General features: G+C 41.4%; 1 protein-coding gene and 1 pseudogene across 1 annotated transcript; both read right to left on the bottom strand.

The window, feature by feature from the left end:
- Positions 1-31,450: 31,450 nt before the first annotated feature.
- Positions 31,451-47,808, bottom strand: LOC114571934 (NACHT, LRR and PYD domains-containing protein 3). The gene is made up of 11 exons (XM_028603244.1): positions 47,746-47,808; positions 46,901-47,186; positions 46,107-46,193; positions 39,746-41,451; positions 38,806-38,900; positions 36,894-37,067; positions 35,991-36,164; positions 35,710-35,883; positions 34,919-35,092; positions 34,010-34,056; positions 31,451-32,249 (listed from the first exon to the last, which is right to left on the bottom strand). Exons 2-11 carry the CDS (start codon positions 47,172-47,174, stop codon positions 31,705-31,707), a joined length of 3,450 nt encoding a protein of 1,149 aa, XP_028459045.1. The 5' UTR covers positions 47,175-47,186; positions 47,746-47,808; the 3' UTR covers positions 31,451-31,704.
- Positions 47,809-55,647: 7,839 nt separating this feature from the next.
- On the bottom strand, positions 55,648-66,292 carry LOC114571926 (NACHT, LRR and PYD domains-containing protein 12-like; annotated as a pseudogene).
- Positions 66,293-72,089: the final 5,797 nt, after the last annotated feature.

Here is a 72,089-nt window from a genome sequence, read left to right as displayed (position 1 = left end):
CACTAACCGTGTTTGGAGGAAAAAGAATGATGAGTACCATCCCAAGAACACCATCCCTACTGTGAAGCATGGGGGTGGTAGCATCATGCTTTGGGGGTGTTTTTCTGCACATGGGACAGGGCGCCTGCACTGTATTAAGGAGAGGATGACCGGGGCCATGTATTGCGAGATTTTGGGGAACAACCTCCTTCCCTCAGTTAGAGCATTGAAGATGGGTCGAGGCTGGGTCTTCCCACATGACAATGAGCCGAAGCACACAGCCAGGATAACCAAGGAGTGGCTCTGTAAGAAGCATATCAAGGTTCTGGCGTGGCCTAGCCAGTCTCCAGACCTAAACCCAATAGAGAATCTTTGGAGGGAGCTCAAACTCCGTGTTTCTCAGCGACAGCCCAGAAACCTGACTGATCTAGAGAAGATCTGTGTGGAGGAGTGGGCCAAAATCCCTCCTGCAGTGTGTGCAAACCTAGTGAAAAACTACAGGAAACGTTTGACCTCTGTACTTGCAAACAAAGGCTACTGTACCAAATATTAACATTGATTTTCTCAGGTGTTCAAATACTTATTTGCAGCTGTATCATACAAATAAATAGATAAAAATCATATATTGTGATTTCTGGTTTTTTTTTTTTTTTAGATTATGTCTCTCACAGTGGACATGCACCTACGATGACAATTTCAGACCCCTCCAAGATTTCTAAGTGGGAGAACTTGCAAAATAGCAGGGTGTTCAAATACTAATTTTCCTCACTGTATGTGTGTCTGTGTGTGCGCGTGCATGTCTGTGTGCGTCTGTGTGTGTGTGTGTGTGTAAAACTGCACACTGTAAGAGAAGCTGATTCGGCTCTTTAATCACATTTTGATTTGGCATTTTCTGATATTTTTATTGGATTTCTTTAGACTGCAAGTGTTCCTGTTATTTTGTCCCGTACACCTCACTACTATACACACAGACGGGGACACTGAGGTGTAAGTTAAGTGCAAATATAACCGAGGACGTTTATTGGACTAAAGTTAAGTCAGTTCTGTTTGCTGAAGCGGTCGATATCACGCTGAAGCTTTTGGAAAGCAGGATGGATGCAGGGTGTTTTTTTTGCAGAGCACAGACAATTTTAAATTACATTTTCTAATTACTCCAATAAAATGTGTTTCCAGAGGGAATTACTGCAAGTCAGGGGCCAAAAAAGTAATGGACTGCACAGACTCTTTAGGCCCTTCATTTGACCTCTATTTAGAGAAAAAAAAGTCTGTATATACAGCCTGAAGCATCCTTACATATATCTAAGTTAGTTAAAAGTTAAGGAGAAAACACAAGACTTTCACCCAGGAAACAGGTGTTCATGTCCTGAAGAAGTTAAGGAGAAAACACAAGACTTTCACCCAGGAAACAGGTGTTCATGTCCTGGAAGAAGTTAAGGAGAAAACACAAGACTTTCACCCAGGAAACAGGTGTTCATGTCCTGAAGAAGTTAAGGAGAAAACACAAGACTTTCACCCAGGAAACAGGTGTTCATGTCCTGGAAGAAGTTAAGGAGAAAACACAAGACTTTCACCCAGGAAACAGGTGTTCATGTTCCGGGTGTACCACTTAAAGGAACACGCCAACTTATTGGGACTTTGTCTTATTCCCCGTAACCGTAATCTAGCCTACTGCTCCCAATAAGTGACAAAATATCGCCAACATGCTCCTATTTCCATGTTGTGATTTGTAGAGTCACAGTGTGTACAAATAACAAGGTCACATGAAACACAGCCATCTCCGAACCGTATACATACTGGGAACTATATTCTCAGAAGGTAAAGCACTGCTACTCTCTGCTCCTCACCACGGGGCTCCTCAGGTGCTGCGAGCAAATCACTCCGCCCAAGTAGCAGAGAGTAGCCTGCGCTTCGCCTTCTGAGAATATAGTTCCCAGTATGTATACGGTTTCGTACCATAGCATATGAATTGGTGTGCATAAATGTGCGTACGATATCTCAGAACCCGTTCGTGAGATTAGGTTGATTATGTTTCACACTGGTTTTCTTTATTTAAGTGATCATTTTATTGATTATTGATAGATTCACAGCAAATCACAGCTCACTCATCAACCAACCATAAAATTAAACAGAAGAAAACTAGATAAGTCCACCAGTGGGAGTAGGTTTTCCACTGCAGTTATTTATGATATGATTCCCATTTAATATGTAGAGTGCAGGAGGGACAGTTTATGGCCTCGCTGGTTCCTGTTGCTAGGAGATGCCGCGCCAGCGTCAGTCCGGTCTCTCCTCGGCAGCTTTGTGTTTGAGCGCGGCGGCCTCAGAGCGCACAGCGCTCCGCATGGCGCTCTGCATCAGCCAGGTGGCCAGGTGGACGGTGACGAAGGCGCCGCCGGCCGCCCACAGCCAGTTCCTCCGCAGCCAGCTCCCGGGCTTCATACCGACGCCTCTGCAGGGGCAGAAGACACAAACACTGGATTCATACGCTACATCCTGTACATCACAGGTCATTTAGCGAACGCTGTTATCCAGAGCAACTTCCAGTTAACTGCTCTAGGTATTCACCGTATCTACAGGTTGGCATGGGGTACTTTCCATAAAATCATCTCTCAATGCAAATCAAACCAGCTGTTAGGCTAACTGAAATAAAACCATGCCAATCTCTAGGTATGGTGAAGGGTATGTGATGATGTGGGGGTATGGTGAAGGGTATGTGATGATGTGGGGGTATGGTGAAGGGTATGTGATGATGGGGGGTATGGTGAAGGGGATGTGATGATGTGGGGGTATGGTGAAGGGTATGTGATGATGTGGGGGTATGGTGAAGGGTATGTGATGATGGGGGGGTATGGTGAAGGGTATGTGATGATGTGGGGGGGTGAAGGGTATGTGATGATGTGGGGGTATGGTGAAGGGTATGTGATGATGTGGGGGTATGGTGAAGGGTATGTGATGATGTGGGGGTATGGTGAAGGGTATGTGATGATGTGGGGGTATGGTGAAGGGTATGGGGGGCTATTTTAATTCCAAAGGCCAAGGGAACTTTATCAGGATGAAGACATACAGTGGTTTTATTTCAGTTAGCCTAATAGCTGGTTTGATTTTCATTGAGAGATGATCTTATGCAAACTACCGCATGCCAATCGTTATTTATTTACGATACATTATTCATTCACAAAGAAAATTGGTGTCCTTAAAAGGTTGGATTTTTCCTAATTAAGGCATTAAGATCAATTTCCAAAAGATGGTTTTTGTATTCCTCTTTTTAGTCAACTTCACCATGGGTGTGTAAACATATGCAAGCCACTGTATAAATAGAAGACTGTCCTGTTTTTAGGCTTGTAGAGCAGATGCACCTCTACGCTGCTCTCTCCCCGGTGTCGCCAGTTTCATTGATCATAGCGAAAGTGTATCGTTGGAACATCTGCTCTGCATCCGTTACGCTCGTGCGTCAGGACAAAGACTAAACTAGAGCGTCATTGTAGAACAGCGTGCGGCACGATAATCTCTTTATATGGATTACTTTGGTTTTATAATCGTTGAAAGCAGGTTTCAGATCTGACTGCTATTGTTCTAAGAGACCAAAACTATCTGCACGGAGAGACTCGACAGAGGTGCACCTGACTGTGAGATATTTAGATGCAGCGTGACGTAAAGATCTCACACTTAGGAGAAAGACTGCTGACAGACTCAGATTATTATTCTAAGTGTCTGACAACATTATGGGATGGATCCCTACAGAGATAGACCTTTTAGTTAAAGAGTAAGATCCTTTTAGTTTAACATGAAACAGCCCCGAAATCCCCATCACCAAACTCCACCAGACTCCATGTAAATAATCAGGACTTTTATCATCGTAAAACACACTCTATTCAAAGTGGACAGAAACTAAATAAAACTACCAAAAGCCGTCTTGGTTCATCTTTCCAACAATCACCACTCTGGTTTGCTTGAAATAAACCCTTAATTCACCCATTTACATGTGGAGATATGCTGGCTCTATACACGCTAAAAGTCCTGATTATTTACATGGAGTCTGGTGGAGATATGCTGGCTCTATACACGCTAAACGTCCTGATTATTTACATGGAGTCTGGTGGAGATATGCTGGCTCTATACACGCTAAAAGTCCTGATTATTTACATGGAGTCTGGTGGAGATATGCTGGCTCTATACACGCTAAAAGTCCTGATTATTTACATGGAGTCTGGTGGACATATGCTGGCTCTATACACGCTAAAAGTCCTGATTATTTACATGGAGTCTGGTGGAGATATGCTGGCTCTATACACACTAAAAGTCCTGATTATTTACATGGAGTCTGGTGGAGATATGATGGCTCTATACACGCTAAAAGTCCTGATTATTTACATGGAGTCTGGTGGAGATATGCTGGCTCTATACACGCTAAAAGTCCTGATTATTTACATGGAGTCTGGTGGAGTTTGGTGATGGGGATTCATCAGTCACTCACCAAAACTATTTAGGGGAGAAAATATGATTGTTTGTTTGTAGTTTGACTGAAGTTATTACTGTTTCAACACCACGTTAAACCGGTTGTGTAAAACTGGCATACACTTTGAATTTGTAAAGAGACTTTGGGGGGTTTTCATTTGCCTCAGTCCAGAGAGAGTTGTGTTGGAGCGGCATCTAGTGGACAGAAGAGGAATCTATTTAAATATGTCCCTTAGGGGACAAACCAGTAAAACAGAGACATAACTACTTGTATAACTATATTTACTTCAACATAAACGTGTATTTGAAACAGCTTTTTTTTGTATATATTTGTGTCTGTATTTATTGTTTACTTCATATTAAAAGTTGGCTTTTTCTGAAGTTTTTGTCCCTTTCTTTTCTTTGATGGCTGAATTACTTTTTGGGGGCTTTTTGTCGACCAAACTGTAGGTGACAAGGCTATATAAGATAGATATATGCTGTACATGATCAGGGCTCGACATTGACTTTTTGAGGCACTTGTCCAAAGGACAAGTGCATTCACGTTTCACTTGTCCATGCACAAAAATCACTTGTCCAGGTAAAGATTTATAATTTTTTTGTGTGTGTGTGTTTTGCTAATGCAGAATTGGAACAAAGCGTTGAAAGCTGGTTTGAAACAAGCTGATTTACCAGGGGAGCCTTTAAAACGTGTAGCAACTTTACAGTTGAATATTAGCTGATATTTAACCGATACATAATTATTTTGTTTCAGTTTTAACTTGTCCAATGGTGCAGGTAAAGTTCTCTTCCACTTGCACAACAAAAACATCCACTTGTCCCGGACAAGCCTTAATGTCGAGCCCCGCATGGTAGTCCTTTCACGGCTCGTTAGGCCATAAAGATCGGAATAAATGAGTGAGGTCAAAGTCTGAAACACGCCCCCTGAACCTGAGCTCAACGTAGCAGAGTAACTGTAGCCTGAAACACATTATTATCTGAGCACAGGATGGCGAGGCGAGGCTGAGTTTCCTACCTCGGTTTGGGCTACTTGGTCTTTGCGGCAGTAGCCGGGGAGACGTAGGCGACGATGCCGGGCTCGGGAACGTACTCCTCTCTGGCTTTGTGCAGCTGTGGGTTAGCCTTCAGGTTGTACCAGCCCCAGTGGATCAGCCCCAGACTCGGGACCATCACAATCAACACCTTATAGCTCCTCCAGAAGTCCTTCAGACCCATGACTGACCAACGCACAGCTGCCAGAACACACACAGACACAGTCATATACACACAGACACACACAGACACAGTCAGATACACACAGACACAGACAGATCAGATACACACAGACACACACAGACACACACAGACACAGTCAGATACACACAGACACAGTCAGATACACACAGACACAGTCAGATACACACACAGATACAGTCAGATACACACAGACACACACAGACAGTCAGATACACACAGACACACACAGACACAGTCAGATACAGACAGACACACACAGATACAGTCAGATACACACAGACACACACAGATACAGTCAGATACACACAGACACACACAGATACAGTCAGATACACACACAGATACCGTCAGATACACACAGACACAGTCAGACACACACAGATACAGTCAGATACACACAGACATACAGATACAGTCAGATACACACAGACACAAACAGACACAGTCAGATACACACAGACACACACAGATACAGTCAGATACACACAGACACACACAGATACAGTCAGATACACACAGACACACACAGATACAGTCAGATACACACAGACACACACAGACACAGTCAGATACACACAGACACACACAGATACAGTCAGATACACACAGACACACACAGATACAGTCAGATACACACACAGATACCGTCAGATACACACAGACACACACAGACACAGTCAGATACACACAGACACACACAGATACAGTCAGATACACACAGACACAGAGATACAGTCAGATACACACAGACACACACAGATACAGTCAGATACACACAGACACACACAGATACAGTCAGATACACACAGACACACACAGATACACACACAGATACAGTCAGATACACACAGAGATACAGTCAGATACACACACAGATACAGTCAGATACACACAGACACAGATACAGTCAGATACACACAGACACAAACAGACACAGTCAGATACACACAGACACACACAGATACAGTCAGATACACACAGACACACACAGATACAGTCAGACACACACAGATACACACAGATACAGTCAGATACACACAGATACAGTCAGATACACACAGACACACACAGATACAGTCAGACACACACAGACACACACAGATACAGTCAGATACACACACAGATACAGTCAGATACACACAGATACAGTCAGATACACACAGACACACACACACACACACAGTATCATATGTGTGTCAAATGACAATGACTGAAAGGCTGACAGTTACCCTCTCTGTTATACTGACAGTTGCTGTAATATTGTATACTGAGGCAGCTGAATAGCACTGATGTGGCACACACACACTATACTTTTATTTACTTATATTTACAGAATGAACTGCTGAGACATCTTGTTTACACACACACAGATCACTGCAACCAGAGAAACCATGGCAACATGAACTAACTGACGTCAGCCACATCATGTCAGCTGTCATTAGATAAAATTACAACTTTTGTATCCTATTTGTTTACGTACTGCGATGATTGAATTTCTGTTAACTGTCTTTTGAAATAAAGCTAAAAAAAATAAATTAAAAAAATAAAATAAAACTACAACACGAAGAAGAGTCGTGTGAAAACGCAGAAATCGCGTTGTAATATATATTATGTCAATGGTTGTAATAACTAACGTTACACAGCAGTTATCTAACCGGCGGCTAGCAGCGACACGGAGCTTGCTAACGGTCAGCGTAGAGCCGTTACAGCCGTTAGCTGCTCGGGGAGTGTCCGTTCAAACAGCCGAGCAACAGAAATCTAACGTTACCAAACATTAAGGTAGTAATAAATGAAGATAGGATGATCAAACTGGTCTAACCTTCAGAGATCAGCTGTTGCTCCGGCTGCCTCCATGATGTCGGGGTCCGGAATGAAAAGGCGTCCGACGCGATGCCTGAACACTTTAATCATCAGTAAATAATCAGGACTTTTAGCGTGTATAGAGCCAGCATATCTCCACCAGACTCCATGTAAATAATCAGGACTTTTAGTGTGTATAGAGCCAGCATATCTCCACCAGACTTCATTTAAAATATCAGGACTTTTAGTGTGTATAGAGCCAGCATATCTCCACCAGACTCCATGTAAATAATCAGGACTTTTAGCGTGTATAGAGCCAGCATATCTCCACCAGACTCCATGTAAATAATCAGGACTTTTAGCGTGTATAGAGCCAGCATATCTCCACATGTAAATGGGTGAATTAAGGGTTTATTTCAACCAAACCAGAGTGGTGATTGTTGGAGCAGTGGAAAGATGAACCAAGACGGCTTTTGGTAGTTTTATTTAGTTTCTGTCCACTTTGAATGAAGTGTGTTTTACGATGATAAAAGTACTGATTATTTACATGAAGTCTGGTGGAGTTTGGTGATGGTGATTTCGGGGCTGTTTCATAAAACTTACAGTTTAACACCGTATGTTATATGAAAGACACATTTCTGATTATTTATTATCCATTTAACATACAACATGTGATACAATATTAAAGCTTAAAACGCATCGGAGATTTTTACAACGTTTTGTAGAACGGCAACAATGTAGGAGCCTAAATGCTAACGACAGGTTGTTTTGTTTTTACAACCTTTATTGACAATGGACAATAACAAAAACCGCCAGGGGGCAGAAATACACACACTCACATTCATTTATAATAGAGAACGGATACATTCAGTGTTCGCTTTCTTATTTGTAGAATATAAAATGGTTCTTTGGATATTTTAACAGCAACACTAAAAACTGTAGTTATAAACTTATATACAGATATATCGACTGCTGTAGAAAGAAGTGGCTGATCTTTAATGCTATATATCTACATTGCCCATTATCAGCAACCATTCATCCAATGGTCCAAAGGCACATTCTGTTTACTAATCTGATATAATTTTAAAAGGCTAACTGAGAAAACATTGGAGAAATCTTTTGCAATTATGTAAGCACATAATGTAATCTGAAAACTGCTGCCCTGATTAAAAAAACTATGCAACTGATCTCAGCTGGTATTCTGTCTGTAATGGAGTGGAATGGAAATGTCTAAGTGACCCTTAGATCTGTAGGTCTAACGCGTTCTGCTTATCCTGCAAACATGTACCACTAATAACAAATATGAGTGGGCAGGAGGGTGAGCTGAGCAACCAATAATGAAAATATTTATTTGCTGAACACCTTTCGTGCAAGTCTTGGTTACAGGCTTAAAAGTCTTCAGATCAGCTATTCTTGAAACATTGATGGAACAACCGTATGGGGAAAAACACTTCCAGAACCGGAGACGTAAAAAAAAAAGTGGCTGGTCACTGTTGAGCCGTTCTAACCTCGAGAACACAAGAGAAGTCATGTTCTGTAAACATGTGGCTCCTTTGCTTTGCCCAGTCAGAGGCTAAAATTATAGAATTGTTGCTTTTGTTTCTCGGTTTGTTTGTGTTCACGCTCAAGAGCCGTGTGAGAGCAAACTGTTCTCTCGTTGGTCAGGAAATCTTACTGGCGTAAACAGCCTCACATCCATCAGGGGGTTGTGTGGGCCATGCAGTGAGTCCGAATGTGAGGCCTGAGCGTGGGCTCAGCCCCAGTCTGGCCTCCCTTCCTCTCACTGAAAGTCAGTTAGTCTACCAGGGGCACACAAAAAAAAAGAAAATTCAAAATATTGAAACACTGACAAAATAATTAGGTTGGTATACCAGGGGCACGAAACTCTGGCCCAGGCAGCCGGAGGGGTTTAGTGCAGGGAAGGGTGCTTAAGTTCGGGTACTGTTCCTTCGCGTCTTCACAGCCGCTGTGTCTTTTAGGTTTTGTTTCCTCATGTTTAGATATGATTTTAGTAACACACTCAGGTGTGGAGTGGGTAGCTTCTAGGGCTCCAGCAGGGATATGCACAGACATTTTGGGTGGCAGGGGCTCAAAGAAAAAAGGTTTAATAGTAGTAGTAATAGATATTTAAACAAAATGTTAAATAGGCCTATATTAAAACATTTCTGACTACCTTACCACTTTATTTTATTTCCCTTACGCAATTGTTTAATAGATTTAATAAATACTCAACTAGTAATCAGTTCACACAGAGACCTTTTAGCATTCACCAGGTTAATCATCAGCAACGGAGACTCTGCTACAATGTGCATGTTTCTAGTTTCAAGTATATATTTAGAATAAGCACCAAGGAGAGGAACTTAGTTTCACTAAGAATTGGTTTATTTTGCAAATGGTAATAAATCATGATCATTCTTTTGGTGCTATTGGAACAAGTAACACTTCAAAAAATCTTTTTGAAAAATCGCAACAAAAATCTTCCCACTAAACTGAAAAAGGCTGTTGCTGCAATTTTGTTTGTTTTGGTGGTCAGCGTGGCAGCAGTACAGTAACTTGGTCTCGTCATTCCTTTGTGTTGTGATCCATCTAGTGGTCCTTCTGTGTCACAGAGACATGCTGGGACATGAGGAAGGCTGTCAGCTCTCAAGAACAGTTCAGAGTTTAAATTAATACCCCACATTCATCAATTATTGTTGTTTGACTCTTTCAGAGAGATTATACAACATGTGATGTCAGTATTAAAATGTGGCTTTAAACAATAATGTTAACTTACAACATACAAAACTAAAGTTATCGTTATTGTCAGACGTTACCTGCAAGAAGAAGCTCTGCAGAACAATTATTGATGAAAACAGGAGAAATGTCTTAGGTGCTATGGCAGGCCGTTTTAACATTTAATCGAACCACACTCCTATCTGTAATTACATTTTAGATATTTATAATAGCATTTCTCCGAGTCAAAATTATATTCTAACTAGTCAGAATGGTAATTAAACATTCTTACTTCTAGCAATTGTTTTTCGAGATATCTACAACTTTGATTGTACTAGTCAAAACTAAATTTAAATCCTTAAGTAGTATAATTGGCGGTTTTAACATTAAGTAGCTAGACTGGATATTTATTGCAGATATCTGTATGTAATTTTTCCTAGTCAGAAAGAACTTTCTAGATATCTGCAATATATTTTATTAGAATGTCCACACCCTGTTGTGTAGACCAGTTTTTATTAAAGAACAGCACTGCTAACAAAGCTCTGCTTACTGTACATTTCCTCCAGTGCTCAAGTAACTGCTTACTCAGGCCTTGTGTTCAACAACTGCTAATGTAGTTTTTATTCTACAATCAAATATTTGCAAATTTCTTTGACTCATAAACCAACTTACAGAATTCTTGAAACAAATAAAAAAAATTCAGCAATGTGTTTTCTGTGGCTGCACATCAAATACAAATAAATGTGTATCCGATTACATAATCAACACATTAATTTGATGAAACATGACATACGTTATGTGGACGATATCTATTTAAACCTCTGTTAAACCCACAGACATTTATTATAACTTCCAGAAGAAATCAGTTTCTAAAGATACCAAATATGTCAAGATGAAGTTTGATTCAATTTGCAAAGAATTGCTGCCAACTTAACCATATGATAATAAATGGAATAAAGTGTAAATCAGTCACCACAGGAAAATAAGACGCAAGATATATGAATATGTACATTTGTTCCCTTTATTGAAAATAAATCAATACATGAAATGAGATCAGTGATTAGTTTATTCTGACAGGAGAGATGATCAGAGGGGCAGAGTTTTTTCATCATTATTACAGGGACAGAAGTATGGGAAGAGTTTCTCAGTGAAGGAGCAGCCAGTAAAGGAGTAGATAAGAGCTGCAGTATCTAGGAGGGTCTGGTCTCCTGTTATGAACAGGAGACCAGACCCTCCTCATAATCCACAAACACCCCCACCTTCTGAGGCCAAGACTTCAGAGAGAGAAGGACTGAAGGGACAGCAGCAGTGTAGTACTCATTTCCATTTCTCAACCATATAGTCCAGAAACTATCCTCAGGACTCAGTGTGATGTCTCCCTTCCTGTTGATCGACTCTCTGGCCACTCCTAAAGTCCATTTAGTCTTTCCTTTAACTTGAACCTCAAAGTAAAATCTGCCTGAAGAGAAACTCTGTTTTTCTAAAACACAATGACACTTAGAAAATCTCTCTGGGTTGTCTGGGAGATTCTTCCTCACATCACCATGATTCACTTGTTTCCCATCATCAGACAGGATGAGTTCAGGATGTGCTGTATCAGGATCCAGAGTCACATCCACTGCATACTGCTGGACCCTCTTCAGCTCAGACTCAAGCAGCTTCTTCATCTGTTTACTGAGTGTCTCCTCCAGCAGAACCACAGCTTTCACGACAGTCCCCTCATATGATGATGGACGGATGCTGACCTCTGTCCAGGAGGTGCTCTTCAGAGCGTTACACCTGCTCCTCATCAGTGCTTCTCTTCATCAGCTCAGAGATTTCCTGTTCCAGCTCTTTGATGAAAGCTTTGGTCTGTTTTTCTGTTGCTTTCTGCTTCTCTTTGATGGTGTTGATGAGCTCATTCAGGCCTCTCTCAACAGACTCCTTCAGAGAAGTGAAGACCTGAACACCTTCTGCTATCTCTCTGTCTGCATCTTCCTCACTGAGGTCGACTGAGTGTTTGACCTCCTGAATCTTCAGTCGTCTCTTCTGGATCATCTGCTGAATTTCAGCCTCTGTCTTCCCCAACTCTGCCTTCTTTCCTTCATATCCTTCTTTCAGAGGAACAACATCATGCATCTTGTGGTCTAAAACAGTGCAGAGCATGCAGACACATGTCTGGTCGGTCTTACAGAACAGCTCCAGAGGTTTATCGTGCTTTGTACACATCCTGCCTTCCAGGTTCTCCACAGGGTCGATCAGCTGATGTCTTTTCAGGCCTGACATTATCAGATGAGGCTCCAGGTGAGTCTCACAGTAGGAGACCAGACACACCAGGCAGGACTTAAGGGCCTTCAGTTTGGTTCCAGTGCAGACGTCACAGGGAACTTCTCCTGGTTTGGACACTTGTTGCTCTGAGCTGCTGCTGCTGGCTTTCTGTTGAGCTGACTGTCTGAACTGAGCAACCATCTCAGAGATGAAAGTGTTGACCCTCAAATCAGGTCTTGTGGTAAAACCCTCATTACACATGGGACAAAGGCACCTGTTACTAGTATTCCAGTGTTCAGTGATGCAGTTCTTGCAGAAGTTGTGACCACATGGTGTGCTGACAGGATCCGTGAACACATCCAGACAGATGGAGCACAGAAACTGATCTTCAGATTGTAGGTACATGTAAGGTGGGAGAGAACAAAAACATTATATTCAAAATACAGAGTTATTTGTTGAAAAAGAATGTGTCTTAACTGTCCTGTTAAGCATAACTTATTGAAGCAACAGCCTACATTTCTCATGATGCCTATTGAGTAGTTTAAGTGTTCCGTTTCATGTCCCATAACCCAGATGTTGCTTTTTGTTGTTGGTAATTGCCATTTTAGAGCTCGTTTAGTTCTAACCATCAGTGAGGTGGCTGTTACGTTTCTTAAACCCAGCTGTATTTTGTTACTATGTTTTGAGTTCTTGTTCGCTGTGATGACCAACTACTGCAGACGACGGCCACCTGTGGCGTTGCCTCTCGTCGGCCCTCGTTGGCTTTGTCTTGGCCAAAATTTAGCACTGGAACACACCACACAGAGTACAGCTGACAGCCAAGTACCACGTATGTTTTGCGCATGCGTGCAAGGAATTAACTCCTCATACCAACAGGTGGCGGTAATCTATTCATCATTCAACAAGGGAATCCGGATATCTTTGCTATGATACCCACAACATACAGCGTCTGCTCGGCAGAACCAAACAGAGCCTATGGTCCCTCTGCTTCACTCCCCGCCAGGAAGACAGCGGTTCCTGGAGATGTCTAACTGGACTCTGCCTCCCCCGGGCTGTCATCCGTTCTCTCGGCAAAGAAGTCTCCCTACGGTTGGAGCGGAGTGGAGTGACCAAACAGCCGGCTGCTGGCTCGTTGGCTAACGTTAGCTTGCTAATTTCAACCACCCATCATGGCTTCATCATACACCTGTTACCGAAAATTTGCAAAACTAAATTGTCACTCATCTGGCAACAAATAATTATGTATATCTTGTGGTAGGATATATCTTATATCTATTATCTTATATCTTGGGCAGCTTGGGCGGTTGTGGCTCAGTGGCTGTGCATCGGAGTGTAAATGTGTGTGAATGTTTATCTGTTGAGCAGATGGCACCTTGTACGGCACAGTGTATGAATGTGTGTGAATGGGGAATGGTTCTTGTGCTATGTAAAAGCGCTTCGAGTAGTCATTAAGATAAATACAGTACATTTACATTTTACGATCATAATGTGAAACTAAATTGTCACTCGTCTGGCAACAAATAATTATATATATGGCTTTGTATGTTATATCTTATGGACATAATGTGCAAAAATAGTTATTCTAATAAATCGAACCTGTGTGTTTGTAGAAGGAATATTCAAATTTTTGAAACTTTTATGTGTATTGGATTGACCAGATAAGGACAAGGAACCTTGGGTGTGTGTGTGTCACAGTTGTTTATTTGCCTCACTCTTGTTTCCAAGCTGAACAGCCAATTCATCTGATTGGCGGCCGCCGATGCCAATTCAACATGTTTAATCGGTATCGGTGGAACAGCCGTCGGACACATCGCACAGACTAGGCCGACAGTTGGTCGCCGTAGGCCCAACTAGGACCAACGCCGACCATACGCTTGGTGTGTCAGTGCCTTAAGTAGCTTGCCTAACATATGGGAACGTGATTAATATATTATGTTTGTATATAAACTAACTAACTAATGGAGCTGCTGACAGCAATTTACTGCTCAATGGGTGGAGCGAATTAGCATTTCCTAAAATGGTGTAAGAATGTCCCTGATTGGCTTGCCCTGGTGTTCTAACCCTAAACAATCTCACTCCTCATGCCTTAACTAAGCAAATCTAACCAACAAGTACACCAGTCAGAAAAGAAACCACTGGCCCAAGCCTACTGTGTGAAAGATTATTCATGTGTAACAACAGGCTGAACTTAATCATTGCTTTTCCTGACTTTGTAAAACAAAATGTAACAAATAAATACATTTAATATTGTCACAGAGGCTCAATACATTTAGTTTGACTATATTGTAGACTAATTTTGATTAAAGAACAGCACTGCTAACAAAGCTCTGCCTACTTCATAACACACATTTCATTTCCTCCAGCTGCTTCACATTAAAAGCTTCCCACTGGTTCTCTGTTGGGAAGCTTTTATTGTGAAACAGCCAGATGCAGCAGGATGTAGGAAATGATCAGTAAATAGTTTCCCCCACCTATTTGTAAGTTTCCTGCTATGAACAGTAACAGACATTTTAGATACAATAAGGTAAGGTAAGTGTCCTGCTATGAACAGTAACAGACCTTTTAGATACAGTAAGGTAAGTGTCCTGCTATGAACAGTAACAGACCCTTTAGATACAATAAGGTAAGGTAAGTGTCCTGCTATGAACAGTAACAGACCTTTTAGATACAGTAAGGTAAGTGTCCTGCTATGAACAGTAACAGACATTTTAGATAGAATAAGGTAAGGTAAGTGTCCTGCTATGAACAGTAACAGACCCTTTAGATACAATAAGGTAAGGTAAGTTTCCTGCAATGAACAGTAACAGACCTTTTAGATACAATAAGGTAAGGTAAGTTTCCTGCAATGAACAGTAACAGACCTTTTAGATACAATAAGGTAAGGTAAGTGTCCTGCTATGAACAGTAACAGACCCTTTAGATACAATAAGGTAAGGTAAGTTTCCTGCAATGAACAGTAACAGACCTTTTAGATACAATAAGGTAAGGTAAGTTTCCTGCAATGAACAGTAACAGACCTTTTAGATACAATAAGGTAAGGTAAGTTTCCTGCTATGAACAGTAACAGACCTTTTAGATACAATAAGGTAAGGTAAGTGTCCTGCAATGAACAGTAACAGACCTTTTAGATACAATAAGGTAAGTGTCCTGCTATGAACAGTAACAGACCCTTTAGATACAATAAGGTAAGTTTCCTGCAATGAACAGTAACAGACCCTTTAGATACAATAAGGTAAGTTTCCTGCAATGAACAGTAACAGACCTTTTAGATACAATAAGGTAAGGTAAGTGTCCTGCTATGAACAGTAACAGACCCTTTAGATACAATAAGGTAAGGTAAGTTTCCTGCAATGAACAGTAACAGACCTTTTAGATACAATAAGGTAAGGTAAGTGTCCTGCTATGAACAGTAACAGACCTTTTAGATACAATAAGGTAAGGTAAGTGTCCTGCTATGAACAGTAACAGACCCTTTAGATACAATAAGGTAAGGTAAGTTTCCTGCAATGAACAGTAACAGACCCTTTAGATACAATAAGGTAAGTGTCCTGCTATGAACAGTAACAGACCCTTTAGATACAATAAGGTAAGGTAAGTGTCCTGCTATGAACAGTAACAGACCCTTTAGATACAATAAGGTAAGGTAAGTGTCCTGCTATGAACAGTAACAGACCTTTTAGATACAATAAGGTAAGGTAAGTGTCCTGCTATGAACAGTAACAGACCCTTTAGATACAATAAGGTAAGTGTCCTGCTATGAACAGTAACAGACCCTTTAGATACAATAAGGTAAGTGTCCTGCTATGAACAGTAACAGACCTTTTAGATACAATAAGGTAAGGTAAGTGTCCTGCAATGAACAGTAACAGACCTTTTAGATACAATAAGGTAAGTGTCCTGCTATGAACAGTAACAAGACATTTTTACAGTTGTAAATAAACATTCTAAATGTGTGGCCAGGCTGTTGCCTAGCAATGGAAGCTAAACCCAAACCACAGAGATGCAGTTCCAAGTAGCCTAACTAAAATCCTGACAACTGACTAAAAATTGGGGTACTGTGGACAAATAGTCATCTATTGTTACCAATTTCACATGAGAGGAAGAGTGTGACTTGCTGCCTGAGTAGAGCTGAAGTTTAGTGTCCATCCTGTTGTTAAAAGTGTAACTATGATCAGCTGGAACGTTACTTACCACCGGGGTTTTGGTGGAGACTCTGAGCGGTCTGCACAGACGCTGGACAGCTGCATGTCCTCTTTAAACATCCATATCGTATTCCCATTGTGAGTCCAAAGCGAGTGCGTATCCAGTGTGTGTAGGTGATGAATACACTTCCGTAGATTTCAATATCTCTTGCTCTTTGACTTCTGCCACGTAGCTCGCTGCATTGGTGTTCCAGCACGATTTAAAATACAAATGGAAAAAGCAATTGTAGTCATGGTAACCCAACAAATGTAAATAAACATGAACATTAAATCAAGACTATAACCCAGAGCCATAGAGATATAAGAGTTGCGACACTCGTTGATCTTGCTAGCGGGGTGGTCACGTGGTTCATGTAACGGTAGGTTTCCACACAGCGAAATTTCGCTTTGCTCTCATTGAGGTTGAATGGCGACGAAATTCGCCCTGATTGAGCGAGATGAGAGCGAATCACTGAGGGGAGCGAAATAAAGTTGACGAAAGTTTAACTTTATTCAAATGAGGACCACTCGAGAACCAATCAGGTCCGCGTGTTTGTGTTTGGAGGCTGGAGTTACAAAAAAAGTCTGACCAAGATGGCGGAGGTTATCAGCGCCGTATCATGAAAATTTTGATGTGATTAAAATGTTTCTACACGAACATCGGTACTTCTATCAACACAAATCGTGTTTTATATGACACACAAACTTAGTTAGGGCACATACACTACTAAATAGATCACTGAATATGTTAGTTTAAACACTCGGAAGTTTTCAGCTAGCCGAGAGGCTAATCGCTAGCATGTTCGGACATTGGATTTCATTGTAGCCTAACCAGGCAGCTATAGCTAGCCAGGCTACTTGTGCATTTGTTTGATTACATGTTTTGTTGGCGAACATTCACGCTTGTAGCAACACGGATTGTTGTTTATATGTCAGACGAACTTAAACAGGGCAAACGCACACCACCAAATAGACCACTGTAGATAGTTTAAACACTCAAAATGATTCAGCTAGCCAACAGGTCACCCGCTAGCATATTCGGACATTGCATTTCATTGTAAACATAGTGAGGCAGCTAGGCTAAATAGCAAGGTTACCAGAGCATTTATGAGCTAACATTTTACCGATGGTTTGCTGCTGTGCATTTTCACCGCCCAGTCTTCCGACAGCCCGGGACATTTAAAAAAATGATGCGGTCTTGCGAGTTGTTTTCGTGACCACACCCCTGAGGCTAACTTTCGCCGGACGAAATTCGCGAGGTTTTTCGCTGTGTGGAACCCTACCGTAAGCCTGTATAGTTCCAAACACACGCAGCGCTGTCATGTTCCCTATGACAGCAGCGATTGCGATATTGAATGGTAAATATGAATAAAAACCCATACCCATGTACATGTTTGATTGTTATTGCATATTTGTAAATGTCAGTTTACATTTGGAATGGGGTGACAACTAGGGATGAACCGAACCCAGCGTTCGGTTCGGAATTCGGCCGAACTTTGGGCTTTTTGACGGAGTTCGGGTACTGCCGAACCGAACGGTACCAAAGAGAAGTAACGAGAGAAAAACAGATGAACGTTGTGTTGAGTTTCTGCTCTTGCCAAAGAGTATAGAAGTAACAACAGGCGAAACTCAATAGAACGTTCCATTGCAAACAAAACTGACACGCACCCATGACAGAGCTGCAGCTCCGCTATCTTGGACTGAACTATCTTGTTACTTCACTACTCTTTGTAGACATGGTCAACGTAATGACGTAGCTAGACGGAATGCAGTAGCAACCTAGCAACGGCAGTAAGCTGTGAGAAAGTGAAAATGGAACTTGTGAGCAGAAAAAGTGTTGTTTGGCAGTACTTTCAGTCAAAAGAAGGCGATTCAAGTCGCGCTACATTTTCAATTTGCAATGCTGATTGGTCTCGTGGTGATGAGGACCCTAAACTATACACAACATCGCTGCTGTTAAGACATTTGCGTATGAAACATCCGAAAGAATACGAGTTGTGCATGAAGGAATCTCCAGATAGCAGCCAAAATGCAGCAACTTCAGGTACGGCAAAGGAAGTCCCAGCTAAAAACTTGTGTTAACCAGACAGTGCCTCTCCCAGGCTGTCAGCTGTTCTCTCGGTAAATGAGTCTTCCTACAGCGGGAGCGGAGCGACCGAACGGCCGGCTGCTGCTCGTTAGCTAACGGTAGCTTTCTAATTCCACCCACCCAACATGCCTTCATCATACACTGGTTAGCGAAAGTTTGCAAAACAAAATTGGCACTCATCTGGCGATAGCAATGCACTTTCCTACGATGTGAATAGAGCGTGGGGGTAGCCTACTTTATGGGATTATAAATCTAAAAGGCTAATATTTTGGATATTGGTTGGATCTTGAGATAGGGTAAACATAGGCCTTGTCAAAAATAGTTTTTCCCACTTGTGTGCCAGGCATAATGTTGCCTATTCTTTTTTATTTTTTACACTTAAAATACAAAGAAAAATGCACTGCTGTGGGGCATATCCAGTTGTCTCATGCACGGTTGCATTATATGCAAACGTTAGAGTTTGTATTTGTTGGGGCCATTTGGCCTTTTCTTTCAAAGGCAACGAGCGAAGCATACTACCCAGAGTCCTATTGAACCTCTCAGTTCCCCCATTTCCCATTGGATGGTATGCTGTGATGTGCGACTTAGAGACTCCTGACAGCTTCAGCAGTTCGGCAATGAGTTCACTCTCAAAATTAGCCCCTTGATCTGTGTGGATGCGCTCTGGAAATCCATACACACAAAAGACGTTATCCCATATCTTTTTAGCAACCTGCTTTGCTGTTTGATTTGTGCATGGAAATGCATGGGCCAACTTTGTGAAGTGATCTGTTAGAACGAGAACATCCACTGAACGCTGTTTGCAGTCTTCTGCACTCCAAAAATCCAGACACACCAACTCCATGGGAACGGAGGTCCTGATACACCTCTGACAGCATTTGACATAGTCTTTGATCTGATGCTCCATCTTGTGCCAAAAGAATCGTTGTCTTGTCAGTTGAGTTGTTCTTGCCTGCCCCTGATGTCCAGCTAGATCATGTACACCCTGCAGGGCTTTTTTTACCAGACTTCTTGGTAATACAAACTGGTGTCTCTTTTGTTTACTTAAGGGATCTTTGGTTACCCGGTAAAGCACTCCATCCAGAACCTTCAACCTCTCCCACTGCTTCATGAGCACCAAGGCCCCTGTGTCCAAACCGACCTTCTCTCTCCTTGCGGGCCTTCTCTTCCGGCTGAGAAATGGCATGATCTTGGAGATGCTAGGATCCAGCTCTTGGCTTTGTCGGAGCTCCTCCAAAGAGAAGGCAGGTAACAGGTCTTGTCCTGGTGGTACAAGGTGCTGAGCCGATTGGACTAGCTGAGCTGCTCTACACTCTGTGGCAGTATCCCATCGGTTATGAGCATCAAGGAGGGCCTCCACAACTCGGTTACATGAGAATGGGAGAGGATGAGACTTATTGGCAGGCTCCTGCATTGATTTCTCTGCCTGGAGACACTGTACTTTCAGACGAAAGAGATCTTGCACTCCATCTTGCTCAAGTTCCTCTGATTCGGTGAGTAGATTGTCATAACACTCTGTGATAAGCCTCTGACCAACTGTCCGAGCGAACGGGTCCCGGCTGAGGGCATCTGCCACTATGTTCTTGGTCCCTGCAATGTGCTTTAGATTGAAGGTGTATGGAGCGAGCTTGGCGACCCAGCGCTGTTCGCAGGCATCAAGTTTGGGCTTGGTCATTATATATGTGAGTGGATTGTTGTCTGTCCACACTGTGAACGAGTTGCCCTTCAGCCAATGACTGAACTTTTCACACACACTCCACTTTAACGCCAAGAACTCAAGCCTGTGTGCTGGATACCTCTTTTGTGAACCGCTCAAGGTCTTACTTGCAAAGGCAATAGGTCGTGCCTTACTCTCACCATCCGGTATCTGTGATAAGACTGCTCCAAGCCCATCCAAGGAAGCATCAATTGACAGGATCAGTGGACGTGAAAAATCAGGGTGGGCAAGAACCACACAGTTCAGTAGACTCTCTATCAGTCTGACAAAGGCTACGTCACATGCTGGAGTCCAGTCATCAGATTTAAGTTTCCTGTATGTCCCTGCATTTTCCTTTACTTTCACTTTTCCTCTTCTCTTCTGTCCAGCAGTGAGAGCAAAGAGTGGTTTAGCGATGGAAGAGCAGTTGGGGATAAAGTGCTGATAATAGAAGATCATCCCCAGAAAGGATTTAATCCTCCGCACTGAGGGCGTACATCCATCATCTTCCATGAGATCAGTTTTGGACATTTTGGATATGACTTCGACCTTTGCCGGATCCACAGCCACCCCACTGCCGTCGATGATATGGCCTAAAAACTTGACAGACGCTCGCATCAAATGGCACTTTTTAGGACTTAACTTGAGATTGTGGTCTCGCAGCCTTTGAAAAACAATTTCCAGTCTCTGCAAGGCCTCCTCTTCAGTTGGTGCAAAAACGAGCAGGTCATCCAAGTAGCATAACAAGCTGCTGAAGTTAAGGTCACCAAATATGCTCAACATCATGCGCATGAATGATGCAGGACTATTGCACAGTCCCTGCGGCATCCGGTTATACTCATGTAGGCCTAGAGGCGTAGTGAAGGCTGTGTATTTCTTGTCCTCTTCAGCCAAGGGGACATTATAGAAGCCGGATGTCAAATCCATGGTGCTGAAAAAGGTGTTTCCCCCCAAAGCAGCCAAACAGTCTGATTGGTGTGGGAGCGGGTGGGCGCCAACGGAAATCTGTGCAGATCCTCAAACTTCCATCTTTCTTCTATACCAACACCAATGGTGAGGCATAGTCACTCACAGACTTCCGTATTATCCCTTGTTCCTCCATTTCTGTCAGGGTTTGCCGTAGTTTCTGATACTGAGCAGGTGGAACTCTCCGATAAGGAAGGCGGAAAGGACGATCATCGGTAAGTCGGATGCGATGGACAAAGCCCTTTGTCTCGCCACAGTCCAATGCATGCTTTGAGAAAACATCATTATAGCGCTCAATCAACTGCACTAACTTTTCTTTCCCTCTGTGGTCAGTGTGACAAGATTTTAGGTCAAGGTCACTGAGGCCAACATCTCGCAGTCTCTGTTCAAGTTCTGAGAGGTTGGTAGATGTGGCATGTTCCTCAGGAGTAGTTTTCTCAACTTCACAAGAGCCTTGGAAGATCTCAAAATCCTCTACAGCCAAGCAGGGGGATACATCAGCCAGTTTACAGTTTCTCTTCAGCGTAATGGGTTTATCAGACAGATTAGTGACCTTCATGGGGACCCACCTGTCTCCCCACAGCGGTGTCACTACACGGCCAACCATTATGTTACGCGGCATTGACTTAGATGAGGTAGGTTCAACAATGGCTGCACTTCCTGGTGACATGGGTGCTTTTTTAGGAAGCTTACCCCATACAAGGTGTTCTTGTCTGGCCAGAAGAGTGACAGCCTGCCTGAGCTTGACTGTGCCGATTTTGGTTGGTAGCTCGCCACCCCTCCAACGGAATGTATTCGCCATAAGGTCCAAAAACTGCTCACACTCCGGAGAGGAAGAGAAAATGTCACTAGCGAGCAGCCGCCAATAATCATCACTGCTTTTAAGCTGATGCATGAGAAACTTAATCACATTTGTGCCAATGATTATGTCATCTCGTTGACCTGGTACCACAAGGACTGGAACAATGCAACTCTCCCCATACACCTTCAGTTCAACCTCATAAATGCACTTTGGTTTTGTGAGTTTCCCTCCACACCCCACTAAAACCACGTCTTCATCCATTTGTTTTGACACTGACAATATGCTTTCATCAAGCATCCTTTTCTCCACTTCTTCACTGAAAGTGCAAGCCATGGAGCCTGAATCGAGCATTCCTTTCAACTGATATTTGTTATTCACGCTGACAGGAGCATAAAACAGTTCATCGTATGGTTCAACTCTTTGTGAGTTCTGTGCTATTATTTTCACCCCAGCTGGTGTGGTACTGCATGCCTTCACAAAATGTTGTTCAAGTGTACTGTCGTTTTTGAGGGTTTGTTTATCATCACCCACACATCCCCTCCCCGAATGCGGGTCTATTAGTTTAAAGGCTGCTGCTCTCGGGGTGAGTTTGTAGCCGGATGCTCTTGTCTGAAATTGTTATTCGGACAGTTTCTCTTGATGTGACCAGGCTTGAGGCAAGACAAGCACAAGCGTTCGTGTCTACAGTGAGCCAAGGTGGAGTGTTCAACAGACTTGCAAACCTTGCACAATTTCTTTTGAAACGGGTCAGATGAGTGCTGTCTGACTGCTGTTGCTTGATTGTTTTGAGCAAGTGTACGGTCAAGGAGACCAATGAGGGTCTTTATGCAATTGTCATCAATCTGAGGGTGAGTTGTGGCACTCAACTCAACCGGGACAGGAGGCGGCACTGAGCAGCTGGCTGAAGTTGACTCGTCGGCTGCAGCAGTTTGAACATGAGCTGCCACAGGTCTAGCTGATGTGAAACGACTTGGTTTGGTAAGGGACTTTTCCTTCAGTTCTATCTGATAACGGTCGACATGTTCCTGTATTTCACTAGCAGTCCACTTGTCTGGTGCTTTGAATCTCAACACTGCAGCGAGAGAGGGATCTGGACAATACTTTACAAACATCATGGTTACCTCTCGACGGGGATCACCAATGTGTCTTCCTTGTCTCTTTAAGCCCTCCTCAGCTGCATCGACAGCCTTGTTAAGGCGGATCCAATATTCAACTGGGTTCTCTCCTGCAACAGGCACTGTGCTGTAGAAGTCGGCAAGGGGCATACTTGAACATGTTATCTCACCAAAATGTTGTTTCAGTATATCCGTTATTACTCCTGGGTTCTCATGGGGCTTCAGTAATGGGTTGCTACGGAGGGTTATCTTCACCACATCTTTAGCTTTACCCATTAACTTTGATAGAATCTCTTCAGACTGCTCCTCGAGTTTCACACCTCTCTTTCTCAAGTATCTATTCATGAACTCCTCCCACTCGTATACAGAATGCTTGTCTGAGCCATCTCCTCTGAAAACAGGAGGTTCTTTCACATCGGACTGCATGACCAACTTCATACCAGTCAGATTAAGGGTAGAGTCAGCGAGTATCTGGCCTGCACCTGAGTTCTGAACCTGTGCACCTTCATCGGTATTCACCTCCCCCTTTAATTGAGCTGATAGAGTCTCTCCCACTTGTTGGGCAATGTGCGTGATAAGATTACTCAGAGCTGGGTCAGCAATGTCTGGAATTGCTGAAAGCATTTCGGTGGGTCTATTGTTAGGGTATAAACTATAAGATAGCCTGGTGGAGCTTAAGGCAGGTGATCCCACAATACCTGGAGCTCTAACTGGAGTATTACACAGCTCATTTAAAAGTCTTCCCCTCCCAGAACTAAGAACAGAATCAACAGAGGGCACATTTTCTCCCCTTCCAATATTAAATGTCATTCTCTTCACTTAACACTTAATTTACAGCCAAACAAAAACAGGAAATACTTTTTTTTTTTTTTTTTTTTTTTTTTTTACAATAGGCAACAAAGTTATTTTGTTTTCTTTCTCAGTAAAATACAAAACAAATGAAATGTCACTTAAATGTAGTTTTTTTTTCTTCAACTGTGACAATGTTACTTCAAATTAAATGATTTTTTTTTTTTTAAACAAAAACAAAACACTCAAAAGTGATGTAACTTCAATGAAAAGTTCTTTTAACTGTGACAAAATCACTTCAGTGCAATCTCAAACAAACAAAAAAAAAGAAAACCTTGCGATGGCATTCAGCAACCTCCGGTGACCAAGCTGGTGTTGATCCACGATGGATCCGGGTCACGGCACCAATGTAACCGGCCTGGCCTCAGTACCGGTTACCTGCGTTGTGTCTAACGTGTGAAGCAGACGACTGGAGACTCAGGCTTTGGCACAGGACATTTATTGCTGTTGAGTGTTTTAGAGAGGAGAAACACAGCGTTGGTAATATGCCCTCAACACACACCGCTCTCGGCCAGATCCAACATCGTCTCACCAATAATTTCATTTCTCAATAAAATAAAATCCCTGCATATGAAACAATGAATGCAAAAATACAACATGAGAATATAAAAATACTTTGTAATATATAGCCTATATAGAACTGCTCTCAGATGTCTCACACTCACACTCTAACTACAACCTCACAGCATTACAAAATATACATTTTAAACCACCATAAATCCTGTGCAAATAACATACCTGTTGAGTGTTTTAGAGAGGAGAAACACAGCGTTGGTAATATGCCCTCAACACACACCTAACAACATAGGGAGAACATACATATACTTATATGAGCGCAGTGCAGGACACAAAATGGAGAATGCCAACGCAGATACATGTGAAAACAGAGCATGTAAGCTAGCTCACTAAAACACTCCGAACTGAATAATAAACAAAAATACACGGAAGAGAATGAAACAGTCTAACTGCTAAAAACCTATACTAACCACAATCAGTCTGTATAATCACTTAAGTACATATTAAACATCGTATTTTATATATCCATCTCGCGCTACACAAAGCACCTACCGCTCTCGGCCAGATCCAACATCGTCTGACGAGAGCCGGGAAAACAACCAGTACGTTCACAAAACGACCAGCAGGGGGCGCATTACCCATGCAACATACGCAATCCCTTCATAGAATAAGCAGCAAATAAACAAAAATGAATGCACAGTAAAATGAGGGATATTTGGTGGAATACAAACACTTTTCCATACCTGCTACATTTACTGTGTTAAGAATGGGAGTAGGGTTCGGTTCGGTTCGGCGTTTGGCAGAATCTTAACCAGTAGGTTCGGTATTCGGCAGAACCCCAAAAATCTGGGTTCGGTACATCCCTAGTGACAACTGAAAGCTATGTATAGATACGTTTTTAAGTTTTGGAGGGAAAGCTTCAGGTCCGTGTTAGCATGATAGCACTAGGCTACTGTCCTGTATTGTCCTTCGTGTCACGGGGACTTTAGTTTATTTACATTTTGTATTAGCCTGTCCAAACGCGTTTGTTCTGACATGTCTGGGACCCCCCCCCCGTGCCAGTTCACGTTAAATTACATCACATAGTACGCAAGGGTCACCGGGGACCTGAAGCTCAATGTCAGGCCAATGCAAAAACGTCAAAAATAAACTAAGTCCCGGGGGACCCGAAGGACAACACAAGGGTTAACCTTACTACATCTTTTTGAGATCAAAGATGATTCAAGATGTTCTTTTTTGCACATCTGGTCTATTGTATTTTCCTTGATGTTGCTTGTAATTCCGATTCACTTACCCGTGGTCGGAGAGCAATTGAGAAAGCAGAGTAGCAACGGTCCATTCAGCATTTAGTGTCCAGCCCACTTCTTCTGATGAGGAAGGAGTTGACCACAAAACCATGATCATTTTAAGACTAAGCCATACACCAAGTATCACATATATTAAAGAATAACAACTGTGTGTATGTGTGTGTATGTATTTATGTACAACCATGATTATTTTAAGACTAAGCCATACACCAAGTATCACATATATTAAAGAACAACAACTCAATACACTTGGATGAATACATTTTTAATTTTTATTAAACAATGAGTGACACAAGAACAAGTACAGAAAAAATGAATACGGTGGGGAAAGGAGACAATTAAAAAAAAGCAATACAACTAAGATTCACCGCTGGCACCACTGGTTATAAAACCCTTCAGCAAATGCAGATTCTACTGCCTAACATCTGCATGCTGCAAAGGAGGATACAGTATGTAAAGCTGGAGCCAGAAGTTTTGGGGGTTAGTGTTTGAGATGCTGAGTGTTTAATAAAACAAATCCTCTCCACATATATCAGGCCGAGGTTTGTGGGAAAAAAAACAAGTGGGAACAAGTATGAATAAGAGCAACAAAGTAGAGCCAGGAATATGGGGAATAGTATAAGTGATTAATTAACAAACAATATCCTCCACATATATCAGGCTGAGGTTAAGGATTCAATCATAGTGCCTCAGGGTAAACAGCCGTGATAAGGGGTACCTTGGCAGCAAGAGTCAGACTAAGAAGGCAATTTCAACACAGCAGACTGAGCAGACTTCCTCACATAAGGTCATAACATCTCATCCACTGCCAAACACCTTACTGGTTGCCATGGATGTATTTGGCCTCTCCATCCCCGGCACACCGTCCGCAGCCTCCAGTCTCTTCTTATTCCAGCAGCCAGCAGCCACCACCAGCAGCCACCACCAGCAGCCGTCGCCAGCACCAGTAGGGCTGCTGGAATATGGAAAGAAATATGATCATAATTATTTCGGTCAATATTGAAATCACGATAATTTAACACGATTACTTGTTGATTTCAGGAAAGATGTTGCAATTATTGAACTTAAAAAAACAGTGGAAAACGTTAAATAAATCAACAGTAAAAAAAACAACACACAACTGTGAAATTTGCCTTAATACTTTTTCATATTTAAAATTATGTCATTGTCATATGTCACTTACTGATATTTTGTGTGTGGAATAACTTGTATTCATAAATGAAATCCAACAGCCCTTTCAAGGGTATAATTAAACAACCGCAACCTTATTTCTAGACACAGTACTCAGCTGACTAAGCTAACACCGTCAGGTTCAGTAGATAAAACCTAAATAAAACCCGTCCTTAATCAACCTTAATGATCCTAGTAATCCAACATCAATAACTAACTAAATCAAAGGTGTCAGAGATTCACTACTGAACTTCGTAATTGTTGGTGAAACGATAACTTCACAGCTGGCGAAGTCAAGCTAACAAACGAGCTAACAAACTAGCAGGCAATCGGTCGGCTACCAAGATAAAAAAATATATAATCACGCTGTGCACACATACAAATAAAGATCAGTATATGCATCATAAAGGGCCTCTGATAAAATACAGTTGACAATTCAAAAGAGGTAGCTATTTAATCAACTTACCTCAGAAGTTACTCGACGGCCAGCAATGAAAATGAATGATGTCCGACGCCGTGAAAGGGTTGTTTGGAGCTATGCGAGGCTGCATACCCCGGAAGTAGGCGGGAAAAAGCGTACAACCGAGTCCAATGGGAGTGTCGCCACTCTGTCTTTCTCTATCACTCTGCTATAACCTAGGTAACGCAAATGCATAACGAATACACTAACAGAACATCATTTACACACTTAAACTGGGAAATGAACCGTTAATAACGGATGGATCAAACAACACAGGACTTTCTCCCAGGAGACCGGGGATCGTGTCCCGGTTGTGACGTTTCCTTTCCCCGTTGGTTTTTTCCTAAACCAAACTGTCCTGTTGCCGTGAGACCGTGTTGTCCATCCATCCATCTTCGTCCGCTTATCCGGTGTCGGGTCGCGGGTGGAGCAGCTCCAGCAGGGGACCCCAAACTTCCCTTTCCCGAGCAACATTAACCAGCTCCGACTGGGGGATCCCGAGGCGTTCCCAGGCCAGGTTGGAGATATAATCCCTCCACCTAGTCCTGGGTCTTCCCCGAGGCCTCCTCCCAGCTGGACGTGCCTGGAACACCTCCCTAGGGAAGCGCCCAGGGGGCATCCTTACCAGATGCCCGAACCACCTCAACTGGCTCCTTTCGACGCAAAGGAGCAGCCGCTCTACTCCGAGCTCCTCACGGATGACTGAACTTCTCACCCTATCTCTAAGGGAGACGCCAGCCACCCTCCTGAGGAAACCCATCGGACGCTTGTACAATGGAACTCGTTCTTTCGGTCATGACCCTGCCATCCATATCAGTGACTTCCGCCTGGGAAATCAACAACAATCCCCCGTTATCCTCCAGCTCTGCCTCTAACATAGAGGGCGTATTAGTCGGATTCAGGAGTTCCTCAAAGTGCTCCTTCCACCGCCCTATTACCTCCTCAGTTGAGGTCAACAGTGTCCCATCCTTACTGTACACAGCTTGGATGGTTCCACCCTTCCCTCTCCTGAGGTGGCGAACAGTTTTCCAGAAGCACTTTGGTGCCCACCGAAAGCCCTTCTCCATGTCTTCTTCAAACTTCTCCCACACCCGCTGCTTTGCCTCTTTCATGGCAGAGGCTGCAAGCCTTCGGGCCCTTCGGTACCCTGCAACTCGTTCCTCCCAATCACGCTTCTCCAGGTGTCTCCATCATTGCCCACGTGCGTGTTGAAGTCCCCCAGCAGAACAATGGAGTCTCCCACTGGAGCCCCATGCAGGACTCCACTCAAGGTCTCCAAGAAGGCCGAATACTCCGAACTCCTGTTTGGTGCATATGCACAAACAACAGTCAGAGTTTTCCCCCCCACAACCCGCAGGCGTAGGGAGGCGACCCTCTCGTCCACCGGGGTAAACTCCAACGTAGTGGCGCTCAGCCGGGGGCTTGTGAGTATCCCCACACCCGCCCGGCGCCTCACACCCTGGGCAACTCCGGAGAAGAAAAGAGTCCAACCCCTATCCAGGAGTACGGTTCCAGAACCGAGACTGTGCGTAGAGGTAAGCCCCACCAGATCTAACCGGTAGCGCTCCACCTCCCGCACCAGTTCCGGCTCCTTCCCCCACAGAGAGGTGACGTTCCACGTCCCCAGAGCCGGCGTCTGCCGCCCGGGTCTGGTCCGTCGAGGCCCCTGACCTTCACTGCCACCCATGTGGCAGCGCACCCGACCCCAGCGGTTCCTCCCACAGGTGGTGGGCCCATGGGCTGGAGAGATGGGAGCCACGTAGCTTGTTCGGGCTGTGCCCGGCCGGGCTCCGTGGCAAACCCGGCCACCAGGCGCTCGCCCGGCGAGCCCGCCGTCTGGGCCTGGCTCCAGGCGGGGCCCCGGCTTCCTCGGGCAGGGTCACTCCATCTCTACCTTGTTTTTCCATAGGGTTTTTGAACCATTCTTTGTCTGGCCCCTCACCTGAGACCACTTTGCCTTGGGAGACCCTACCAGGAGCACAAAGCTCCAGACAACACAGCCATAGTTTGAGTTATGGAGGAGCAGATAAGAGTAAACTTCTCCTTTTCAGTTATGTGATATTTATTCACGTTTGTGAGACTTTGTATATTGAGACTTTGTTATATGTTCATTTTAAAGGGGAACTATGCAGGATTTTCTTTTTTTTTTGCATAATTTACCTTAACTGAACAGCTTCAGAGTCATTAGAATGGTGATATGACTTTTTTTCTTTGTCAATGTAACCCACTCAAAAATAGCCTACAAACAGGATTAGGTTATTTCTGGTTTCATATTACATTATATTAATGTATTCTTGATTACTTGTAGTTATATTTTCTTTGCACACCATATTTGTCCAGTAGGTGGCAGTGGTGGCGCTGCATAGTGGGAAAACTGCTACACTGATTTTAAGAGAGAAGAAGAAAATGTGAGTGAGCTGAAGCCATATTTAGATTTTCCACACTGAATGAACAAAGTTAAAAAAAAGCACTTAAGAGCTAGTTAAAAAACGTTTTTCCCACCAAATCTATTTCTAATGAAGGAAAAGCAGAGAAAAAGGGTCGAATTTATGACAAGTTCATTTTCTTGTATTCCTTTTCTCCGGTGAGTGTTTTACATGTGTTCGTCCGTTGTGTTACTAGCAGACATAGCGTGATAGGTGTGTTTACTGAGTCAAGCACGCAAAGTTAGCTCTATTTTTCTGCTGTTAATTCAGTTGTTTAATGCATTGTGTGAAAATGTATTTATGTGTTAAGTTAAAAATAGGAGTTGAACATGAGTTTAATGATTTGAAGTGCTATTCCATGCTATGTTGAAGCTACGTTACTACTTGGTATGCTACTGCTTGAGTTTCATGTGTGTAGTGAAAATAAGAATATAAGCTACTACAATTCATGAATAAGACTTATGTTCCCATATCTGGTAAAGTTATTCAGAGAGAGTAATTGAATATTGCCTTGCCCTGCAGGTTGTTTTTTTTTATGCATGATTTGAGAGAGAACGAGTGTGAGAGAGAGAAAGAGGGAGTTCCATTGGATGTGTTCTTTTTACATTTGCCACTTTTTCGGACATTTTTCAACATTTCTGTCACTTTTTTCAAAGTTCTTTTATCAATTTATTTTTTCCTCAAATGCTATAAAAATGACTAAAACACACAAATGAAATGAAATCAATGAAAGTAGTGAACTGATTATTTATTTAACTTGTTAAGAGCATGGCAGTGAACCATCCACCTTATTTTTTAGGACAATTTGTTTGAAAGAAAACCCAAATTTCTTATATAGAAACCTTTTTGAAAATGGGTCAAATTCGACCCAAGGACAACAGGAGGGTTAAAGTGTGCTGAAAATCAGAAAAGAAAATCTGATATCAGATATAAATGGTCTTTTTTGTCTTTGGCTTCTTCTTTTTTCAGTCTTGGGTGGCGCTAAGCTCCGGACGGAGCCCCGGTGCCTCTGCTAAATAGTCTCAGGAAGGAACTTGTTTTGGTGGAACATGTGGACGTTCAAAAGTCGTTTTAGTCGTGCGACAGAAAACTGGTTGATAGTCTAGCTAGCTGTCAGGATTTACCTGGCAGAGATCTGAGGAGCAGTTAACCATAGTCCTCACAAATCCACCGGATCCATCCCGGAGGTGGAACGTCGTCAATATAGACTCCCAATACTGTGACTTTGATACCGGTTCCTGAGCGATTTTATAAACATCCATTTTAACAAAAAGAAATTACAACATTACAACATTACGGCACAAATCTTTGTATTTATGTTCCAGCTCCGACTACATGAGTCGTCTCTGTGTAACGTAGAGTTTTTCCTGCGTGTCTGTGATTGGCTGTCTAACGTGTAACGTTAGACAGCCAATAACATGCATTATTAGATCTTGGTAGAAGCATGCTGTGTGCTTATTGGCTCACTGATGTTGATGAGATTTACTCCTTTAGGTTTTGAAATTAGGTTTTGAATGATGAGGCATTTATCTATACTAAGGAGGGAAATCGGCCGGTGCCTAGAAAGTATCAAAAGTTTAGTACCCAGCCCTACATGAGACTGTAAGATAACATTGTTTATTAGGGTTCCAAGACATGCATCCTGCGGCACCAGAACGTCAAGGATATACAGTAGACTAACACAGGAGTAGACTCTCACTCTTACAGTGAACACAGAGACACTGAGGGACTGTATGACAATAACCCAAGCCCAAAGCCAAAACCAGGATAGGGTTCAGTGAATGTGGTGTTGAAGGTGTAGAGGTGGATCAGTGTGTCAGCGGATACTCTGTAGAAGGACAGCGTGCCAGCAGGACAGTCCACATACACTGCTACTCTGTTAGAGACAGTGGAGGACGAGGTGATGGGAGTGCTTCTCCTGTTGTGACTGACAGAGTAACCTTCGACATCAGAGCACAACAGACTCCAGGACTGATCATTGCCTCCAAACCTGCAGTGAGCTCTGTTTCCTTTCCTTTTGATTCCTCTGAAACTCACTGATAGAAAAACTCTTCCTCTCCACTCGACCTCCCAGTAACAGCGGCCACTCAGACCGTCTCTACACAGCAGCTGAGGCCAGTAGTCAAACCGCTGTGGATGATCAGAATATGGCTGCCTCTCTCTCACTGCTGTCACCTTCCTGTTGTTGTCAGAGAGTTGGAGGTGTGGGTTTACAGTGTTAATGTCCAGTGTGAGTTCACAGGCATCTGTTGAACACAGCAAAACATAATAGAGCTTAGGGGTTGGGTATTGATTCCTAACCGATGCTTGAAAAACTGAAAAATGACATCAAAGAAAGGCTCTTTTAGTTGTTTTTTTTATGAAAATTATTTAAATTTAACAATATATTAATGTTTTAAAGTACTTAAATGTAAACCTAAGTCACCTAACACACAACTACAATAATTTAACAATAAATAAAAGTTACACTATTAACAAGTAACAACAAAATAAATGTTGAGTTGGTATGCTAACTAAACCAGCTTCAAACTTTAGCAGTTCTTTTTCAGAAAAATTACCATATTTGCCTTCTCTGGCCTAATACGACACCTCTCCTGACTTATGGCATGTCCTGCTTGCCAAATTACGAATCCCCCTATGGCCACACCAAGACCCTCCCTACGAAGCAGCTCGATTGGTTGGGGTTAAGCATTTCACCTCGAGCAGTTAAGGTTAGGATAGCCGATTGGTCAGGGGACAGGACCTGTACAAATGGGGTTACGTTACCTTGCGTTCTCATGGACGCCTGGCCAATAAATGCTGTTGAAGGGCGGGTCTTGGCATGGCCATAGTGGGATTCGTAATATCGCGTCCTGCTTTTATGTCCGTTTTGATGAGCCCAGAGGGAAAATATGACATTTTAAAAGTAGTTTTCTCCATTAGGATTTAGATTATCATTCATAATGTTTAAATCATCCGAGGCAGACTGACCCCGAGCTATGAGGTTGTGAAACGAATGTTTTTGATCCTGAAATCTAGAAGCCTGAAATCTAACTTGCATTGTGAAAAATATGTTTTATTCACGATCTTATGGCAAAAAACGACACCCACAATCCTAAGCGTAACAGCAACATCTCTGATTGGTTCAACTCGCTGTTACCATGGAAACATTTACTGTACCAATAACAGCTGGAGCGAACTTCGACGTTCAAGTCTATAGTAGTTTCTCTACACAATCTTGTATCTTTTGCGTTTTTTTGCCGTTTTTTTTTTGCACCGAATCAAATGTTTTATGTTCACTATTCATCTCTTAGCTGGTTGGCTCGGTTCCAGACTTAAAACTCTTTATATCAAAATTATTTGAAAAGTCAATGAAACAACTGAATGGGGAAAAACACTTCCGTAACCAGAGCCGTTAAAAAAGTGGGCGCTCACTGTTGAGCTATCATCTAATGCCTGGTGCACACTGGAGGATTTTAAAATCTTATGGGGCTTTCACACCTGCCACATTTAGTTTGCTTGAATCACACTTTTAGAGGACAGAAATAGACAGTGCACATCTGTCCTGTAGGGTTACATTGCAGCATGGTTCGCGGCTGCCGGTTAAATTGTTCTCCTTCAATACTGGACCAACTACAAAGATTAGTCAAATAGACACCAATGCATGGGAAAATAGGTTTTTCCAGGTAGAAAAATACTGAAATTTCCCTTTAAGTTGATGTCTGTAAACCCTTCATTTGCCAGAGAATCTGCTTAAACCAGCCTTGAATCATGGAGACCCCCGTGATTGTCGAGATAGGTAAAAAAGAGTCAAAAACTGCTTTTATCCTCTTGTGTGGGGCCAGGATTATACGCATTATGGGTTTATTTGTTGCTTTTTTAAACAACTGACTGTTAAATAGATCAAAACTTCACAATGACTCGTCTTTTAAACTGTGAATTAAATGCAGATACACAGGTTTTAATTTAAACTACTTTAACATGTGCTACTTTGTTTTCATGAATCAAAGTGAACACACACACTCACACTTCCTCAGACCAGGTTTCAGCCTCTGCTCTCCACCATGTTCCAGCCTGGAGGAACAAACAAAGTCAGAATGAACCTTCAGAAGCTTCATCAATCAATCATCTTTATTAACCATCACTTCAGATTCTAGGACAGGCCACACTCTGTGTAAAAAGGATCTCAGATATCTGCAGCTCGTTCGGAATGTAATCATTTATGAACGCAGAATCAACATTTTGTTCGGAAGTGTTTTGGTTTACGTTCATAGTCTGTTTGTAGTCCCAGTAGTATTGACCAATAATGTTTGAGTGTGCTTTGGTTGCATGCAGGCAAACAGTCTGTCTGCAGAGTAAAAGAGAATTGGCTGGAATGCAATCTTGGAACTCCGTCGGCTAACGTTTGACCAATTTAGCTTTTATTAGCTTTTCTTTTTTTTAAATGTGTATCTGCATTAATGCATACATCTGTTTTGAGAAATTAGCCAAAATATCATCTGGACCTAAAATAAGAAGTAACACACAAAGTTTTAAAACATTATTTTGTCGGCAAAGCTTGACCGGGCAAAGCTGGACCGGGCAAAATACAAGTCTGTGTGCAGACCTCCAAAGAGAAACATCTTCACAATGCTCTTACCTTCGGGACTGAAATGGCGTGATTTAATAATAAGTAATAATAATAACTTAATTATAGCACATATTGTTATGGATGGGACCCCACTTATGTTAAAACCTTCAAAGCTTCAGGGAGAATGTGTGTCATAGGCGTAATATAAGTTAAGAAGCAAGTCTCGGCAGGGACAGGGACTCTCAGCCATCAGTTACTGTCTTCACTGTTAGCAGCAGTGCTGCTGGTGCACAATGTGAACCAACAGTCCTCCGTTCATCAGCGTAACAGAGAAACAGCGTGTGAGGTCTTGCTGTCTATTCATACCTGAGAGTGTCCAGTCTCCAGTGTGGATCCTCCAGTCCAGCTGACAGCAGCTTCACTCCTGAGTTTCCTGGATGATTGTAGCTCAAGTCCAGCTCCCTCAGATGGGAGGGGTTGGAGCTCAGAGCTGAGGCCAGAGCAGTACAGCCTTCCTCTGTGATCAGACAGCCAGACAGTCTGGACATACAAACACACACACACACACACACACACACACACACACACACACACATATATAATTTATTTTTGTATATCATGGATGTCCTTTTCCTTGTAAGTGAATAACACAAGAACGCATCATAAAGATTATCATTACCGAGGTTTTTATAAAGAATTAAATAAAAATTCTCAAAAACATTAATTTTCTTGCAGAAAGTTGTTACCTCAGTTTTTCTGAGTAAAGTCTACACTAAAGCTGATTAATCAATTAGTTATCAACTATTTAATTAATCAAACTTTTTGATGATCGTTTTATCAGTTTTCTCGTTACAAATGTTATGAGAAAAAGTAAATCTTCTCTGATTCCAGCTTGTTAAATGTGAATATTTTCTAGTTTTGTCTCTCCTCTGTGAAAGTAAACTGAATATCTTTGAGTTTTTTACAAAACAAGACATTTCAGGACGTCATCCTGGGTTTTGGGAAGCATTGTTCAACATTTCTCACGAATTTCTGACATGGACCAGATAACTAATCCATTTATCCAGAAAATAATCAACAAATTAATCAACAATAAAAATAATTGTTGGGGGGTCCACAGTGACATCAATCTGTACGTCCAGTACAATTGGCCTGACCTGAGAGTCTCCAGTGTACATTGTTGACTCTCCAGTCCTGCAGAGAGCAGCGTTAATCCCGAGTCCTGCAGGTCGTTGTTACTCAGGTCCAGCTCTCTCAGACTAGAGGACTCAGAGCTGAGAACTGATGACAGATCCTGACAGCATTTCTTTGTGAGCCTGGTTTGACTCAACCTAAAATATAAATAAGTAAAACATATTTGCCTTTTCTTGGTAATGAAATGCAGAAATAGATCATGAAATATTTGAGGCACAGTACAGACATCAGAGTCAGATCGAACCTCAGAGTCTCCAGCGTGCATTGTTGACTCTCCAGTCCAGCAGAAAGCAGCTTTACTCCGGAGTCATGCAGATCGTTGTTACTCAGGTCCAGCTCTCTCAGACTAGAGGACTCAAAGCTGAGAACTGATGACAGATGTTCACAGCTTCTATCTGACAGATTACAGCCACTCAGCCTAAAGACGAGTAAGTGATGAAGAAACTCAGATAGTTTCTATTGTCTACAATGTTAAAAAAAGCTTATCATTAATAGAATATATAATAATAATGTTTATTAATATAACATTGTTACAAATCTGAGTTGCCCTTATGGAGAAGGCTCGATTACCTCTAGTTTTGAGCTTTGACCTTAAAACCAATTAGAAGCCCCCACAGGATCTACAACTGCAAACAGGCTTGTATGGAGTCAGCATTTCTTTGATATAGTTGGGGGCCAGACCCTGACGAGCCTTAAAAGTGATCAGTTAAATCTTAAAAATCAATTTTAAAACAGACAAGTAGCCAGTGAAGTGAAGCTAGGATAGGAGTTATGAAATGTCTGTCAAAACCAGTAAGAAGCCTGGTGAGACTTTTACTTATTTCCATTAATGAGTTACTAAGCGGTCTTCGAGGATCTGCCTCTTAATTCCAGCTTTCTCAGACTGGAGGACTGGGAGTCCTTAAAGAATGTGTCTATGAAGCAGACAACTTTTGATTTTTTGGCTGCAATGAGTTACTGTTTTGTGCAGATTTTATCAGCACAAGCTAGCTAGCGCAAGATAATGCTCATACTAAAACGGTAGTTTGGTTGTAAATTCGATCTCTATGTGTGTTTTTAAATGCTTCCTGCTTCTTCATTTTCAAAAGAGAACTTTCTAAAATGGGCAAACATGTTGCTTAACTAAAGCACCACAATATAATCTGACCTGAGAGTCTCCAGTGTACAGTGTGGTCTCTCCAGTCCAGCAAAGATCAATTCCACTCCTGAGTCCTGCAGGTCATTGTTACTCAGGTCCAGCTCTTTCAGACAAGATGACTGGGAGCTGAGAACTGATGAGAGATCCTGACAGCATTTCTTTGTGAGCCTGGTTTGACTCAACCTGAAATAGAAAGAAGTACATAGAAAGAAGTAAAAATGATTTTACTTGTTATGCTTTAAAACTGGAGTGCCGGCATTTTACATATAAATAAATATCATGAATGCCCGTTACATTCAAGCCTTTACCAAACGAGTTCACACAATGCTGATAAAGCCTATCGCTGCCAGGGAATGCTCTCTGTATTTTGGATTATACCAGTGTTTTGGTGTCTAGTGTCTGTTTCCCGCACTGTTGCACTGGTAGTGATTTGTTTTATGTCAACCAGCCAGAGCTGAAGGAGGCAGAGAGGGTGGAGAGACCATAGTGATGGAGCAGCAGCTAGGTGATTTCTCTAGATTTCTCCCAAAAAATTCAGCATTCAGAGGAAGCATTAAAATAAAACAAAAAAGCTATCAACAGCAATATTTAACATAGATCACCACTAGTGTAGCCTTTCCGCGTTTGAGAGCGCTATAGGAAGAGAAGGGGCTCAAATCAAACATGGATGTTGCGCAATTGCTCTTAGACAGTTTGGAATTTGTAAAATACTGTTGCTCCATCACTTGGCCTTTTCAATCCTTCTGTTATTATTTGCACAGGAATACTTGAAGAGAGCGCACCTGGGGGTGCGGGAGAAATGGCAGGCTCACCAGCAGGGATACATCAAAAACATGTGTCAACCATGGTTGTTAAAATTACTAGACAAACGTTCTGCACAGCAGGTTTAACATACCAGATATGTTCAGTGTCAGTGAACAGGGTTCATTGTATTTATCAAGTACTCAATCACGATAAAGTCTGATGCTCGGGTGTGTAGAAAGTGTCCATCAGTGTGGGGATCTTACTAGTTTAAAAAGGTTAAAGGAATCTGAGGCACTGGAGAGGGTACTGTTTAAAAGCATTTAATATATTCCTGGCTAAAAAGTCAATCAAACATGAACGTTTTACATTACGAAACTTGTTTTTAAGGCTTTTTGTATGATGTAAAGTGCAGCATATGGTCATCAAAAACACAATAGAAACCAAATAAATATGTTTAATATATACTATAACACTATGCACATATAGTGTAACTAAACTTAACCCCATATAATATATAAACTGCATGTATATATATACAGTACAGGCCAAACGTTTGGACACACCTTCTCATTCAATGTGTTTCCTTTTTATTTTCATGACTATTTACATTGTAGATTCTCCCTGAAGGCATCAAAACTATGAATGAACACATATGGAATTATGTACTTAACAAAAAAGTGTGAAATAACTGAAAACATGTCTTGTATTTTAAGATTCCTCAAAGTAGCCACCCTTTGCTTTTTTATTAATATGGGAAACAATTCCACTAATTAACCCTGACAAAGCACACCTGTGAAGTGAAAACCATTTCAGGTGACTACCTCATGAAGCCCATTGAGAGAACACCAAGGGTTTGCAGAGTTATCAAAAAAAGCAAAGGGTGGCTACTTTGAAGAATCTAAAATATAAGACATGTTTTCAGTTATTTCACACTTTTTTGTTAAGTACATAATTCCATATGTGTTCATTCATAGTTTTGATGCCTTCAGTGAGAATCTATAATGTAAATAGTCATGAAAGTAAAGAAACACATTGAATGAGGTGTGTCCAAACTTTTGGCCTGTACTATATATATATATATATATATATATATATATATATATATATATATATATATATATATATATATGTATATATGTATATGTGTGTATAGTATAGCATTACAATGTGATCCGACCTGAGAGTTTCCAGTGTACAGTGTGGAGTCTGCAGTCCAGTCGATAGCTGCTTCACTCCTGAATCCTTCAGGTTGTTGTTACTCAGGTCCAGCTCACTCAGACTAGAGGACTGGGAGCTGAGAACTGAGGACAGAACTTCACAGCTTCTCTCTGACAGCTTACAACCACTCAGCCTGAAGAAGAGTTAGTGATAAAGACAAAAACTGATACTATTATCTCTAATGTTAGAAATACATTCTATGTCTGACCTCTCTAAGTTGATGAGTTGAATTATCATGCATTACTGGAAACTAACATCATTTTAAACATTTAAAAAAAACCACATCTCTACTCTCCAGAGAAATCCTCTCCGGGAACCATCATCTTATTATGGTAGAAAGGTTTGCATTTCCCTATGAACATAAGGCCTTTGTTGTCTGAAGCCTGGTGCTCTTGATAGGGTCTCCCATGGCAAGGTGGTAGGGTTTTCCGCTGACCCTGGCCGGGCACAGCCCGAATAAGTGACTTGGCATCCCCCTCTACCTTTACGACAACACGGGTGGCACAACGTACCAGCTCTTTACTCTCACAAGAATCCTGGAGGTGGCCTGGGAGTATGTCCATAAGTAACTTGGGTTCTTGTTCGCAAGTGAGGGGACAATCGAGTGGGAGAGAGGCCGCAGAATCAGAGGAGCGGGTGCAGTATTGCATTTGTTTTACCCCACCATTGTTTACAAAAACATTCAATAGTTGAGAACAACCCAACACATGTGACACAGTAAGTATCTGCAGTTATCTGTGTACTTACAGAGCTTTGTTGGAGGCTTTGACCACTGGCAGCAGCCTCAGAAGAGCCTCCTCTGAAGCAGAGTATTTCTTCAGGTCAAACACATCCAGGTCGATTTCTGATGACAGTAAGATGAAGACCAGAGCTGACCACTGAGCAGGAGACAATTTATCTGTGGAGAGACTTCCTGAACTTATGTACTGTTGGATTTCCTCCACTAGAGAATGATCATTCAGTTCATTCAGACAGTGGAACAGATTGATGCTTTTCTCTGGAGACAGATTCTCACTGATCTTCATCTTGATGTACTCAACTGTATCCTGATTGGTCTCTGAGCTTCTTTTCTTTTTCAGTAGGTCTCGTAGGTATTTCTGATTGGTTTCCAGGGAAAGACCCAGGAGGAAGCGGAGGAATAGGTCCAGGTGTCCATTTAGGCTCTGCAAGGCCTTGTCAATAGCAAACCTGTGGACATCGGTCATAGATGTTCTGCAGAAAACCATTCGCATATGGTCGACAGTTGTTTGCCCTGGCTCAGACATCACATTCTTGTTTCTATTAATGACTGCCCTCTCTACATGAAGAGCAGCCAGAAACTCCTGGACACTCAGATGGACAAAGCAAAACATCTTGTCTTCCTCATTCTTCCTCCCACGCTCCTCTTTAAAGATCTCTGTGAACACTCCTGAGTACACAGACGCTCCACTGATGTCAATGCCACTCTCTTTGAGATCTTTCTCGTAGAAGATCAGGTTTCCCTTTTCCAATTGATGGTAAGCCAGTTTTGCTAATGACTTAATGTACTCAATGCACTTTTTTTGGTCATACTTCTTTTTTGTCTGATGAATCTGAAACACCAGGAATTCTGCATACATCTCGGTCAGGGTCTTGGGCAGCTCTCCTCCCTCTCTGGTCTTCGTCACTTCCTCCAGAACTGTAGCAGTGATCCAGCAGAAGACTGGGATGTGACACATTATGTGGAGGCTTCGTGATGTCTTGATGTGGGAGATGATTCTGCTGGCCTGCTCCTCATTTCTGAACCTCTTCTTAAAGTATTCCTCCTTCTGTGGGTCAGTGAACCCTCTTACCTCTGTCATGATGTCAACAAAATCAGAATGGATCTGATTGGCTGCTGCTGGTCGTGTGGTTATCCAGAGGCGAGCAGAGGGCAGCAGTTTCTTCTTGATGAGGTTCGTCAGCAGCACATCCACTGAGGTTGGCGTTGTCACATCGAATTTACTTGCTTGGTTTTTGGTGGAGCAGTCCAGATCAAGGCGGCTCTCATCCAGTCCATCCAAAACAAACAGAATTTTGAATTTGCTCTTGTCATAGTTGGTGTTTCCTGATGACTGCAAAGCTGTAAAGATGTGATTGAGAGCTTCTTCCTTGATGTCTCTGGTCTCTGTGATACATTCATGAATAAGCTCTGTTAAACACAACTTTTCCCCCTTCTTTAAATTCAGCTGGCGGAAGGTGAACGGGAAAATGAGATGCACATCTTGATTAGCTTTTTGTTCAGCCCAGTCTAACACAAACTTGCGCACAAGAAATGTTTTGCCAATTCCTGCGATTCCATTGGTCAGCACTGTTCTTATGGGTTTATATCTTCCAGAGGGGGGTTTGAACATGTCACAAGCTTTAATTGGTTTCTCTGTTCCTGCTGGCTTCACCGCCTTAATCTGCCAGACCTCATGCTGTGTATTAATGTGTACGTCACCCCCAGCAGTGATGTATACATCTGTGAAGATATCATCTAGACGTTGCTCATCCTTCTTCTGTGCCCACCCCTCTTGTGCACACATGAACCTATCCTGATTGTGTGATTGAAGCAAGTCTTTGTAATATGAAATGTATTGTGGCTCTGGTACTGGAACAATCTCATCTGTGTGACAAAAATAGAAAAAAACTATTATGCTGCATGTGTACATATTATGTTTATACATTCATGCACCCCAGCTTTACAACATTTACGACAGGGAGCAGCTCAGTACAAACACAGCCCTTGACTGGTGACAACTGAGCAGCTACTGGTAATGGTAATGTAATTCTAGAAATACAAATTATTAACTTAAATCAATGCCTTTGTGTTTTCCAAATGTACATCAGAAGTTACCTCTGCAGGAATGGACACCTTAACGTGTGTCTCAGTGATTCTGGGAGCTGTATTGTCGGGACCATAGCCCCGGTAGGCAAAAAAAAATCGTCCTGGGGGAGAGGCTGGACTATGAGTGATTCTCAAAGACCTGGATGATTTACGTTTGGGTGGATTGTGTGACTTCACCTGGACAGGGAAACGAGAGATCCCTCCTGGAGGCAGACCTAGACGGGCTTTTGCCCATGGGGCTTGGTCGGGCACAGCTCAAAGAAACAACATGGTGCTTGGACCTCCACCATCCTGTGAACCCACCACCCCCAGGAGTGTTCATCAGGGTCGGGTGCAGTGTGAGCAGGGCAGCAGGCAGGGTCTGGGGTCTGGATGTGCCATTTGCCAGCAATTCAGACTAGCTTTAGCGACATGGAATCTAATCTCTCTGGTAAGGAAGGTGCCTGAGCTGAAGAGTGAGCAGTTCCAACTAGATATAGTTGGACTAAACTTTTCTGGAGTTTCCAAGGATGAGAGGCACCTGGCGGGTGTGGGGATAGAGGGTTGCCTCAATGCGGCTGCAAGTCGCAAGGTAAAAGGCTCTTACTGTTGTTTGTGCTTGTATGCCAAACAGCAGTTTGGAGTAGTTTGGAGTATGTGGGTGGAATCCTGGAATGGACACCACCTGGGGACTCCATAGTTCTACACTGACATTTTTGTTCCCAAATGGGCAACAATGGAGAAACCTGGAGGGGGTGATGCGGAGGAAAGGCCTGAGTGTTTTTTGTTGTTGTAAAGTTAGTCATGGATAGTTAATAACAAACACCATGTTTGACCATAAGCATGTTCATAAGTGTAGGTGGTACCAGAACACCCTAGGCCTAAGATCGATGATTGACTTTGTGGTCTTATCATCTGATCTGCGGCTTATCCAACTATCGGGGTAATACACACTATTCAGCCTCCCTGGGAAAGCCTGTGCTAGTGTGCTGTAAAGGAGGCTCTGAGGAACAATGCAGGTTCCGTCCGGGCCATGGAGCAGTGGACCAGCTCTTCACCCTGAGACTATTTGAGGGGGCTTGGGAATTTGCCTATCCTGTATTTATGTGCTGTGTGGCTGTTAGCAAGTGCCAGTCCTTATATGACCACAGTAAGAGTTGTGTTTGTATCCTTCACAGTACGTCAAGCACATTTTCAGTGGGTGTTGGCCTCTGCAAGGGCTGTATTTTGTCACAGATCCTCTTTTTGATTTCCATGGACAGGATTTTAAGGTGCAGCTGGGGGGAGAAGAGTGTCTGGTTTAGGGCCATCAGAATTACTTCTCTGCTATTGGCGGATTATGTAGTTCTGTTGGTACAGTGTCTGCATTAAAGCAGGCATTATACCGGACCCAGGCGTAGCCTTTTCAAATTTACCAGTCCATCTACGTTCCAACCCTCACCTATGGTTATGAGCTTTGGGTAGTGACAAAACAAAATTGTCGATACAAACAGCCAAAATGAGTTTCCTCGGTAAGGTAGCTTGGCTCAGCTTTAGAGATGGGTTAAGAAGCTCGGACATCTGAATGGAGCTTGGAGTAGAGCTGCTGCTTCATCATGTTGAAAGGAGCCAGTTGAGGTGGTTTGGGCATCTAGTAATAATGCCTTTTGGGCGCCTCCCAAGTCTTCCAGCCCTATCCAGCTGGAAGAAGACCACAGGGTTGACCCAGAACACACTGGAGGGATTATATATCTTATCTGACCTAGGAAGGCCTTGGGATCGCCCAAGAGGAGCTAAAAATCGTAGCTGGGGAGATGGACGTCTGGGCTACCTTACATGAGCTATTGACAAGAACCCAGATCACGCTGATGACAATGGATGGATGGATGGCCAGACATATGAAGTTAGAACTGAGCTTACTCATGCAGCTGCATGAGTGAGTGTTTGTTGCAGATCTGATGCTTCTGACTAAACCCCACGAAGGCACAAATGAATATTAAGACTGTTTAATAGCTTCTAGGCCCTTTTTTGTTGTTGAGGGAACTGAATTTAACACCGTTTGATCTTTAGATACTTGGTGCTGCTTCAATGTCATCTCAGCAAGATATCCTGTCTTTGCTTTCACTCTGTTATATTGGAGGAATGATGTCTCACACAGAAAGCAAAACTTACTTGGATTTAATTCATTCAAACTTAAAAACGATGGCGTTATATATGTGCCTCATTCCTGAGCGAGTAATTGTATGTTTTGAGCACAGAGAACTATATTTTGCAAGCACATTACATTGCATTTTGAACAGAAATTAACACTCGCAACTGCACGCTCAACTCTTGACACACTCGGTCAGATTTTCAAAGCATTACAAGTGTGCCACAAACCTAACCAATCAGTGAATCAAAAGGTCAATTCTGATTGGTTGTTCGTCTCCAATTAGATCGCAAGTAGCAGGAAACATATCTACAGGGAAACAGTCTTTGACACAACACCTGCAGTGATCCCCCCAGAGTATCTCTAATGCAGCCATTGGGTAATTGAAAAGATTGTGGAGCAGCTTACCTAATCAAAATAATAATTGAAATTATGATTGATTTAAAACAATATATCAGCTAAAACAGCTTAACACATATGTATAAACTATAGCAATGTAATCAATGTTAAACATAAATAGCTAAAAGTGGCTTACTGACTTAGCTAACAGTTGAAATGATTAGCTAAAGGTAATGGATGACTGTTGAAACATTAACCACACTTCAACTAGAAGGCCTAGCTAGCAGGATTTCTGACCAAATCAAACTAATGTTTACAGTTCAATTGCATAAAAATGTAAGAATATTCACATTAATATGATAAATAGTGTGAACATATTGGGAATTGTTAGGGGGTAGTATGTCAGTTTATATTACAGGGCTGTGGGGGAACCTCAGACCAGAAAGGTTGGAGAGCAGTGATCTACAGTATTTTATATTATTGACAGACCGGTATATTACAGACATCTCTTAATAGTTGTGTTAATCACAATACCGTTGTTTGAATTACATATGTCTGTGTGTGACTAACGTCATCCTTCACAAGCAATCTAACAGTAGCCCAGTATGGATAAAGTCTATGCATCCAACATATGCACCCGAAAACACCTAAAATGTCACATTACAGCCACTTAACTTAAGAAAACTTTTTTGCACACCTCTTTGGTCGGGCAGGTGCGTAAGATATGATCAAAGGTCAATTTCATCAGGTCTGGGACCGAAACGTTGTATTTTTCTAAATAGATTATTGCTTGCGTAATGGTCAGTGTGCGGGATCTCCTCTCAACAATACAGCTACTTGTAAGAAGTTTGTAATACTGGTTACATAGATAGTTATCATGTTTTATTTACCTTAATTCTGTTTGCCAAGGCTATATTGTATTGGCTTGCAAAGTAGCTATACGTTGCTAACCCTAACGTTAGCTAATTTATATAAAAAAGCAGTAGCTAACTAACGTTACTGCCAAGATATGGTTTCATTTTAAGACAGTGTAAACACATGACAACACTTGACGAGTCTTACAACACCTCTGTGGTCTCCAGTGAAACCATATCTTGGCAGTAGTTAGCTAACGTTTCTGCTTTTTGAGATAAATAAGCGTTAGCAACGGATAGCTCCTTCGCAAGCTAATATATCAACAGAATTCAGGTTAAAAAAACACGGTAATATAACCAAAGTATTAAAAACTATTTACATGTGGCTATAGTGTGACAGGCCTACTGCTGTTCTGTCTCGCATTGCGAGACCTAACTTGGCTAGTTACAGTGCTGCGAGGCCTGTTCAAATGACATGTTGGCTGCAGTATGTGAGCTAAATTGCTTGTGAAGGATGAGTCAAACTAACGTTAGTCACACAAGGAGATATGAGTCAAACAAAACAACGGCATTATAGTACACACAAATATTAAGACATTTCTGTGATATAAGTCAATAATAAAAAATACTGACCGAAATGTGTTTTAATCCAGTAACATTAGTTGAACACCTCCACTGTAGTTGTAGGTGTTGACTGAAAAAGATCCTCCTATATTTTTGTTTCCTGCTACTTGCAATCTAATTGGAGATGAACAGCCAATCAGAATTGACCTTTAAGTCTCCGATTGGTTGGTTTTGTGGAACACTTGTAAGGCTGTGAAAATCTGAGCGAGGATGTCTAGAGTTGAGCGCGCAGAGTGAAGAGGTTGAGAGCAAGGGAGACATGACCGGAGCGCAGCAGCGTCTACCTGCGAGCAGAGAAAGACATGCAAATACATTTATTGTGCACAAAATAGGTTTTTGTTTACTCAAACTAAATTATTTTTTTGCAAGTGTTAATTTCTGTTCAAAATGCAATGTAATGTGCTTGCAAAATGTAATTCTCTGTGCTCAAAACATACAATTACTCACTCAGGAATGTGAATCACACCATGAAAAAATTACCATTTTTCTCTTAGTGCTTCCATACATACCAGAGAATACAGCAGCTTTACATTCGCTCTGAGAGGAAGTCGTTCTGTTTTCTGAAGTCTCTCCAATATCATTTACGTCCAATGAAACTGTGTGAATATGCATTGTAAAATTTTAATTAACATTGATAAATTACTGTCATGAAATGCAACAGCCCTTACCCAAAAAGGAGTTCCTGTTAAAACTTAAAATTTACTGATATGCAAATACGCCTCACAGTCTGTCAAAAATCTTTAATTTGTGATCAATGCACCTTCACCTTTATTAGTCATGTACACATGATTTTTTTAATGGCAGGGATCCCACACACAGTTATCAATTTCTCTTCAATGACCACTGAAAAGCAAAGAAAACAGGTTCCGTCCTCCTACAGCCGCAATGGATGCACCTGATTAAACGAATGCTTTCCTCGTAGGCTGTCTGTTCCCGGATTTCAAAACAGACTAACATGGCGGCTTGTTTGGAAACTTTCTCTTAGTTTCCGTTAAAATACTTCACCAAAATGTGTTTCTGAAAACATTTTAGACACGTATATAAGCTGTAGCTGTGGTCTGAGGAAACTTTGCTGTGTGAACTGATTATTTTGTAGAAATATGTAGAGTATTAAACAATTTGTTGAACAATTGTGTGAGAGAATTAAAAGAAATTGGTAAGGAAGTTAGAGTTGTGTTATTATATTTAAGGTTTTGTTTAAAAAATTATATAAATATTTATTTATTAATCCTTTGCCCTTAATTTCACTTGAGCTTAATTTCACTTTTTGCCTTAAAATCCCTTTTTTTAAAGTGTGACTTACCTTCTGGTCCTGAGCTGGTGTCTGGCAGACTCTGCACCAGATCATTCCTGTTGATCTCCTCTAAAACCTTCTTGGTCACCTTCAGAGCTCCATGAAGATGAAAGGTTTTAACCATCACATCCACTGTGTCCTGCCTTTCTGCGTTCTCCAGCTTGGACACTTTGATGCTTTGGAAGCATTCCAGGATGTCTTGCTGCTGCAGATACCATTTGAATTTCTTAAATTCATCTTCTCTTAAATCCTCCAGAGTGTTGAAAAGGTCCACTGCCGTCATCGGGTCTTCCTGCTTAAATTGGAAAGTTCTGTCAAACTGAAGGAAAACTGTAAAACAAATGTATCAGAGCAGCAACAGGAGTTTTGATTGGCCGACACAGGAGCTGTGTTGGTGTGATTTATGTGCAGAGTCTGGTAAGTTCATGGCTAATCTTGTTCTGTATGTTTTTTTATTTGCGAGGGCTGGTGGTGTTCTGTCATGGTACTGGGCTGAAATCATAGTCTAAATATATCATAGATACTTCTTTTGAACTCACAGACCACTCTTTTTTTCTTGCAGCTCACCGCTCTCTACATTCATGCCATCCAGGCACTTGTAGAGTGCAGTCTGGTTATTATGACATAATTATGTTATGACTCAGACAGCGGCACATTTCTAAAAAAAAAAAAAAAAAACGTCACCTCGTACACTTCTGTCACAGGGCTTAGAGGATGCGACTGCGAGTAGAAACTAGCTTTAAAAATAGATAATAATAACCGCAAAAATAGTGCTAAAAAGGTGACAAGTAGTCCATTAAAACCAGCAGCAGCCATTAGTCAGCCATATATATATATATATATATATACTATACCGGTCTAAGGCATGAAACTCCAGGGCTGAAAATGTGTCCCACTCCGGCCCTGGCACCAGTCAATGTGCTGCTGATAGTAATAAATATGTGTAATACATCAAAATTGCCTTACTATTCCTAGCTATAATAGTTCATACCATCAACCTGGTTAAAAGGCACCACAATACAGGAAAGGACATCTCTGTTAAAAATTATCTGGTGGATGCAAATTTGTGTTTCCTAAGATGGCGAAGGCATGTCCCGCCCTATTCTGCCTCTGATTGGCTTACCCTGGTATTACAACCCAGTCTCACGTCAGTTCGTGATGGCATTACAAAATTAAATCTATTAGAACGTGATACCATTACGTTATTGTGAAGATTTACGTGTTGGGGTCACGTTTTTTATACTAATGTATTTCAATGAGAAGCATCTTACCTAATCACAGCATGAATCTTTCTGCCACTCGGCTGCAGCAGAGAAGCTGGAAACAGCTTTGATATTATTGGTATTTTTAGCCCAATAACCGCTGTTTTAATCAACATTTATTCACCAGATCTTATCACGGTTTATATGTATTTCTTTTAATGTTATTATTTCGGTCTATTTCGGCCAGGGAAGCTGGATTGCATTGTTGTTTATTGATATTTTTAAAACTATAACACTACATCTTTCAACATGTATTTGCTGTTATCATGGTATGCATTTCTTTATTTTAATAATATTATTTCGGTCTTATTACCGGTGAAATATTACAGTAAATAAGACAGAACAGTAGGCTACAATATGAGCCGAGCTGGGCGCATTCAAAGCCGATGTCCCACGATGCAATGCGGGCATTCATTCACAGAATCCGACGGCGATCAGCTTATCTTTAATGGCAGTATCGCTTCAATGTACGTAATGGATAATGTAGAGCGTTGTTATAGTGAATACAACAACGACGGGGTGATCAGGACTCCAACGCCAATCTTCTTCTAGCGGATTTATTGATAGCTCTCCTCCGGAGGGAACAGAACTGCGTCCATGGCAACGCTTAGCAAAGGTCTGTTATCAAGAAAATAACAGACCGCATTGTAGCATTAGAATATAAGCAAGCCATGTAATAAATATATATAATCAGTGGTTTTGTCACCAGCAACAACACGTTGCTCAGTTTTGTTCCAGTAAGTTATGCATCGTAATAACGTTTAAAAAAAATCAGTTGAAGACTCCGGAAGTGACGTCGTAATTACCGCTCGGCGGATAGAAAAGATACAAATACATAATATTCGTAATATTGATGTTTTTGTCTAACATTGTATTTGAGGAGTTAAACAATAAAGACAGCATCAATAATAAAATACAGTTTCATGTATTTGTCTCATGTATTGTGTGCTCGGCCGGCCGGCGGGCGGCATCAATCTGAAACGGAATGAAGCCCAGTCACGGCAGACAGCAGAAAGAGGAGCCGAACACGTCCTCCCTCCCACCCCGGAAGAACTACAAGTGCTCAAGCTTTGTAACAGATTCTGGGCCGCGTCTATAGTGGGTGTTGTAGTTTTTAAATATATTGGTATATTTCTCATAAGTAGAAGTTGGTAGTGTAGAATTTTGGATACACCCTTGGGTTTTTTGGGATGGGGAACACACTGGTTTCATCAGATTTTAAAAATAGAATCGTTAAATAGGTGAAAATAGCTTATTACCATATTTGACAGTGCTTACAGTGGAAAAACAGCTGGTCTTATGTGTGTAGCACCTTCTGTTGCTTGATTGATGAAGAGTATGGTGTAGACCTGTTCTCTATGAAAAATGCCCTGAGATAATTCATGATGCCAGATGATTTGACACCACGTTAATGAAACTGATTTGACTTTGTAAAAAGGGGAGATTTGTGCTGAGAATTATGACAATTTATAAAATATGATTTAGTGTCAAACGCAGAGCCAGTAGTGTACACAAGGGATGGCTGCTGTCAGTGTGGAAGGCACATCTAAGCTGGTTTACCATAGTGTGTGAACAAGATAAAATTATCAGATTATTTACAATATTTATAACCACTTCATATGCCCAAATGTTACGAGTGACCCATTATACCTTTTTCACATTGAAAGTAGGATAGTAAATATACAAAGCCCACAATTGTAAGGGAATAGATGAAAGTAATATTTAATTATACAAAGGAAAAAAATAAATGGCATTATAAAAAAGTGCAATACATTTTATTTTTTAAAAATGTATTGCACTTTTATTTTATATTCTTTTTATTTTATATTTTTATTCTTCATTCTTTTACTTCATTTTAAGGTTTGGATGTCTGAACGCTTATTTGCACGGTAAATAGATTTTGATATTGTTAAACATTGTGTTGTTGTAAAGATGTTAACTGTTGTGAAGCAACACTTACTGTGTTTGCACTAAATTGGAAATAGTGATATATATTTTTCAACGCTGTGGAGAACAGTGCGCTGTTGCAGAACAGTGCGCTGTTGCAGACATATACACTAAAGTTTTAACTGCATTATTTTAATATAGTCAGTCAAGAAGTGGGCTGGTCTAAGGCATGAAACTCCAGGGCTGAAAATGTGTCCCACTCCGGCCCTGGCACCAGTCAATGTGCTGCTGACAGTAATAAATATGTGTAATACATCAAAATTGCCTTACTATTCCTAGCTATAATAGTTCATACCATCAACCTGGTTAAAAGGCACCACAATACAGGAAAGGACATCTCTGTTAAAAATGTTCTGGTGGATGCAAATTTGTGTTTCCTAGGATGGTGAAGGCATGTCCCGCCCTATTCTGCCTCCACAATTTTGCAAGCTAGAGCCTACTTTTTTGTCCCCAGAGGAATATTTGCCTTGAGTTCAAATGCTTCACAAATAACACTTGACATATTGTTTTATCATACAGATGACATACTTACGATACAAAAAATAAACAAAGTGATATGTAGTCAGATTGAAGCACATCACACAGCCACAATCTATTGCTCATCTTTCACAAACAGTGAGCAACACACAACCTTATATGCATCATATCATGAAGCTATTCCCTGCAGCCTTAAGCAACATTATTTAAAGTTTTAATTGAGGTAGGTCCAAATTAGGGCTATAGTTTAGAATTATTTAGTTTACATTAGGGTACCCATTTCTTCTGCCAGAGGATAAGAGCTACTTGGCATGGAGAATAAAGATTGATCAGACCATATTATCTGTTCTCGCCTGAATAGTAAGCTTTAAATGAGATGTTTTTAGATATTGCTGACATATTAAAATGCTCTGTAATGTATAACATAAACCCTCTGATTCACTGTGAGTGTCTGCTCTAAATGATAACACACACTTTCAACACGGGCCTTCCAGCCAAAGGTGTTGTATATACACACCAAGCTGCCTATATCAGAGCCGATTTATTGGTTCATCATTTATGACCTCTGATACCTTCTGACCCATGTCACGACCAACTCCACGAGCAACTATAATCTGTCCCAGCCACGCTCGCGCCTAAAGTCAAGAGGAGACCGTGCCTTCGCTGTTGTTGGTACTAGGCTGTGGAATAGCCTCCCCGTCTCCTTGAGATCGCTGTCCTCTTTATATGAGTTTAAACTCAAACTAAAGTTTTATCTCTTGGAGCATGCATTTCTCTAAATTCTTATTTTTATTTATGTTTTCTGCTGTCTGAAAGATGTTTTATTCTATTATCTTTCCTGACTCGTGTTATGTGAAGCACAGTGGTCAACTTCTTTTGTGTTTACTTGTGCTATACAAATAAATGAAATGAATGAATGAATGAAACTCCTCATTTTGTGAAATGGTTGAATGAGATTGTTGGTATGGCACCACATTCTGGTCTCTATTTTAGCAGAATATGCAAAATTACTTGTGTCTGTGTGCAGTAGGTTGAGGTAGAAGTGTGCCAAAAATGCCAAAACACATGTTTGTGTACACGTACCCATACAAAGCTATACATCTCTGTGAACAAATACCTCAGCAAAAATCTGCTTAGAATGCTTCCTAAAACTAGCCCCTTCTTAATTTTGAAAAGGTAGTCTCAGTAAAGGCTACAAAGGTTATAGCTACAAGCTGTAACCATGCTGATTGATATGAGGATCATCTTCTGAATAATAATTAATATGATAGGCCTACCATAAATTATTTTAAAAAGTCAGTTATTTAAAACAACTAATAATGCAGTGTGATGTTAAATCAAATTAAGTCCCACACATAAATATCCTCATGTTTTTTTTCCCCTTTAGTCTTTGCTATTAACATTCATCAACTGCAAAATTAGAAAATTGCGTTTTTTAAATAGCTATTTATGGAAAATAAAATGAAAAATGCTTCTCTTTGTAAGTAGTTTATTTTAGTTTTTCACAACAGTAGCCTACAAGTCAAACAAATGCCCATTAGTCAAACAAGCCATTAGGCTGTAGTTCTAAACACTCAACTGTAGTTTGTTTATAGGCTATAGGCCTAGTATTTTTCTGCGACAAGGCAAATCAAAGTGCTTAGCATAAAACACAATTTTTTCATTATTGGTATTTTTATTGTATAAATTCTCACATACAACGTGCAGCAATTTGTTTTATTTTTTACGTGCAGCAATCTTTTCTATCCGCTGAGTGGTAATTACTACGTCACTTCCGGAGTCTTCAGCTGATGTCATTTAGCAACAGAAGGTGCTACACACATAGGACCAGCTGTTATAGAAAGCTCTGGACCTCAGCTATCATGTAGATATGGTCTCCAAAGTTTTTCCACTGTAAGCTATTTCACCTATTTAACGATTCTATTTTTAAAATCTGATGACACCAGTGTGTTCCCCATCCCAAAAAAACCCAGGGTGTATCCAAAGTTCTACACTACCAACTTCTACTTATGAGAAATATACCAATATATATAGAAACTACAACTCCCACTATAGACGCGGCCCAGAATCTGTTACAAAGCTTGAGCACTTGTAGTTCTTCCGGGGTGGGAGGGAGGACGTGTTCGGCTTCATTCCGTTTCAGATTGATGCCGCCCGCCGGCCGGCCGAGAACACAGTACATGAGACAAATACGTGAAACTGTATTTTATTATTGATGCTATCTTTATTGTTTAACTCCTCAAATACAACGTTAGACAAAAACATCAATATTACGAATATTATGTATTTGTATCTTTTCTATCCGCCGAGCGGTAATTACGACGTCACTTCCGGAGTCTTCAGCTGATTTTTTTTAAACGTTATTACGATGCATAACTTACTGGAACAAAACTAAGCAACGTGTTTGTTGCTGGTGACAAAACTACTGATTATATATATTTATTACATGGCTTGCTTATATTCTAATGCTACAATGCGGCCTGTTATTTTCTTGATAACAGACCGTTGCTAAGCGTTGCCATGGACGCAGTTCTGTTCCCTCTGGAGGAGAGCTATCAATAAATCCGCTAGAAGAAGATTAGCGTCGGGGTCCGGTTTAAAAATATCAATAAACAACAAAGCAATCCAGCTTCCCTGGCCGAAATAGACCGAAATAATAACATTAAAAGAAATACATATAAACCGTGATAAGATCTGGTGAATAAATGTTGATTAAAACAGCGGTTATTGGGCTAAAAATACCAATAATATCAAAGCTGTATCCAGCTTCTCTGCTGCAGCCGAGTGGCAGAAAGATTCGTGCTGTGATTAGGTAAGATGCTTCTCATTGAAATACATTAGTATAAAAAACGTGACCCCAACACGTAAATCTTCACAATAACGTAATGGTATCACGTTCTAATAGATTTAATTTCGTAATGCCATCACAAACTGACGTGAGACTGGGTTGGGTATTATTACCCCAAACCTAACCAATCTCACTCCTCATGCCTAAAACTAACCAATCCACCAAACAAAGGCAAATGAGTACTAGCCAATCAGAGACAGAGTAGGGCAGGGTCAGTTTGGATCAAAGGGGTGGATAAAGAGATCGACCAGGTGACAGATCAACATTGCCAATCCTAAAGCCACACCACTAACATTGCTAAAACGTCAACTGCAATCCTGTTACTCTTTAAGTACACTAAAGTATTATCTTGATGGCTTCAGTGTAGAGATTGAGACCTGTTTATAGTCACGTGAAAGGAATAAAAGTAAACTGTACTCTTCACGTCACATTACAAAAGTATACAAAGTTATCTACATGATGAGCTGAAGCATAAAAAGAAAAATTCTCACCTGAAGGTTTGGAGAACATTAGAACATGTCGACAATATCAAAGTCTGCTCACTCTGCAGTCTGACTGTTGCATTTACATCAAATCAGTTAAGAGGAAGTGAAGAATGAGGAAACACAGTCAGGCTGTGTCTGTACGAGGAAGGGAATTCTAGGTTCCTCTTTTTCATGCCAGTTCCTGTAAATATCTGCCCAACTTTGCACATTACTGCGTCATCACAACTGCATGATCATTTGTTTTTGTGTTTGATTTGTTTCGACTTGTAGTCACTGCTGTATTTTACTATTCTTTAATTAAGCGCTGTATTTTTACAGCATTAAAAGAGTCTCACGGTCACTGCATGAGAGTTGGCAGCCCACCTTGTTCCCTCTTTTTTAAACCTTTTACTCAATGGTGACATTTCTACCCTCTGTGTGTTTCTGTCAAGTTACCTTTATTACTTGATACAAGGTTGCTTTTAAAAAGAAAACACTGCAGACGGGAAATACAGGAATAAAAGCCATTAATGAAACAACACTGAAATACAGTAGACTTAAGATTTTACTCGCAGAAAACAAACCATGGTACAAAGATGGATAGAAGAAGTAAAGAGATTTCAGATATCAATTTGTTTTATGTGTTGACAGAACTGTATTATACAACAAAATATTACACATGATGCCTTTTTAAGTTTATGTTGATGTTTCCAGTTACTTTTAGTCCTCATATTTGCCCCCTCTGTTTGAAAAGGGTTCCCAACCATTCATCTGAGGATTGATTGATTGATGTAGATTACACTTCAAATGTAGGAGTTTAGTACATTTGTAAAATACTCAAATTACATTTCAACTTTCAATGATTGACATCATATATAACCAGAGTACAATTTGTGAAAAAAGGCAGAGCGGGGTGAAAGGAACATCATCTGGCGGTGCCTGTAGCTGGCTCGCAATCACCTATTGGCGGCTAAAAAACTGCCGCTGGTAAACTGTCCCGGAGCTCTGTAGCGGCTAAATAAAACCAGCAACAGCTGCTCGGATCGCACTATAGACTATTCATGTTACAGCGCTTTACAGGTATACAATATATGGTCCATTGGTGAAGTAGCATTGATCACTTTGAGGGGGGATACAGCAACAAACTTCGAGAACGGAGGTTAGCACCTCCCAAGACGATTGTGATTGGTTTAAAGAAATGCAAACAACCCAGAGAGTTTTTTTCTCCTATCAGAAATCATCTGTGGTACAGCCAGACCTTACTCCACAGCGCTGTGCAGATAGAGCTGGCAATAAGAGACTAAGTCATATGAAACACCCGAGGCCAAGGCTGAACAACCATCATTGGCATTCTCACATAAGGCCAAATGTGAGCATTTGATTAGTTTTATGGAAAGAGATTAAAGTACAGCATTTTAAGTGTAGAATAAGTGGTGTCGCAGACCTTCTCTGTTAAGCAACGGTTTCTCTACCCAGGTGTACCTCTTTCAAACTGCTATCCAATGCAGGGAGGCATCCACAGACAAAGAGAAATCCACAGACAAAGAAAACAACCATTACATAAACGCATGGCCCAACACAGAAGGACCGACACCCAACACAGAAGGACTGACGCCTCAGGTCTAGACTCACATCTGAAGAATAAAGAACACTCTTTTGAAGACCATCAGGTACACATTTTAGACAGAGAGGACAGATGGTTTTAAAAAGACAAAGATACAAAAAGATTGTATGTTTGTCATCAGTGTGAGTATTTCTTTACACAGGAAGAGACTCTCCCTGGTACAGAGAACACAGAGACAGTGAACCAGGCCACACTAACCCAAATCCAGGATAAAGAGGTTCAGTAAATGTGGTGTGGAAGGTGTGGAGGTGGATCAGCATGTCAGAGGCGACTCTGTAGAAGGACAGAGAGCCAGCAGGACAGTCCACATACACTGCTACTCTGTAAGAGACAGAGGAGGATGGAGAGGAGGAGAGGCGTGTACTTCTGTCATTGTGACTGACAGAGTAACCTTCAACATCAGAGCATCTCAGACTCCAGGACTGATCATTCCCTCCAAACTCACAGTCAGCTCTGTTTCCTTTCCTGCTGATTCCTCTGTAACTCACTGATATATCAACCTCTCCTCTCCACTCAACCTCCCAGTAACAACTTCCAGTCAGACCATCTCTACACAGCAGCTGCCACCAGTAGTCAAACCTCTCTGGGTGATCAGGATATGGCTGCCTATTTCTCACTGCTGTCACCTTCCTGTTGTTATGAGAGAGTTGGAGGTGTGTGTTCATGGTGTTTGTGTCCAGTGTGAGTTCACAGACATCTGATGGAGAAAGCAAGACACAATACAGCAGCAGTTTATCATCAAACCCAAACTTTTTCACGTCAAGGACACCTAAACTGACACAAATTAGACCACAAACCCCTATTTGACAAGATTCCTTCCCAGCTGTCCCCCATCTGATATGACTTCTGCTTCTGTATGTTTTATTACAGAAAGTGTATAAAAACACATGACCAAAATAGTCATACATTATGTCATTGTGTTACTTATGGATTGAGTTATAGTTAAAGGACAATTCCTTTTAGACATGGAAACTTTTTTCCATGTCCAAAAAATAAATTGGAGACAGCAACCCAGACCGGAGGGACCAGATGGACAGTTATCCACTGAGTAAGTAGCTACACAAGACAAGTTATGTTTTTCACCGGTGTGATATATTGAACAAATTGCTTTTGATTTTAGTTTGCATCGCCAGCTGTAAGTCATGACAAGTTTTTAAGACAGCGGCCACATGTAAACATGAACGCGAGTGTCTTTATAATCTATCTTTACAATAAACTGTCTGTACACTTACAAAGTTCTCAATGCTTTGGTTAACATTTAGGGACCCTCAGTTTGCTACCGTTGAAGTTTGGTGATATTTTGAGCCTTTTAAGTGGTACAAAATAGCAATCTGTTTATACTTTCCTTAAAAGGAAGGTGAACTAGTGAGAATAGTTGGAAAAGTGGACATGTTTTTAATTAGTATAAATGTCACTGAAATGTTGAATAACACCAATGATGTATGAAACTAAATTGGAATATTTTCATTTTTTCTGAAAAACTGCAGCACTGATATGCTGGCTTTGAATGTATAACAACTCCAAATGTATGACAGATGTGGAACATTTTAAGATTTGAATACAGTATGAATCAGAAGATACAGTTGAACATGTTGAAAAACCAGCTTAAAAATGTGGCTGAAGCAGTATGAATAGTTGGAAAAGTGGGAAATGGATGAAGGATGCAGAACATAGATTAAGCAATGCAAGAAGTTCAAATTTACAGCAAGGATGTAAATTAGCTTGAGTGTATATAAACATAGTCAAAGCTTCCTTGAATTGTCTTTCTTAAGATCAGGATAAAACATCAAAAGAGATCTAACCCTGACAAGAGTTGAACTTTAAGCACTTTTATTGAAAAACTAGGCCCATCCCTAATGTTCTGTTTACATACAGTGGCTGTTTGCTGCATTCATTTTGCTTAATAGTATTCACACAATAAGTATTCCCCTTTTGGCTGCAGACCACCTAGAACTCCCTCAAAGTTGTAAAACCATTTTGAGAACCACTGATCTAACAAACCTGAAGGATTTATTTGTTGCTTTATTTAACAGATGAACTGTTAATTAGATCAAAACTTCACAATGACTCATCCTTTGGGATTGTCTTTCAAACTGAGAATTTAATGATGATACACACACTTTAATTTAAACTACTTTAAGAAGTGCTGCCTTGTACTCATGAATCTAAGGGAGCTTTCACACCTGCCTCATTTAGTTCGGTTGAATCGCTAAAGTTGGTTTTCCCCCTTGGTGCAGTTTGTTTAGGCAGGTGGGAATGCAGCAATCGCACTTGGATGTGCAGCAAAAGCAGACCAATGAAGCGTACTGAACAGTTTGTTTGTGCTGAGAACATAATCCGACCTTGATCCACCCCAACTATTTTTACTCCGCAAGTCTGAGCTAAACGGCTCCTGTAGTCAGGTGTGCGTTACAATCTGCGATGCGACAGCTGAGAGCAGCAAACTGTAGCAGCTTCAATGATTCTCTCACAGAAATAAACCGCGGTCAAGCTCGATGTCACTTGCATCTCTGTGGTCAAGCCACCGCTAAAGTTAGAGACAAACACTAGCAGAATATGAGTGAAGTCTCGGTGAGCAGAGCAGATGTAGAAATAATGTTTGGAAAATTATTTAAATAAAATGAGCTGCTTTGACCATGGAGACATCCAAAATACTGGACCTTCTACCTGAATTTACTTTCTTCCTCCCACCCCAAATATATCTGACCAATAAAAGGAGGGAACATTTTTGCATGGTTTCTAGTGATGCATTTTGGTTCGCTTGGATTTTTCTCCGTGTGAAATGAGACCCAACCAAGGGATAAACGCTCCAAGTTTACAAACTCATAAACTGATTCGGACCAGAGCAAACCAACTAGGTGTTAAAATGCCCAAAGTGAACACACACTCACACTTCCTCAGACCAGGTTTCAGCCTCTGCTCTCCACCATGTTCCAGGCTGGGGGAAGAAACAAAGTCAGAATAAACCTTCCTTATCAATTATCTTCATAAATCTTCACTCATATTCTCCACTAAATATGAACCAGAGATCATCAGTAAATGACATAGAAACAGTGTGTAAGATCTTACTGTCCATTTATACCTGAGAGTTTTCAGTCTCCAGTGTGGATCCTCCAGTCCAGAGGACAGCAGCTTCCCTCCTGAGTCTCCTGGATGATTGTATCTCAGGTCCAGCACTCTCAGATGGGAGGGGTTGGAGCTCAGAGCTGAGGCCAGAGAAGTACAGCCTTCATCGGTGACCAGACAGCCTGACAGACTGGAGAGAGACACACACAAACAAAGACACAATTTCTTGTGTGAATTTCCTGATTAGAATTAGCTCAATGTTAGAATCAGTTACGGTTATGATCTGCTGAGTGAATTTGCAGCAAAATTCTAAGACATTTTCTCAAAAACATTACATTCTAGATATTTTCTTGAACTGAGTATACTCTCTCAACTAAAATCATTGTTGGATATCATCAGTGACACAACCTGTATCTCCAGTACAGGGTCTGAATTTACCCTCCGAATACATGCCTAATGCCGGTGACACCTGCCATGTTCTTGGGAAGCCAAAGAATTAAACGATTCATCAGTTTTTTTTTTGCCACTGTTGTTCTTTCACATTTCAACCAAGTCCGCCATTTCCTTGGAATTTACCTCAAAAACAGAACGGCACATTACTGGGGTGAAGGAGGAGGTCGGTTGAAACAAGCAAGCAAAAAACAGGAGGATTCAAAGAAAAGTAAAAGATGAGGTTTTATTACCAAGTGGGCAGTTGGCGACAACGGCAAGGTTCATGAGTGGCTGATTTACTGAATTAGCAGTTAATTGTCAATAACTTAAGAGCACTTACAGTATCTCACAAAAGTGAGTACACCCCTCACATTTTAGTAAATATTTCATTATATATTTTAATGGGACAACACTGAAGAAATTACACTTTGCTGTAATGTAAAGTATTAAAGGAACACGCTGACTTATTGAGAATTTAGCTTATTCACCGTAACCCCCAGAGTAAGACAAGTCGATACATACCCTTCTCATCTCCGTGCGTGCTGTAACGCTGTCTGACAGCTCCAGCATTAGCTTAGCCTAGCACAGATCCTGGAGGTGAATGGTTCCAGTAATCCTACTGCTCCAAATTGTGACAAAAGTGACAAAATAACGCCAACATGTTCCTATTTACATACAGCGTGTACAAAAAACAACGTAACATGAGACACAGCCATCTTCTAACAGTAAACAAACTGGGAACTATATTCTCAGACAGGCTTGCTGCGAGCATATCACTCCGCCAAAGTACTATATTCTTCCGCCTGAGAATATAGTTCCCGGATTGTTTAGGGATAGAAGATGGCTGTGTCTCATGTTACGTTGTTTTTTGTACACGCTGTGACTATACAAATCACAACATGTAAATAGGAACATGTTGGCGTTATTTTGTCACTTATTCGGAGCAGTAGGATTACTGGAACCATTCACCAAGGCTGTCTGATGCTTACAGCACGCACAGAGATGAGAAGGGTATGTATCGACTTGTCTAACTCTGGGGGTTAGGGTGAATATGATACATTTCCAATAAGTCGCCGTGTTCCTTTAAGTGTACAGCTTGTATAAAAGTGTAAATATGCTGTCCCCTCAAAATAACTCAACAGTCAGCCATTAATGTCATGTGTTAAATTCCCATAGAGGCAGGCATATTTAAATTTGTAAAGGCCAGTTATTTAGTGGATCCAGGATACTATGCATCCTGATAAACTTCCATTGGCCTTTGGAATTAAAATAGCCCCACATCATCACATAGCTTTCACCATACCTAGAGATTGCCATGGTTTTATGTCTGTTAGCTTAATAGCTGGTTTGATTTGCATTGAGAGATGATTTTATGGAAAGTACCCCATGCCTATCTCTAAGTATGGTGAAGGGTATGTAATGATGTGGGGCTATTTTAATTCCAAAGGCCAAGGGAACTTTATCAGGATGCATAGTATCCTGGATCCATGAAATAACTGGCCTTTAAAAATAAAAATCTGCCTGCCTCTATGGGAATTTAACATAGGGATGTACTCACTTTTGTTACCAGCAGTTTAGACATTAATGGCTGTGTGTTGAGTTATTTTGAGGGGACAGCACATTTACACTGTTATGCAAGCTGTACACTTAATACTTTACATTGTAGCAAAGTGTAATTTCTTCAGTGTTGTCCCATTAAAAGATATAATGAAATATATATTAAAATATGAGGGGTGTACTCACTTTTGTGAGATACTGTACATGTGTTCCGTTCAAGGACAATGCTTGTTTATTTGGTGTATTTCACCTTCAGGAGGCAAATACAATTGGCTGGTAAAAGCCAGTGGATATTAAAATAAACCTGCCACAGTGGCTGGTGGCCAAAACGTTAAATTCAGGCCCTGGTCCAGTACCATTTAAAAGTCCATCTATTGAAGAAAATATGAATCCTGACCTGAGAGTCTCCAGTGTACATTGTTGACTTTCCAGTCCAGCAGAAAGCAGCTCCACTCCTGAATCCTGCAGGTCGTTGTTACTCAGGTCCAGCTCTCTCAGACCAGAGGACTCGGAGCTGAGAAGTGATGAGAGATCCTGACAGCATTTCTTTGTGAGCCTGGTTTGACTCAACCTTAATAAGTAAAAAAATATATTTTCCTATGTTTCAGTATGGTGTCTGTGGGAATGTGGGAATGTGGAGTCAGGAAGGCATGCAATGCATGCCATGCCAAACTAGACTATAAAACATTTATTGTTAGAGGTACATTACAGTGTTACACAAAAGCATCTGACCTGAGAGTCTCCACTGTACAATGTGTACTCTGCAGTCCAGCAAAGAGCAGCGTTGCTCCTGAGTCCTGCAGGTCGTTGTTACTCAAGTCCAGCTCTCTCAGACTAGAGGACTGGGAGTTGAGAACTGCGGACAAATCTTCACAGCTTCTCTCCGACAGACTACAGCCACTCAGCCTGAAGAAGAGTTAGAAAGAACCAATTTTTTCCTTTTTTAAACAAATAACAAATATTTGTTTTTCATTTTTTTCTTATTACAAATGAATTACGGATTATCCAATGATACCTGGACCTTTATTTTTCTGCTGGTTCATTTTAAAATGAGAACCCCATAAAATGAGGAAACATGATGCTATACAAAAGCGCCAAAATGTGATCTGACCTGAAAGTCTCCAGTGTACAGTGTGGACTCTTTAGTCCAGCAAAGATCATTTCCACTCCTGAGTCCTGCAGTGTGTTGTTACTCAGGTCCAGCTCTTTCAGACAGGAGGACTGGGAGCTGAGAACTGATGAGAGATCCTGACAGCATTTGTTTGTGAGCCTGGTTTGACTCAACCTGAAATAGAAATAAGTACATATTTTCCTTCATGACAACACCAACCCTGTCATATGTTTTTATCAAAAGGATTGAAAACCCATGCAATAGAGCATGAAAGTACAAACTGTTACACAAAAGTCTGACCTGAGAGTTTCCAGTTTACAGTGTGGACTCTTCAGTCCAGCAAAGAGCACCTTCCCTCCTGAAGCCTTCAGTTTGTTGTTACTCAGGTCCAGCTCTCTCAGACTAGAGGACTGCAAGCTGAGAACTGAGGACAGAGCTTTACAGCTTTTCTCCGTCAGATTACAGCCACTCAGCCTGAAGTGACAAAGACAAACATTGAAACTATTATCGCTAATATGAGAAACACATTATATGTCTGACTCCCTGAGCCTTAAATACATTTAACTACACTGTCATTTTCATTTATTTGTCCTCTGAGGTAAAATCACAACTCCAACGACCGACTTTTAGGAAATTGATATATTAATCAATTTGCTGACTAAATCTTGCGACTATTAGTTAATTAAGACTTTAGTTAGTTGAGAGTAACCCTGCACCGTGGAACATTTAGTGTGTTTACATGCAGATTAAAAACCCGATTATATTCGGGTTAAGGCAAAACCTTGATTTCTCAAATGCCAAGTTAACACTTTACCCTGGCTAAAATCAGAGTTCTTATACTCCAGTTAACAGACCTAGATAACACCTCTAGTAACTGGTGTATTCGTGCATGTATACACCATTCAATGGGGTAAGATCTGGTTACAGATCTGCTCATGCTGCGTAGATTTTGTTGGCCCCTACCCATTCCGCTGCAGTGGGTTTTGACCCAGAAATAATCCGTCAGCGCTCATCTTAGCGCTGTGGAGATACAAACCGTTGCTATGATACAAGAAAATAGCTTTGCATGGATCAGCAGCAGCAGCATAAACTGAGCCTCTATTTCACTACCTGCCGAGACAGCAGCGGACACCGGCAGATGTCTAATTAGATTGTCCAACTTTGGGGTTGTCAACGCTGTGTCTTGGCAAAAAATTGGAGGGACCGAGCAGCCCACACTGTGGCCACTGGCTAACGATAACAGTAGTTAGCTAGCTGAAGAAACAATAATCAAGTAATCAATTTGTTGTAGTTTTGAGACTATCCGTTGACATTCAATAATTGAGAACAACCCAACACATGTGACACAGTAAGTATCTTCAGTAATCGGTGCACTTACAGAGCTTTGTTGGAGGCTTTGACCACTGGCAGTAGCCTCAGAAGAGCCTCCTCTGAAGCAGAGTATTTCTTCAGGTCAAACACATCCAGGTCATTTTCGGATGTCAGTAAGATGAAAACCAGAGCTGACCACTGAGCAGGAGACAGTTTATCTGTAGAGAGACTTCCAGAACTTAGGTAATGTTGAATTTCCTCCATTAGAGAACGATCATTCAGTTCATTCAGACAGTGGAACAGATTGATGCTTCTCTCTAGAGACAGATTCTCACTGATCTTCGTCTTGATGTACTCAACTGTATCCTGATTGGTCTCTGAGCTTCTTTTTTTAATCAGACCTCGTAGGTGTTTGTGATTTGTCTCCAGTGAAAGACCCAGGAGGAAGCGGAGGAACAGGTCCAAGTGTCCATTTGGACTCTGCAAGGCCTTGTCAATAACAAACCTGTGGACATCTGTCATAGATGTTCTGCTGAAAACCAATCGCATTTTTTCACCATAACTTTGCCCTGGCTCAGCCATCACATTCTTGTTTCTGTTAATGACTGCCCTCTCTACATGTAGAGCAGCCAGAAACTCCTGAACAGTCAGATGGATGAAGCTAAACATCTTGTCCTCATTCTTTCTCCCACGTTCCTCTTTGAAAATCTCTGTGAACACTCCTGAGCACACCGACGCTCCACTGATGTCAATGCCACTCTCTTTGAGATCTTTCTCGTAGAAGATCAGGTTTCCCTTTTCCAACTGATGGTAAGCCAGTTTTGCTAATGCCTCAATGTACTGAATGCACTTTTTTCGGTCATACTTCTTTTTTGTCTGATGAATCTGAAACACCAGGAATTCTGCGTACATCTCAGTAAGGGTCTTGGGCAGCTCTCCTCCCTCTCTGGTTTTCATCATTTCCTCCAGAACCGTAGCAGTGATCCAGCAGAAGACTGGGATGTGGCACATGATGTGGAGGCTTCGTGATTTCTTGATGTGGGAGAATATTCTGCTGGCCTGCTCTTCATCTCTGAATCTCTTCCTGAAGTACTCCTCCTTCTGTGGGTCAGTGAACCCTCTGACCTCTGTCATGATGTCAACAAAATCAGAATGGATCTGATTGGCTGCTGCAGGTCGTGTGGTTATCCAGAGACGAGCAGAGGGAAGCAGTTTCTTCTTGATGAGGTTCGTCAGCAGCACATCCACTGAGGTCGGTGCTGTCACATCAAATTTAACTGCCTGATTCTCATTGGTAGAGCAGTCCAGATCAATGCGGCTCTCATCCAGTCCATCCAAAACAAACAGAAGTTTGAATTCACTCTTGTCATAGTTGGTGTTTCCTGATGACTGCAGAGCTGTAAAGATGTCATTCAGGACTTCTTCCTTGATGTCTTTAGTCTCTGTTATACATTTATGAATAAGCTCTGCCAAAGAAAACTTTTCCCCCTTCTTTAAATTCAGCTCACGGAAAGTGAAAAGGAAAATGAGATGCACATCTTGATTGGTTCTTCCTTCAGCCCAGTCCAACACAAACTTGCGCACAAGAAATGTTTTGCCAATTCCTGCGATTCCATTGGTCAGCACTGTTCTTATGGGTTTATATCTTCCAGAAGGGGGTTTGAATATGTCACAAGGTTTAATTGTTGTCTCTGTTCCAGCTGGCTTCACTGCCACTGCCTCAATCTGCCAGAACTCATGCTCTGTGTTAAGATGTATGTCACCCCCCGCTGCGACGTACAGATGTGTGTAGATGTCATCCAGATGCTGCTCATCCTTCTTCTGTGCCCACCCTTCCTGCGCACACATAAATGTATCATGGAGGTTTGATTGAAGTTTTTTTCGGTAATGTAAGATGAGTCCTGGTTCTGTTAACAGAACACAAATATAGAAAATGAAAATGATTAGGCTGTTTGTACATTTTTTATAAGCAGTGTACAAATACTAAGGGTTTTGCTAAGGGACTTTCTTTGTATGAAAAACAACTCTTTCTTTCTTTCCTAGTACTGTAAATTAGATAAAATGGATCCATCTTAAATTTGTTTGTGAAACAGTCAGTAATGTTTCGACACAAAACCAAGTGGGCTGGTAAACTATAAAGAGGCAGAGTGGATGATTGGTGTGCCAAGTTTTTGTGTTGACAGAATGTTGGGGACTTGCTCTTCTCGTAAGCAACGGTAACAATGGCCCAATCTTGGTCATATAATGGTTAGAGAACGTGTGTGTAGCCCGGACATGAAACAGCTTGTAGTGAGTCGATGACCATACTATCAATAAGAAAGTTTTCCCATTTCCCGGTTGTTAACATTACTCCCTCGTCCGACACGCCGCTCACAATTGAATACATAAACTCAGTAATTGCGAGACAACAGACGAGCACCCAAATGCATTGATCGTAATATCCGGGGACTTCAACCACATCACTCTGGCTGTGACTCTACCCACTTTCAAGCAGTTTGTGGACTGTCCAACCAGGGGAAATGTGCTCTGTAACTGACATGGAGAGAACACTGATGACCTTACGGATTGTATAACAGGGTACATCAAATTCACCTCAAAACCCAACCCCTGTCCAAGTTGTGAGAGATGATTGCAAGGAAGGATGAAGAATGGTGGTTGGTTCTCAACCCGGGCAGCTAAGGTAACCATAAAGGCCAGCCTGGGTGTACCTGAAAACATGCTGGCTAATGGGGATCTGGTAAAGTAGGTGTACCAATCATCTGCTAAGTAGAAAACAAATGATTACAGAAACAATTATGAAAAACATACAGCAAGGTTTGGAAGTGGAAGGTGTCTCCCACCCACACAAGCATGATGCTGCATAATGGAAAGCTGAAAAGAAGTTGCACAGCTGATCCCCCTCCTAACCAAACATGCTACAAAGATTGGCGCCTGGAGCATCCGAACAATGTACCACGCTGGTAAAGCTAACAAAACATCCTGGGACTCTACTGGCAAAACACACTCTAAATACTGCATCCCCCCCAAAAATCTACGCCTATGCCTGGCAGTCTACTGGCTCCGCTTCTGACACTAAATCACATTAAAAAAATGATGTCCCTGTTTTTCAAGAACTTTCTGATCAAGTCAAGTCAGTTTCATTAATGCAGTGCCGAATCATCTGGCATCATTCATTCTTTTTATATAAAGCAGGTCAACACCATACTCTTCTTTAATATTAATTCTTATAATATTCAATCAATGAGCAATCCTACCTTCCCAGTATGGAGTTCGGGGCTCATGGCTGCTGCTTGGCTTTTCATTGTCAGTGTTAGCAGCAAACCGGACCAGTGGCTGCTGCTGAGGAGCTTCAAGAATAAAAAGAAAGAAGAAGAAGAAAAAGTTTAATTCATAAACATGCACGGTTGCAGGCAACGTTGTAATGTGTTTTACACAACCGCTAGCATCCTGCACTGATCCTAACTAACCATTTGCATCCTGCACTGCTCCTAACTAACCACTAGCATCCTGCACTGCTCCTAACTAGCTTAGCTTACCCATCTCATCATCTTCATTTGGTGTTTCACTCTCAAACGGCGAGCTGGTTTTAATGAAAAAGCTGATCAGTTTAGCACATCTGGCCACGTCGCTTTGTAGAACTTTCATTTGTTTAATTGTCGTCTTTTCAGCACCATTTTCGCGCTTATTAGTATGATCTACTTTTATAGCTTCTTTTGGTTCGTGGATCACATCCTCTAACAAGCACAACTGACTAAAGTGTAAGGTTACAAGGTGACAGGTTGTTTTTTGAACAAGGTGCAGCCGTTGATAATGTAAAAACATAATAATGTCATAATAACCAGACTCAGCGACTGGCATGGGCTGCATGAATGTACAGTAGAGAACAATGGGCTGCAAGAAAAAATACTGTAAACAGAAAGAGTGGGCTGTGAGGACAGGCAGCATCCATTAAATATTTCAACTATGATTTCAACTCAGTACCACGACTGAACACGGCCGGACTTCGTAACCAAAAAAAACAGACCAGCAGACCATTTGCTTCCGATTAGCCAATCCGGTCCTGCACCTTTTTCATCTTCAAATGTTTTTTTTTTCAACCCTCCTGGCATTTTATTCTATATTATTCCATGTTGCTTAGTTTGGCATTTCTTTTGTATGAACATCCAAAAGCCGCACAAAAGTCTTTATGGTCAAAACGGCAGAGACAGATCTCACAATCCAGAGGCAGTGTTAACGTATTGATATCTATGAATGTATTATAAATGCATGGGTTTCCCTGCCATTTAAAGTGTTAGGTGCAGCACCTGAGCCATTTTTGGCAGCACCTAAGCTGAATGAATGTGAAATGCGGCAAAAAGCGCAAAAAACTATGGATTGTAGTTGGACTTCTTTAACAAGATTTGTCTTTAAGTTTTTTGAGTGTTTTTTAGTGTGTTAGAGTGTTATTTATTATCTGCTCTGGTTTTTCCAACTTTTTAGACACAGATATATGGTTATAATAACAGTCCAAAATTATGTCAAATTGCAAAAGCGGACGAAGATGGATGGATGGATGGATGGATGGCAATTTCTTTTAATAGAAAAACAAGAAAGACCCTCGCCAAATATGCACACTTAAGTCTTCCACAAACCTAGGGTAAACACTGAAATGCATTTCTGTTACATCATGTTTGTCTTCCTGTGACTGACGTTTTGTCCCTGAGCTGCTAGCTGACAAACTCTGCACCAGATCATTCCTGTTGATCTTCTTTAAGACCTTATTGGTCAGCTCCATAGCTCCAGGAGGGGTGTAGGTCTGGATCATCAGACGAACTGTGTCCAAGGTCTTTGCATTCTCCAGCTTGCTCCATGGGATGGTTGACGAGTCTTTCAGGCATTCCTCTTTCAGGATCCACTTGAAACGCTGAAATTCGTCTTCTCCAAGTTCGTCCAAAGCGATTAAGAGGACCTCGTGTGCCATTGTGGCTCCCTGTTAAGATCAGAGAACATATTTCTGGGTTTCACACCCCCTAAATAACATATTCTGCAAATGAACAATATCTAGAAATGCATTGAACACTCACACATAAAAGGAGCTGTCTCTTCCCTGACTGAAGTTTTGTTGAGTCTCCTGCAGACTGAGTGAGTTAAGAGCTGTGAAAAACAACAGGAAGAGTGCGACCTATATGTTGTGTGACGCAATCGATCATGATCGGTCATGACCGGCTTCCACAGAAAGAGTGGGCTGTCAGCTATCAAACAGGTTACCGCAGTTTAAAAAGTAGGTTAATTATTTAGTTATTATTTTTTTTCTTAAATACTTTTATGTCATGTTGAAACAGTTGACATTCCTTCTGTCCACACTGGCTGTGGAGCTATGTAGAACAGGGATGTTTTAAGCATCAATTACTTCATTTCCTGTATTCGGATAAACTTTTATGCACCATTTTACGGTGGAAATACCTTTATTTAGCCTATGCAAAGAAGAAAAACACAGATGACAAAAATATAATGGAAAGTATGTTGTTGCCATTGTGCATTTTAAGGTGGGTGTATAGAAATCCTGGAGCTTTCTTAGTGGGTATACTGCGTATACCTGCGTATCACGTAGACTACACCACTGGGTTGATGGCATTTCTTTAATGCTGCTGCCACCAAAATGGAAGAAAAAGAAACATTTGAGGGTGAACAAAAGAAGAAGAAGAAGAAGAAGAAGAAGAAGAAGAAGAAGAAGGGTGATTTACACAAAGACAGCAACGAAAATCTCCAGCTGGAGAGACGTCGAGATTTAGGAACTTCTGTTGGTGTAATCTGCATCATGTCCTGACTCCTGCACGCTCTGCCCCTCGCCTTAAGTCTGACGTGTCTTAACTTGTCCATTAATGTGAGAAAGAGAAAATCTGGACTACTCCAGACTATTCGCCGGACGTGGTTTGGAGCTGATAGGAGATATTGGCTTTAGTTACACAAATCCAAACTGATCTTTAAACACAGACTATGCTGAACCAATCTTCCTACATGTTTTAGACACAGAGGTGATGCCTTATTCACTTTAATTCAACTTCCCTGCCTAAAGTGTGATCGGTTGGCCTAGTTTTTGGGACTTTTAACAGATTTATTTATGCATTTAAAGAAATGCAAACCACCCAAAGTGTTTTTGTTCTCCTCTCCCAGAATGCATCTGTGGTGTCTTACTCCTCTTCATCCCCAATGGGACATAAGGCTTCAATGAGCACTCTCTGCATTTGGTCCCGGCAGCATGTTGGACCTCTCCCCATGACAGGTTCATCTGTGGTGTAGCCAGACTTTACTCTGCGGCTCTGAGCAGATAGAGCTGGCAATGCAAGACTAATTAGAGACTAAAAACACCATTTTAAAACTATTCTGTCAGCCACTGACCTTAAATCTTTGCCCTTAAATAATAAATAACAGCAGCAACCAAAGATGTTTTCATGTCATGTACTACTGCAGAATTTCTAAGTTACTCAGTAAAACCACACTTGGCAGGTGGGACTTTGACCCAAATCAACAAGTCCTCCAAACCACACGACCTATATGTATCTCTCTCTTTATATATATATGTATATTGTGTGGTTCCTACCCTCTAACACGACCCACAGCAGCATTTTATACATTAGCATCTCTAGTGGTGGAAGGAAATATGACATGTTATCTAAAGCAGAGAATGTAACGTTAACGGTTGTGACTTTAAACATGTCTTTAATGTTGTGAAACAGTTGCAGTTTGGTTAGGTTTAGGAACAAATATTACTCAGGTCTGCCACAACACCTCTTTCTCTCTCTCTCTCTCTCTCTCTCTCTCTCTCTCTCTCTCTCTCTGTGTGTCTCTCTCTCTCCCTCTCTCTCTCTGTCTCTCTCTTTCTGTCTCCCTCTCTGTCTCCCTCTCACACTCTCTGTCTCTCTCTCTGTCTCCCTCTCACACTCTCTGTCTCTCTCTCTCTCTCTCTCTGTCTCTCTCTCTTTCTCTCTCCCTCTATGTCTCTCTCTTTGTGTCTCTCTCTCTCTCTCCCTCTCTCTCTCTGTCTCTCTCTTTCTGTCTCCCTCTCTGTCTCCCTCTCACACTCTCTGTCTCTCTCTCTTTCTCCCTCTCACACTCTCTGTCTCTCTCTCTCTCTCCCTTTCTCTCTCTGTCTCTCTCTCCCTCTCTCTCCCTCTATGTCTCTCTCTTTGTGTCTCTCTCTCTCTCTCCCTTTCTCTCTCTGTCTCTCAATTTCTTTTGGATGTTTTGTTTTGAGATATTCGGCCAATTGGATATTTCTGTTCAGGGTTTGATAATCAATCAATCAATCAACATTTATTTATATAGCACTTTACAGTAACCAGCAGGTATCCAAAGTGCTTCACATCAGAAACCAAGAATAAGACATATGATACAACATATACAATAAAAAGAATGAAACATAGAAAACAGTAAAATAAAAAAAGGTTCCATCGAAAAAGGAGAGGGAAATTGTCACACCACTACTACGTATTAAAAGCCATTCTAAACAGATAGGTTTTGAGTTTAGACCTATAAAGAAATACGTCTGTAATTGTCCGAAAATCAGGTGGTAACTTGTTCCAGAGTCTCGGTGCAGCAATCTCTGAGGAGGAGAAACAGAGGAGATTGTGTTGTATTTTATTTTCATTTTGCCTTTGTTCTGTATTCTAGTCTTTTAGTTTAGTTTCAAATCTTTTGATTGAAGAGGATTGTGTCTGTGGCAGCTCTGAGGCTCAGTGTACCTGTCTCTCTCTCTACATGTCTGTCTACTACTGACTGTGTTTAGCTCCATGTACCTCCGAGCCAGCTGGTCCAGGGGCTGGACATCGGAGAGCTTTGTATGCAATGGAATTTTTATCAGCTTGATTTAAATGCTGCCAAAATTTAATTAAACTTTTTTGAATTTGAATTTTCAGAGGGATTATACAGAGTTCTGCTCTGCATGCATTTTTGGGGTGTTTGGGCGAACTTTCAGAATTCCAGTTGTAATTTTTCAGTGGTTGTTTTATCCCAGTTTTTAAATCCTGGTTTCGAAATCAGGACCCAAACTTTGCTTCTGTAAAGCATTATTGGTGTTATCTGAAAATTGTTGATTTTAAGCCAAATTCTTGTTTGTTTTTCCAAATTTGCATTTGATTGCATACAAAGCACTCTGAGCTTTATTACATAGTGTGTTTAAGACCAGGTTGAAACCCCCTGATGCACTAATTTCAACCCCTAAGTAATTATATGAACCCTTTTGTTCTAGTCTGGTGTTGCCCAGAGTGAAGTTGTAACTCTGTCTATTTCCCTGAGATCTGGCTCTTCTCTGAAATACCATAACACTGGTCTTTTTCTGATTGACTGTCAGTACTCATTTCTGATAGTACTGCTCTAGGACGGACAGGCTATGTTGTAAACCATCTTCTGTTATGGACAACAAAACTAGATCATCGGCATAGAGCATGAACTTGGTGTTGGTATCATGAAGTGTGAGACCTGTGGCTGCAGATTGTTCCAACATTGCTGTTAGTTAATTTATGTAAATTCTAAACAGTGTTGGACTCAAACTGCATCCCTTTCTCACTCCTTGCCCTTGTTTGAAGAATTCTGTTCTTTTGGAGCCAATTTTTACTGCACATTTATTTTCCGAATACAGTGATTTAATAGTGTCATAAACTTTACCCCTATACCACTTTCAATAAGTTTATAAAAAAGCCCATCATGCCATATTGAGTCAAATGCTTTTTTAAAGTCTATAAAACATGCAAATATTTTCCCATTTTTAATTTTGGTGTAGTTTTTAATTAAAAGGGTGTGCAGAGTGTAAATGTGGTCTGACGTGCGATATTTCGGTAAAACGCCAATTTGATTTTTACTTAAGACATTGTGCTTGGTAAGGACGGACAGTATTCTGGCATTAATAATACTGCAGAAAACCTTTCCCCAGACTACTTTTCACACAAATGCCTTGTTAGGGTCCAATCTGTTGCCATTTTTGAAAATAGGGGTGATGAGTCCATGGTTCCAGATCTCAGGGAAGTAACTAGACTCCAGAACAAGGTTGAACAGGTTGTTGAGGGTTGCCTGCAAGTGTAGGGCTACTGTGCTTTAGCATCTCAAGGCAGATGATGTCCTCTG

The sequence above is a fragment of the Perca flavescens genome, chromosome 2 (genome assembly GCF_004354835.1).
Source record: "Perca flavescens isolate YP-PL-M2 chromosome 2, PFLA_1.0, whole genome shotgun sequence".
Classification (NCBI taxonomy): Eukaryota; Metazoa; Chordata; class Actinopteri; order Perciformes; family Percidae; genus Perca; species Perca flavescens.
Note: the sequence above shows the minus strand (reverse complement) of the source record. Positions and strands in the feature narration are given on the sequence as shown.

What these genes read in the sequence shown, in the direction of transcription:
- LOC114571934 (XM_028603244.1), bottom strand. Translation starts at nt 47,174, where the DNA reads ATGACGGCAGTGGACCTTTTCAACACTCTGGAGGATTTAAGAGAAGAT. An exon ending in CACCAGCTCAGGACCAGAAG is followed by an intron (nt 46,194 to 46,900) that starts GTAAGTCACACT and finishes ATATTCACACAG; the next exon opens with TTTCATTGGACGTAAATGAT. An exon ending in TGGAGACTGGACACTCTCAG is followed by an intron (nt 34,057 to 34,918) that starts GTATGAATAGAC and finishes TTGTTCCTCCAG; the next exon opens with GCTGGAACATGGTGGAGAGC.